At 45.1% G+C, this 72,089-nt stretch overlaps 1 protein-coding gene across 4 annotated transcripts; it reads right to left on the minus strand.

Moving 5' to 3' along the window:
* Window positions 1-20,567: 20,567 nt before the first annotated feature.
* Window positions 20,568-39,621, minus strand: LOC143767456 (uncharacterized). Of its 4 annotated transcripts, none has more exons than XM_077255804.1 (11): window positions 39,422-39,621; window positions 28,736-28,885; window positions 28,427-28,606; window positions 28,220-28,343; window positions 28,039-28,136; window positions 27,457-27,570; window positions 27,151-27,327; window positions 26,946-27,069; window positions 26,769-26,866; window positions 26,480-26,570; window positions 20,568-22,251 (listed from the first exon to the last, which is right to left on the minus strand). In XM_077255804.1, the coding sequence occupies exons 2-11, from the start codon at window positions 28,811-28,813 to the stop codon at window positions 20,927-20,929; spliced, it is 2,409 nt and encodes an 802-aa protein (XP_077111919.1). In that variant the 5' UTR covers window positions 28,814-28,885; window positions 39,422-39,621; the 3' UTR covers window positions 20,568-20,926. The 4 variants fall into 4 exon arrangements, with proteins under 4 accessions (XP_077111919.1, XP_077111918.1, XP_077111922.1 ...); XM_077255803.1 differs by lacking the exon at window positions 39,422-39,621 and adding an exon at window positions 36,575-36,649; XM_077255807.1 differs by lacking the exons at window positions 27,457-27,570; window positions 28,039-28,136; window positions 28,220-28,343; window positions 28,427-28,606; window positions 39,422-39,621 and adding an exon at window positions 36,575-36,649.
* Window positions 39,622-72,089: the final 32,468 nt, after the last annotated feature.

Below are 72,089 nucleotides of genomic sequence, written 5' to 3' on the forward strand. Positions count from 1 at the left end.
TCCCCTTTCCAAAATGATTGGAGGAGATAATAAATTATTTATGGATAGTTTAGTGGTTGCGTTACGCTGTATGGTGTGTAAAAGTCTAAGAAAAATATCGCCAAAGCCTCTGTGCCTTAAAACCGTGCTCAGAAAGCTCCATGATATTGAGTCAAATGCCTTCTCGGCATCAAGGCTGAGTAGCAGTGTGGGAGGACAGTTTTGTTGCTTAGCAAGAACTGTTGCGGCTACAGCCGTCCTAACCCCCAGGGTAGAGTGACGGCCTCTTGTAAAACCCAGTTGTGAGGGTATGAGTAAACCTGGCAAAAACTCTTGCAAGCGATCCGCCAGGATTTTAGTGAGTATTTTATAGTCTACATTTAGTAGGGATATCGGGCGATATGAGCCTACCTCAAGAGGGTCTTTATTTGGTTTGGGTAGAAGAATTGTATGGGCTTCATGAAAGCCTTCCACTTGTTCCCCCTGTGTGTATATGGTATTAAGTAAGTCCACCATCATGGGGATGATATTTGGCTGCAGCATCTTGTAATACTCAGCAGTTAGACCATCAGGTCCTGGTGACTTGTTATTGTGTAGGGACTTAATCGTCGACTGTACCTCCTCTGTAGTTATTGGAGCTGACCACACAGGTTGTTTTAATATTTTATTGCTCTCTCAATCCACCTGAAGACCCTCGCTCAGAAAAATAATAAACCAACAATATACATACCTTCAGATGATCTGTCACGTCCCACGAAGTAAATCCATCTGAAGGGGTTAAATCATTTTACAGCCAGGAGTTGTGCTAAAGCACTCGCTCCTGCCTGTAGACCCCGGGGTGCTGAAAGGAAAGCAGGATGATCTGTACTTACCTTGAGTTGCGGTGATGCGCCCTCTGCTGGATGTCCTCATATGAACTTGAGCGTGGGAACTTTTCCAAGGCTCCAGTTCATGAGGACATCCAGCAGAGGGCGCACCACCGCGACTCAAGGTAAGTACAGATCATCCTGCTTTCCTTTCAGAACCCGGGGTTTACAGGCAGGAGCGAGTGCTTTAGCACAGCTCCTGGCTGTAAAATGATTTAAGCCCTTCAGATGGATTTACTTCGTGGGACGTGACAGATCATCTGAAGGTATGTATATTGTTGGTTTATTATTTTTCTGAGCGAGGGTCTTCAGGTGGATTGAGAGAGCAATAAAATATTAAAACAACCTGTGTGTTTATTTCATTAAAATACTTTTTAATAATGTGTGTGTGTTTTATTAACCATTTTGTACTTTTGGATTAATAATGGATAGGTGTCATAATTGACGCCTCTCCATTATTAATCTGGCTTAATGTCACCTTACAATAGCAAGGTGACATTAACCCTTGATTACCCCATATCCCACCGCTACACGGGAGTGGGAAGAGAGTGGCCAAGTGCCAGAATAGGCGCATCTCCCAGATGTGCCATTTCTGGGGTGGCTGGGGGCAGATGTTTGTAGCCAGGGTGGGCCAATAACCATGGACCCTCTCTAGGCTATTAATATCTGTCCTCAGTCACTGGCTTTACCACTCTGGCGGAGAAAATTGCGCGGGAGCCCACGCCAATTTTTTCCGCCATTTAACCCTTTATTTTAGCAGCTACAGCGCCCACATTTTGCACATACACACTACTAACATTAGTAGTGTGGAATATGCAAAAAAAAAGGGATATGAGATGGTTTACTGTATGTAAACCATGTCTCATATCCTGTCGGGTTTGGGAAGGAGAAATGAAAAGCCGGTAATTGAATTACCGGCTTTTCACATATATCGCGCTGAATTAAATATAAATACAGAATATATATATATATATGTGTCTCAATGACATATATATATATATATATATATATATATATATATATACTGTATATATGTTTTAATGAACATTTGAGCACATAAATCCATTAGATGTCATTTTCTCGCAGGCTTGCAAAACCATCACAGTACGGATGCCATACGGATTACATATGGAGGATGCCATGCGCAAAATACGCTGACACACCCTGCCTACGGATGACATACGGATCACTATTTTGGGGACTTTTCTGCGTATTACGGCCGTAAAAAACGGACCGTATTTACATACGCTGAGTGTGAGGCCGGCATAAGTCACCCAATATTTCTGTTTCTATCGTATACACGCCCCAACGTTGAAATTGTAGCACCAAGTAGAAAAAAATCAAGGAGGCATGGAAGTCACAGGATATATAGACATTTTACTGATCTGCAAATGATAACAAAATGGAAATAACATTTTCAAAACATCTTGATTTATTCAGTATGGAGTAAGAGCGCCACATGGAGAAATCCCCGCATTTGCCACTTTGACTGCTATCAATTAGGTTAATAATATTAGTCTAAGGAAGGTTTTGCCTTCCTGAATGCATTTGGCCAAATCATCCAGATCTGCTGCTGGCAGCTGCCTTTGCAATTCCTCAGCTTCTTGCAAGATAATTTTATGCGTTAGTTCATGGAAAATCATCTGTATTGAATTTCGCAATTTCTATCACTGCAGAGGTTGTTGGAAAAGTCACTATTTGCGAAAACCTTGGTATCAATGACCACAATATCATTTCATTTTTCTTACATTATAAAAAAAAACATACTTGGACGAGGAGGGGAGAAACAATTTAAAAAATGCCAATTTTCCAACTGATGCAAATATTAAATGGGAGTACTTTAAGTCTGTATGGTCAGAATACAATGTTCCTCTAGGAAACAAGTGTAGATGACAAAAATTAGACCCCACCTTGCTTACAACTACAGTTGGGATAGGTATTAATAAAAAAAGGGCCTTTAAAACGTGTAAGTTTGAGGGGGTCAGCTTTAGCATTTAAAAGGAGCCAGAAAACTGATACATGCTGCTTAATCTAAAGGCAGTATGTATTAGACACTGGCTGCATTATTTCAGTCATGCGAGTCTGACTCAAACACTGCGGTGTTTCAGAGAAAAACCTACTTTAAAACATAACATAAAACAGCCTCTAACTCACACCACTGCTAACAGCCACCATAGAGAACTGCAGGTGTCTCTTTCCAGACTCATGTGGGAGTGGGTACTCCTCACTTCTATCTATCTTTGGGTGCAGACCTTATGACAATTTCCTAGGAAATAATGATAACTCAGACTTGTGTATCCTTATAGGACCTTCTACTTCAAATGGATGACCTCCACCTCCAGGTAGATGTTAATACAAACACTTATACACCTATGAGATCCAGAAAATACATAAAATATGTCTCTTAGAAAACATTAAGATCCGCAACACACTCCAGCGAGGGGGCATTCACCCTCCTCCTCTCACACAAAATTTGAAGGAGAAACAGCTTACAATTATTGAAGTGAATCTTTGAGCCACTTTGAAATAGAATTGCACCATTGACATATGGGAAGTGAGGAAATTATGTATAGCTGAGAAGGGGCAAAGCTAATTAAAACTCTTTATGAAACCAAGACTCCCTGCAGTGCCCAGGTGACTGAAAGAGGTTATCTATTGTGGGGAAACAGTCATACAGTCGAAGATTTATAAAGAAGGGAAACAAATATCTAACACCTTTAGATATAACTAATGTTACCTCAGAGGAAACTGGATGTCTGCAACTAGCCGATTTGGTGCAGATGTGAAGTTATGAATATTGGCGTTTGTATAGATCAGATATTTATGAGATATACATTTTTGGTGTCGTAGTGAGGGTATGGACGTCACTCACTCAATCAATAAGTAAGGGATGGAGCTGTACATAAGAGAAGGCACTGTGTAATAAGGGACGGTAATATAGATAATAAAGGAGACCATGTCAGATATATGTATGTGTGTATGTGTGTGTGTGGATGTATATACCGTATATACTCGAGTATAAGCCGACCCGAGTATAAGCCGACCCCCCTAATTTTGCCACAAAAAACTGTGAAAACTTATTGACTCGAGTATAAGCCTAGGGTGGAAAATGCAGCAGCTACCGGTGAATTTCAAAAATGATGCTCTATATAAAGCTGTGCCATATATAATGCTCTGCACCGTTCATTATGGTCTAATAGATGCTCCATATAAAGCTGTGCCACATATAAAGCTATGCACCGCTCATTATGGTCCCATAGATGCTCCACATAAAGCTGTGCCATATAGAATGCTCTGCACCGTTCATTATGGTCCCATAGATGCTCCATATAAAGCTGTGCCATATAGAATGCTCTGCACCGTTCATTATGGTCCCATAGATGCTCCATATAAAGCTATGCCATATAGAATGCTCTGCTCCGTTCATTATGGTCCCACAGATGCTCCTTATAAAGCTGTGCCATAGATAATGCTCTGCACCGTTCATTATGGTCCCATAGATGCTCCATAGAAAGCTGTGCCATATATAATGCTCTGCACCGTTCAGTATGGCCCCATAGATGCTCCTTATAAAGCTGTGCCATAGATAATGCTCTGCACCGTTCAGTATGGCCCCATAGATCCTCCATAGAAAGCTGTGCCATATATAATGCTCTGCACCGTTCATTATGGTCCCATAGATGCTCCACATAAAGCTGTGCCACATATAATGCTCTGCACCGTTCATTATGGCCCCATAGATGCTCCTTATAAAGCTGTGCCATATAGAATGCTCTGCACCGTTCATTATGGCCCCATAGATGCTCCACATAAAGCTGTGCCATATAGAATGCTCTGCCCCGTTCATTATGGCCCGATAGATGCTCCACATAAAGCTGTGCCACATATAATGCTCTGCACCATTCATTATGGCCCCTTAGATGCTCCATAGAAAGCTGTGCCATATATAATGCTCTGCACCGTTCATTATGGCCCCATAGAAAGCTGTGCCATATAGAATGCTCTGCACCGTTCATTATGGCCCCATAGATGCTCCACATAAAGCTGTGCCATATATAATGCTCTGCACCGTTCATTATGGCCCCATAGATGCTCCATATAAATCTGTGCAATATATAATGCTGCTGCTGCAATAAAAAAAAAAATGACATACTCACCTCTCTTGCTGCCCGCAGCTCCTCAGCGTCCCGTCTCGGCGCCTCTCCGCACTGACTGTTCAGGCAGAGGGCGGCGCGCACACTAGTACGTCATAGCGCCCTCTGACCTGAAGAGTCAGAGCAAGAGGACGGGAAGATGGAGCGGCGCCCAGCGTGTGGAACGTGGACAGGTAACTATGACATACTTACCTGCTCCCGGCATCCCTGGCTCCTTATCCCGGACAGCTGGTCTCCGGGTGCCGCAGCCTCTTCATGTCAGCGGTCACCGTTACCGCTGATTAGAGGAATGAATATGCGGCTCCACCCCTATGGGAGTGGAGTCCATATTCATAACTTTAATGAGCGGTCCCACGTGACCGCTGAACAGGGGACGAGCTGCGGCACCGAAGACCATGGGACGGGCAGGGGGAGCGCCGGGACTAGGTGAGTATGCGACAGTCCTCTCTCCCCCTCACCCGAAGACCCCACCGCCGATCATGACTCGAGTATAAGCCGAGAGGGGCACTTTCAGCCCAAAAATTTGGGCTGAAAATCTCGGCTTATACTCGAGTATATACGGTATCTGTAGCTTTGTTGCCCTAAAAGGAGGGGGGCTCAGACACATTTCTTGCACAGGGGCCCCAAGCGGTCAGTGTCCGCCCCTAAATAAATGTAAGGGGTTCTCTAAACTTTGTGACACCCCTTCTACATAAACTTGTGTAACTCAAAGTTAATTTCATAATGCTTAAATGCTTGGTGAATCTACTATTTAGATATTAAACAGTCCCACACAACCAAGCCAGTAGCCATAGTTAAAAAACTGTAAGGCTAGGACTACATGTGTGCAACTTGCCCATGCCTTGCTTTCACAAAACTATTTTACTTTTGTGGTTTTGCTGTAAGCACAGGTTAGCTAGGGGTTCAGCTCAGGGGGGCAACACATCCGAGTGGGCCCAGAACCAGTAACCCTGATTACAATTATGCTGGCACAGTGATATTACCATCATATGGTGCCCATATAATGATAGATACCAATCCTGCAGAATATACAAGTAATTACAGTTCAGTTATATATAGTGACTTACAGCTGAGTTCTTTCTGATGGAGTCCTTCCAGCCAGAAGTCGTCTACAGAAATTACAACAAAGACACATTTGCCTTCTCGCATTTCCAGCACTGTCCCTATATATTCCCAACCTACACAAACTCCTCATCCTCCTGATACCCCAATAGTGATCCGGTGCTGCTGTATGTGCCCCTATTACTGCACCTGCTGTTTGGCACAATAACATAGGTCCTCTTAGTGCCCCACATAGTAATGCCAACTACTGTGCCCCTTACATAGTAATAATACCTCCTATGTGCTCTCTAGCTGGTAAACTTTCCCCCTATAAAATGTTAATGCCCTGTGCAAATGCCATAGAAAGGCGTCCACATTGTCCAGACACAAAATGAGCGACGCATACACCACAAGCCTTCAGAAAAGGACAGCCTACGGGAGAAAACAAAAGCTGCAAACAGGCATGTTGCACAGCCTGTCAAATGTGAGCAAACTTAAATAAGATACACTGAAATAACCATAAAAAGGTATATACCTTTGTGCTAGTATGTCCGTCCCAAGAAAACGTAGGACCCACAGCAAGTGTGCTAAATTGAAAAAACTTTATGTATACAGTGAAGAGCAAAAGAATAACGTTTTAAACTTTTGACTTTCAGGTTCCATATCTCACTATCCACTACTGCTTTGAACTTGAGACTGCCATTATTTTATAGACAATCATCTTGGATATCTCATACTTAAATTTTACTATTTAGCATATGATTAGCTATGCAGATTCTTGTCATGCGTTGTTACTATTTTGCTCCTAAAGATCTAAATTTTTATTTTTTTGTTAGTATTTTGTAAATCCACCTTTGGCTTTCAACACTACCTGAATCCTTCTGCGCACGCTCTTGTTCAGATTCATGCATGTGGCAACCAAAATCCGATCCCAGGTCTCTTGTACGCATTCCCAAAGTTGGTGCATACTGGTCAACTCACTTGGGTATGTATACAGCTTTTTCTTTAACTCTACCCACAAGTGTTTGATTGGGGTGGAGATCTCATCTCGGGACTGTGGGAGGCAATCCAGCATCTCTACTTCATTGTCACTGAAACATATATTCGACCAATCTCGAATTATGCTTCGTGTTGTTGTCCTGTTGGAACACTATGTCATCCTTTTCATACCCATATGTGCATCACACTGTATTTGCATGGACATCTGTGATCTCACTATTGTGAAGCATATTAGCCTCCTCATACATTGCCGTGTTTGTCGTGCCAGAACTGATAGACCTTGATATCAGCCGAATTGTTGACTCTGATATTTTGCCTGGATGTCCACCACTCTGCATTTGAATGGATGGACAGACTTCATTTCGTATTCTTCCAACTGTCATGGTGCTCACATGATGTAGTTTGGCAATTTTCTTTGCCAAGAGACCGCTATCAATGAGCTGGATGATGCGGTTTTTCTTTTCTTGGAAAATCATCTTCATGGCTTCTCCTCGATTTGAACCAGTGACCTTTCACTTGGGAATCAACCTAACAACAAACTGAGCTATTAAGGAATGGGAGAACAGCTTGTATTTTGTAATGTACAGGAAGAAAGATTTTTCCACCACCAGGTGCAAAAGAGTAAGAATGCAGTGACATGACAATAATCTGTAATTATAATAGTTGACCGATGCACAGTGACACCATCTGCAGCAAGTTGATGCTGCAGCTCTCTGGAGGTGGTCTGAGGATTGTCCTTGACTGATCTCACCATTCTTCTTCTCTGCCTTTCTGATGTTTTTCTTGGCCTGCCACTTCTGGCCTTAACAAGAACTGTACCTGTGTTCTTCCATTTCCTTACTATGTTCCTCACAGTGGAAATTGACAGGTTAAATCTCTGAGACAGCTTTTTGTATCCTTCCCCTGAACAACTATGTTGAATAATCTTTGTTTTCAGATCATTTGACAGTTGTTTTGAGGAGCCCATGATGCCACTCTTCAGAGGAGATTCAAACAGGAGAACGACTTGCAAGTGGCCACTTTAAGTAGCTTTTCTCATGATTGCATACACCTAGCTATGAAGTTCAAAGCTCAATGAGGTTACAAAACCAAAAAAAGTGCTTTAGTAAGTCAGTAAAAAGTAGGTAGGAGTATTTAAAACAAGAAAATGATAAGGGTGCCCATACTTATGCACCTGTCAAATTTTGTTTGAATGTGCATTGCACATTTTCTGTTAGTACAATAAACCTCATTTCAAGGCAGAAACATTACTGTGTCCAACAGTTATTAGATATATGAAACTGAAAGAGCTGTTGCAAAAAAAAACCATTTTTATAAAACATTAGGCTTAAGATTAATAGGGGTGCCCAAACTTTTTCATATAACTGTATATTATTGGTTCCCTAATGTATCTATCTTTCAGGTGGTAGAACATTTTTGCTTTAATACTAATTAACAGTTGAGTTGGACGGAACGCCGGAAACCATACCCTCCTTCCCCATCTCACTTCCTCTCTCTTTTCTCTTCTCTTCACTCATTTTAAAATTCCTCTACTAATCATAAAGTTGGTTTAATTTACATCAAAGTTTATATAATGTAACATCCTGGTACCCATATCCTAACATTAACCATCTTTAATCAACAGAATGGGTCTTGGAGAATTGGACCTATAGTGGCCAGGAACCACATTACCAAGAGTAATAGACTACTACATAGTCAACAGGAAGACGTTCCTAGGCCCGTTTTCTAGAAAGTGTTTATTCTTCACAGATTCTCCTTTGAAAAGTTCTTAGAATAGCACTCTTTATATTTAAGGAGACAGAGAAATTATCTCATGGGTTGATTTTGAAAACTTTATTATACCTTTTCTGAATTATAATGCTTGACACTGTTAAAAGGTACCTGCTATGTTTCGGTTTGTATTATTCTAACTTGCAAAGTATTGTTATATGCAACTTCTTTTAATAAACTTGATTTACACAAAATATCTTCTCTTCAGATCACACCTCACCACTTATGCACTTGACCCCATCCCATCCCACCTCCTCCCCAACCTCACCACCACACTAATCCCATCCCTAACCCATCTCTCAAACCTATCACTAACTTCTGGTACCTTCCCCACTGCTTTCAAACATGACACAATCACACCTATCCTCAAAAAGCCATCCCTTGACCCAAGCGCTATGTCCAGCTATCGCCCCATATCTTTGCTCCCAATTGCATACAAAGTCCTTGAAAAGAACATCCATGCTGAACTTTCCTCTCACTTTGCATCTAACTCTCTCTTCGACAACCTACAATCTGGCTTCCGTTCCCACCATTCCACTGAGACTACCCTGACCAATATTACTAACGACTTACTTACAGCCAAAGCTAATAGACAATTCTCTATACTCCTCCTTCTAAACCTGTCCTCTGCCTTCGACACAGTTGACCACTGCCTCCTACTACAGATCCTCTCTTCCTTTGGGGTCAAAGACCTCACCCTTTCTTGGATCTCCTCATACCTTACCAACCGCACATTTAGCGTTTCCTACTCCCATACTACCTCTTCATCTCGCCCCCTCTCTGTTGGTGACCCTCAAGGCTCTGTCCTTGGTCCTTTACTCTTCTCAATCTATACACTCGGCCTGGGACAACTCAAAAGGTCCTATGGCTTCCAGTACCATCTATATGCTGATGACACTCAGATCTACCTCTCTGGCCCAGATGTCACCTCTCTGCTCTCCAGATTCCCAGAGTGTCTATAAGCCATATCCTTCTCCTTCTCCTCTCGCTTCCTCAAGCTCAATGTGGACAAATCTGAACTAATTATCTTTTCCTCCATCTCGCATATCTTCCCTACCTGTTCTATCAAAATATATGAAATTACACTTTCCCCTGTCCCCAAGATCCGTTGCCTCAGAGTAACCCTGGATTCTGCCCTATCCTTCAAACAGCACATCCAAGCTCTCGCCACCTCCTGTCGCCTCCAGCTCAAAAATATTTCCAGAATCCGTCCTTTCCTCAACCCTCACTCTACCAAATGGCTTGTGCATGCCCTAATCATCTCCCACCTCGACTACTGCAACATCCTCCTCTGTGGCCTACCTTCTAACACTCTCGCACCCCTCCAGTCCATCCTTAACTCTGCTGCCCGACTAATTAATCTCTCTCCTCGCTACACTCCTGCTTCCCCTCTTTGCAAATCCCTTCACTGGCTCCCAATTTCCCAGCATATCCAGTTTAAACTACTAACACTGACCTACAAAGCCATCCAAAACCTTTCTCCTCCGTATATTTCCGAACTAATCTCTCAATATCTTCCCTCACGTAATCTCCGATCCTCCCAAGACCTCCTTCTCTCCTCCATGCTTATTCGCTCCTCACCCAATCACCTCCAAGACTTCTCCCGAATATCCCCCATCCTCTGGAATTCTGTGCCCCAACACGTCCGGTTATCCACCACATTTGGATCCTTCAAAAGAAACCTGAAAACCCCCCACTTCAAAGAAGCTTACAACCTGTAATAACCACACAGCCACCTCAACACCATCGGAGCTACTGCAACCCTCGACCTACTGTCTCCTTCCCCATAATCCTGTAGAATGTAAGCCCACAATGGCAGGGTCCTCTTCCCTCTGTATCAGTCTGTCATTGTTAGTTTTGTTTACTATAAGTGATATTTGTATTTTGATGTAACCCCTTCTCATGTACAGCACCATGGAATTAATGGTGCTATATAAATAATAATAATCTATGAAAGTGAACAAATGAAAGTCAGACATTGCTTTTCAAACTTTCCAGCATTTTATTTTCCGCAGCATGTCAATTCTTTTTGAGGATCTGCAGCGTTTCTGCACCCATTGACTACCATTGAGTCAGTCAAATCCACAGTAAAACCGCAGGTGTAAAAAGGTTTGAGGTTTTGCTATGGAGTTGCGTACGAAAAACACTGCAGAAAGGAAGGAGGAAGAGTGTGTGGGCGGAGACTGTGTGTGTGTGGGTAGACAGTGTGTTGACATAGACTGTGTGTGTGTGTGTGTGGAGATATGCGTGTCTGTGTGCAGGGGTCTGTGTGTATGTGTCGGTGTCTGCAGGTCTGTGTGTAGCCAGGCATTGTCTGATGGGACTACTGCTCCCATCCGGCTATGTCTGCTGTCACATATAACAGTGACAGCATTAGCCGATGATGGGACGGTAGTCCCATGAGATGATGTCTGTGTTCACTTGTAAAAAAAAACAAAAAACATAAAACATACAACTCTCTACTACAACATATCAGACTCTCGCCTACCATTGATAGCTTCAAAAAGAATCTGAAGACCTACATCTTCCGACAAGCCTACAACCTGCAGTAACCACCAATCGACCAAACTGCTGCACGACCAGCTCTACACTCACCTACTGTATCCTCACCCATCCCTTGTAGATTGTGAGCCCTCACAGGCAGGGTCCCCTCTCCTACTGTACCAGTCGTGACTTGAATTGTTTAAGATTATTGTACTTGTTTGTATTATGTATACCCCTCCTCACATGTAAAGCGCCATGGAATAAATGGCGCTATAAGAATAAATAATAATAACATATAGTACATACAACATACAGTACATACTCACCAAACATCTAACTCCCCGACGCCCTCGTTCTCCGGTAAGAAAAATAAAATTAGCCATGACAGAAAAACGACTGGCACATCCTGTCATTTCTATGTTAGCTTACTGACTGAGCACTCCTCCCTACACCATGTGGTTTTTAATTACATCTAATCACACTTGGTTCTGGGCAACCCATATATATAGACTTTACTGAGAGAGGTGTCCACATTCACCCATGCATACAGTGTCATGCGGGTACTGGGTAGACTACAGCTGATTACCCGGTCCCCTGCGATATCCCTCAGACTAGGGTAAACCCTGTCTGTCCCTCTCCCAGAATTTACACTGATGGTGTGTTTGTCTGGGCTGCCAGGTCTGACCCTGACTCCTGTTTCAGTCCTATGCTGAAACCTCCACCCGCCACCCAGTGATTAGACCACACACCAACCCCTACAGAAAGCACAGACAGGGAAAACTAAAAACGCACCACGCCGCAGACACACAGGAAAACACTAAAATGTGCACAGGGCAAAACAAATACAAATATAGGAAGGAGAAATATGACAAAGGATAATACACCACCAGATACGATATTTCTTCTCCTAGACCACCACTCCAGACCGAGATCACCAGGCACAAGACACAAGCTATAATCGGCGATGCCCAAAGTCCAGAATGACTATTTAAGGGCCACGGGCGTGACCCAGCCTCCAACCCGATTACCAGCTAGATTAACCCCGGACAACCTGGATAAAGTCTAGCCGGTGCCACAGAACGTATAGTGGACCAATGTGGAATTACCGCTGTCTGTCGGACGCCCTAGTGTGAATAGTGTCCGACATGACAGTACCCCGCCTTCTACGAGGGACCCCAGGGCCCTCACGACTTATAGGACCCGGCTTGTCTGGATGGCAGCAGTGAAACATACTGACCAGCCGGTCCGCATGTATGTGCGGAGCTGGTACCCAAGAACTCTCCTCCGGCCCATGTCCACGCCAGTGTACCAGATACTGTAATGTGCGGCGCACCACACGAGAGTCAACCACCTTGGAGACTTCAAACTCCAAATTGCCATCTACCAAGACTGGAGGTGGCATCGGCGCCGCGTCCACGGAACCCACCACCTTCTTTAAAAGAGATCTGTGAAACACGTGTATCTTATAAACTGTAGGAAGCTCCAATCGGTAGCCTACCGGGTTAATGATGGCGGCGACCCTAAATGGACCAATAAACCTTGCACCCAATTTCAGGGATGGTACTTTGAGTTTTATGTTTGTTGTGGACAACCACACCCAATCACCCACACTCAGGTCCGGACCTGGCACACGTCTACTGTCAGCCACTCGTTTGTACCTTGCACCCACGCTAAGCAAGCGCTGTTTCACTCTCCTCCAAACGGATGACAGTTGTGCTCCTAGCTGGTCCTCCTCCGGAACGCCAGCAGAGCCACCCTGACGCAGAGTACAAAATTGAGGATGGTACCCATAAACACAAAAGAACGGGGACTCCCCTGACAATTCCTGGCGGTGATTATTTATGGCAAACTCAGCCAAAGGAAGGAACGTCGACCACTCCTCCTGATTGTCAGAAACAAAGCAGCGTAAATACTGCTCCAAATTCTGGTTCATACGCTCGGTCTGACCATTTGACTGAGGATGAAACGCCGAAGAATGCGACAACTTGATCCCCAGCCGTGAGCAAAATGCTTTCCAAAACTTTGCCACAAACTGAGTACCCCTATCTAACACTATGTCAGACGGGACCCCATGAAGTCTGACCACCTCCTGCACAAAAACCTGAGCCAGAGTCTTTGCGTTAGGCAACGAAGGCAAGGACACAAAGTGCGACATCTTTGAGAACCGATCAACAACCACCAGGATGACCGTGTTCCCAGCTGAGGAGGGCAAATCTGTAATAAAATCCATAGAGATCTCCATCCATGGCCTACTGGGTACCCCTAGAGGATGTAACGAGCCTGCAGGACGAGAGCGAGGCATCTTAGCCCTAGCACACGTGGTACATGCTGACACGTACGAGACCACGTCCTGTTGGATTTTGGGCCACCAAAACTGACGCGACACCAACTCCAAGGTACCCCTAACCCCTGGCCAGCCAGAACAGCATCATGATGCTCACCCAACACCTTTAGGCGAAGATGGAGCAGTACAAATGATTTGTTAATGGGAAGCTCTGGTGGTACCTCCTCCTGAGCCTCGGCAATCTCAGCCTCAACCTCTGTCATGAGAGCCGAGACGACTACACCCTTTTGGAGGATGGGTACCGGATCTTCCCGAGGTTCTCCCCTGGGAAAACACCTGGATAAAGCATCTGCCTTAGTGTTCTTAGACCCCAGTCGGTACGTAACAAAAAAGTTGAATCGCGTGAAAAACAATGCCCAGCGAGCTTGCCTAGGGGACAGACGCTTGGCTGACTCTAAATAAAGCAGATTTTTATGGTCGGTGATAACTGTAACCTGGTGGACCGACCCCTCCAAAAAGTGTCGCCATTCCTCAAAAGCCAACCTGATAGCCAACAACTCCCTGTTGCCGATATCGTAGTTACGTTCGGTGGGCGACAGCTTCTTGGAAAAGTAGGCGCATGGACGCAACTCGACCAAGGATGAGCCTTGTGACAGCACCGCCCCCACTCCAACCTCAGACGCATCGACTTCCATGGTATATGGTTTTGATACGTCCGGTTGCACCAGAATGGGGGCCGAAGCAAAACTGTTCTTCAGAAATTCGAATGCGCGCACAGCAGCCTCAGGCCAGGCGGAGAAATTGGTACCCTTTTTCGTCATGTCAGTAAGCGGTTTAGCAATGGTAGAAAAATCTTTGATAAATTTTCTATAATAATTAGAACATCCAAGGAACCGCTGGAGTGCTTTTAGGTTATCAGGCCGTTCCCAATGCAGCACCGCTTGCACCTTAGCGGTGTCCATTTTAAACCCTGACGCAGACACAATATAACCCAAGAAAGGCGACTCCTGAACCGAAAAAACACATTTCTCCAGTTTTGCATAGAGCTTATTTTCTCTGAGTAGCTGTAACACCTGGCTCACATGCTCTAAATGAGTATCACGGTCGCATGAATAAATGAGAATGTCATCTAGGTACACAATAACGAATTTCCCCAGTACATGCGAGAACACATCATTTATGAAATGTTGAAATACAGCAGGCGCATTTGTCAACCCAAATGGCATCACCAAATTTTCAAAATGACCCTTAGGAGTATTAAAAGCCGTCTTCCACTCATCACCTTGATGGACTCCCTGAGGTCAAGCTTGGAAAACCACTTAGCACCAGCCACCTGGATGAACAAATCAGGTATCAGTGGCATAGGGTATGGATCACGAACCATAATCTGGTTTAACTCCCTGAAATCCAGACACGGGTGTAGTCCGCCATCTTTCTTCTTAACGAAGAAGAACCCCGCTGCCACCGACAAGGACGAAGGCCTGATGTGCCCTTTGCTCAAACTCTCAGCAATGTAGTCTTTTAAAGCTTGCCTCTCAGGACCAGAAATGTTAAACATCCTAGCTTTCGGCAATTTGGCCCCTGGTTTAAACCTAATAGTACAGTCATAGGGTCGATGTGGTGGCAATTCTGAGCAACCCTTCTCAGAGAACACATCTGCAAAATCCAGCAGAGACTCAGGAATGCTAGAAGTCACAGCGGACACACATGTGGCCAGGCAATTCTCCTGGCAGAATCCGCTCCACTGAATTATGTCCTGAGTTTTCCAGTCAATCACTGGGTTGTGCATAGACAACCAAGGAAAACCCAGAACCATTTGTGCAGGAAGATTACTGAGCACCCTACATGTAACTTGCTCAGAATGTAGGACCCCAATATGGAGTTTAACCTCAGCCACAAACTCAGTAATCTCCCCCTGTGGGAGTGGAGTAGCACTGATGGTGACCACCCGGACAGGATGAGGCAGTTTTTCGACCGTGAACCCGGCCGTGCGCGCAAACTCCTCATCAATGAGATTAGTGGCCAACCCACTATCCACAAAAACAGTGATTGGCAGCTCTCTGCCAGCGACCATAACTCTGGCAGGAAGCATACATTGAGAGACCACCATGGAGGATATGCATAAGCTCAGATTGGCCTCCTCCACACCCTCTGAGCTTAGTAGTTTTCCGCCGTTGTGCTTTTCTTAGAAAACAGAGGACAAGCATTAACATAATGTCCTTTTTTACCACAGCAAAAACAGGCTCCCTGTTTCATGAGAGAGGGGGCTCGATGATGTGACACCCCTGCGATTTGCATAGGCTCCGTGGGCTCACCTGCAGCAACCTCACGTGCACCTACGCCCTCCTGTTGTGAACTGTATTTCTTGGCTCCCTCTTGTGATCACTAGCGGTATGACACTTGGATTGTCTTTCTCCAGGTTGGTACCCACCTGGTTCGTTAGGCCTTGGGTGTTCCTATTTAGACTTCCTGGAAACTCAGTCTAGTGCCTGGAATCGATGTAGTCAGTCTATGTCTGTTTGCTCCTGTCTCCTGGTCTCCTGCTTTTTGCAAGATAAGCTAAGTCCTGCTTTCCTATTTTTGTTTATTCGCATTACTGCTATTTTGTTCCAGCTTGTTACAATGTGATTTCTGATTTTTGCTGGAAGCTCTAGGGGGCTGATATTCTCCCCCCACACCGTTAGTCGGTGCGGGGGTTCTTGGATATTCAGCGTGGATATTTTTGTAGGGTTTTTGCTGACCGCATAAGTCCTCTTCTTATTTTCTGCTATTAATTAGTGGGCCTCACTTTGCTAAATCTAGTTCATACTTATGTTTGTCTTTTCTTCTTACCTCACCGTTATTATTTGTTGGGGGCTTGTATCATAACTTTGGGGTACTTTCTCTTGAGGCAAGTGAGGTCTTATTTCCTCTGAAAGGGTTAGTTAGTTCTCCGGCTGGTGCGAGACGTCTAGAATCAACGTAGGTACGTTCCCCGGCTACTTTTAGTTGTTGTGCTAGGATCAGATATACGGTCAGCCAAGTTACCACCTCCCTATGAGCTAGATTTTGTGTTTGCGGACTTAGCTGGAACTTCTGCGATCCTCTACCACTAGGATCATAACACCCTCCCCCATAAGCGGCGTCTCTTGCACCCCCTGACGCAAACGGCGATCAATGCTGACAACAAGACTCATGGCAGACTCTAGAGAAGCAGGAGTCTCATTCATCAGGAGGTCTTGTTTAACCCTTCTCAAAACCCCATGTACAAACTGACTCCGCAGCTCCGGGTCATTCCATTGTGTGTCCACCGCCCAGCGGCGAAATTCAGAACAGTTATCCTCCGCCATTCGCTCCCCCTGGCGGAGAGCGTGTATTTTAGATTCTGCTAGAACCAATCTGTCAGGATCATCATATATGAGCCGAAGAGCAGAAAAAAAAAACTCCACTGAGTTAAATGCAGCTGAATCAGATGGTAATGAAAATGCCCATGCTTGGGGGTCTCCGTTCAGTAATGACAACACCAGGCCCACACGCAGAGCCTCGTTACCTGAGGAAAGAGGGCACATACGAAAATATAGTTTGCAAGCTTCACGAAAAACAACAAATTTACTGCGTTCCCAAGCAAACCTCTCAGGTAAAGGAATCTTTGGCTCTGCAACTCTACCTGCATTTTCAGCTTGCACATTAGATACTACCAGAACCTGTTGCTGAACTGCCCCTTCAACTCAGTGACCTGTAAGGACAGCGCCTCCAACTGGCGGGGTATGGAAGTCATGGGATCTGTTATGGTTCTCAATGGCAAGAGAACATAGCCCAGCATACATAGGAACTAGCTCTTGGAAGGATGGAAACTTAAACTGACCATGAACTAAACCTGCCGCACAACTAACAGTAGCCGGGTAGCGTAGCCTGCGTTTTATCCCTAGACGCCCAGCGCCGGCCGGAGGACTAACTAATCCTGGCAGAGGAAAATATAGTCCTGGCTCACCTCTAGAGAAATTTCCCCGAAAGGCAGACAGAGGCCCCCACATATATTGGCGGTGATTTAAGATGAAAATGACAAACGTAGTATGAAAATAGGTTTAGCAAAATCGAGGTCCGCTTACTAGATAGCAGGAAGACAGAAAGGGTACTTTCATGGTCAGCTGAAAACCCTATCAATACACCATCCTGAAATTACTTTAAGACTCTAGTATTAACTCATAACATCAGAGTGGCAATTTCAGATCACAAGAGCTTTCCAGACACAGAAACGAAACTGCAGCTGTGAACTGGAACAAAATGCAAAAAACAAACAAGGACAAAAGTCCGACTTAGCTGGAAGTTGTCTGGTAGCAGGAACATGCACAGAAAGGCTTCTGATTACAATGTTGACCGGCATGGAAGTGACAGAGGAGCAAGGTTAAATAGCGACTCCCACATCCTGATGGGAACAGGTGAACAGAGGGGATGATGCACACAAGTTCAATTCCACCAGTGGCCACCGGGGGAGCCCAAAATCCAATTTCACAACAGGGATCCATGGCATCCAAAATTTATTTAGGCCGATTATAATGTCATGCGGGTATGCGGGTACTGGGTAGAATACAGTTGATTACCAGGGCCCCTGCGATATCCCTCAGACTAGGGTAAACCCTGTCTGTCCCTCTCCCAGAATTTACACTGATGGTGTGCTTGTCTGGGCCGCCAGGCCTGACCCTGACTCCCGTTTCAGTCCTATGCTGAAACCTCCACCCGCCACCCAGTGATTAGACCACACACCAACCCCTACAGAAAGCACAGACAGGGAAAACTAAAAACGCACCTCGCCGCAGACACACAGGAAAACACTAAAATGTGCACAGGGCAAAACAAATACAAATATAGGAAGGAGAAATATGACAAAGGATAATACACCACCAGATACGATATTTCTTCTCCTAGACCACCACTCCAGACCGAGATCACCAAGCACAAGACACAAGCTATAATCGGCGACGCCCAAAGTCCAGAATGACTATTTAAAGGCCAGGGGCGTGACCCAGCCTCCAACCCGATTACCAGCTAGATTAACCCCGGACAACCTGGATAAAGTCTAGCCGGCGCCACAGAACGTATAGTGGACCAATGTGGAATTACCGCTGTCTGTCGGACGCCCTAGTGTGAATAGCGTCTGACATGATACAGACATTAGCATTAGATAAGTGTTCACCTTTGGACAGGGAGGTCAGGGACCCATCAGATTAATGGGGCCAACTTGACAATGGTTGATGGGCTCACACTATTTTGCCAAATTCTGTGCAAAGCGTCTCAAATATTTTTCCTAATGTTCAAAAAGCCATTTTGCTATTCATATTTCATGTATTTCATATTCGACATGCTTTGGCACGATAGAGTGCAACCTTTTTTTGTATATTGCATATTGAGGTAGCTGCTCCTGGTATGCACCTATTCACACTAGTTTGGATGTGCCAGTCGTTTTTCTGTCATTTCTATGTTAGCTTACTGACTGAGCACTCCTCCCTTCACCATGTGGTTTTTAATTACATCTAATCACACTTTATTTACTATATAGCCAGAGGATTAGTAATGGATAGGTGTCTTATTGACACCACTCCATTACTAAGCTGTGGGCTTGTTGTCACCAGACAATACAAAGGTGTCATCAACCCCACAACTATTACTCCACTTGCCAACGCTACAGGGCAAGTGGGAAGAGCGAGGCTAAGTGCCAGAATTGGTGCATCTTAGAGATGCGCTTTTCTGCGGCGGCTGGCAGCTGGTGTTTTAAGCTGGGGAGCAATATTCATGGACCCTTCCTAGGCTATTAATATCAGCTCGCAGCTTTCTGCATTGCCTTTGCTGGTTATAAATTATGGGGGTACCCCACGTCATTTTTTGGGGGGGCTCTCCTATTTTAATAGCCAGTAAAGGCTAAGTATACAGCTCTGAGTTGATATTAATAGCCTGTGAAGCTCTATGGCTATTACCCCCTTCCCAGGCTATAAACATCGGCCCCCAGTCGCTGGCTTTCCCTCTGCCGGTTTTGAAAATTGCGCTGGAGCCCATGCAAATTTTGCTTTCAAATTTTTTTTTTAAATTAAACAGATAATTCGTTTAAGGCCAGGGTCACACTTGCAAGAAACTTGCACGAGTCTCGCACCTCAATACCCGGCACTACCGCCGGCACTAGGGACCAGAGTGTGCGGCTGCATGTATTTCTATGCAGCTGAACACTCCGGTCCAAGTGCCGGTGGCAGTGCCGGGAATTGATGCGCGAGTTTCTCGCAAGTGTGACACCGGCCTTAGGATATGTTTCCACGGTCAGGAAACGCTGCGGATTGGACACTGTGTACAGCTGCAGCATCCAATCCACAGCGTCCAGATGTTACAGCATAGTGGATGTGATTTTATGAAATCCCATCTCCACTATGCGTTCAAAGACGCAGGTGGCAGATCTGCGTATGTGCACATGCGGCACGTCTTTATAGACCGTCGCATGTCTATTTATCTTGCGGAGATGCTCAGTCTTCGCAAGATAAATTACACAGTCTATGAATAGGATGTGGTGATTCCACATGGTTCAATGAACACATGCAGAATTTCCGAGCGTACAAAAGCCGTCCGTGCTTTGGATGAAGTGGGTATCTACTCCGTCCAGACGCTGCATATATGGACCGTGGAAACATACCCTAAAACAGATTTTGTGTGTCTTTAACTCTTTATGTACCATTTTATTATGCTCATTACTTAACATCGGGCTTGGTATTATCTATCTATTATATATATATATATATATATATATATATATATATATATATATATATATATATATATTACCTATCAATCTATTATCTCTGTTATCTATCTATTATCTATCTATCATCTGTCTGTCTATTATCTATCATCTATCTACAGTATCTATTATCTACCTACAGTATCTTTCTATCTGTGTGTGTAAACATTATTCTTCAATTGATTATGTAAATGAGGAGGTTGGACAAGAAATGACATCACAGTTCTTTTTTTTGTGTTAAATAATATATCTTTATTAAGCTTACAAAAACGCATACAAATCTGCATGAAAAAAAACAACACATGAAAATCCACATCAAATGCATGCAGATTTTTAACTGTTTTCTGCCAAGAGTGGAAGAATCTGCGCAGAAAATTCCAGAGGCAAATCTGCAACGTGTGCTCATACCCTTACTGTCCCACACTGGGGATGACAATCTAAATTCCCTATCAGTATGTCTTTGGAGTGTGGGATGAAACCCACGCAAACACAGGAGAACATACAATCTCATTGCAAAATAAAACTTTTTAAATTCTAAAAGATTTGTTTTGAAGACAAAACATTTCCCACATTCTGATTATGGATATGGCTTCTAACATATGTGACTGCTTTGATGAGTAAGAAATCTTGTTTTCCTTGTAAAACGCTTCCCACATTCTAAACATGTAAATGGCTTCTCCCCTGTGTGAATTCTCTGATGTGTAACAAGATTTGATTTATCTGTAAAACATTTCCCACATTCTGTACATAAATGTAGCTTTTCTCCTGAGTGAATTTTCTGGTGTCTATTAAGCTGTGCTTTTTGGCAGAAAGATCTCTTACATTCTGAACATGAAAATGGTTTCTCCCCTGTGTGAGTTCTCTGATGTGTAACAAGATATGATTTCTGCTTAAAACATTTCCCACACTCTGAACATGCAAATGTCTTCTCCCCTATGTGACTTCTCTGATGTGTAACACAATTTGATTTCACAGCAAAACATTTCCCACATTCTGTACATGAATATGGCTTCTCCCCTGTGTGAGTTCTCTTATGTGTAACAAGATTTGATTTTACATTAAAATATTTCCCACATTCTGAACATGAAAATGGCTTCTCCCCTGTGTGACTCTTTTGATGCCTAACAAAATCTGACTTCAGGTTAAAACATTTTCCACATTCTGAACATGTAAATGGCTTCTCTCCGGTGTGAACTCTCTGATGAATGGTAAGACTTGATTTCTCTATAAAACATTTCCCACATTCTGTACATGAATATAGCTTCTCTCCTGTGTGAATTTTCTGGTGTGTAATAAGATGTGTTTTTTGGTTGAAAGATCTCTTACATTCTGAACATGAAAATGGTTTCTCTCCTGTATGACTTCTCTGATGTATAACAAGACATGATTTCCGCTTAAAACTTTTTCCACATTCTGAACATAAATATGGTTGTTCCCCTGTGTGAATTCTCTGATGTATAACAAGATGTGATTTACTTACACAATATCGCCCACATTCTGAACATGAGTATCGCTTCTCCCCTGTGTGAATTCTCTCATGGGTAACAAGAGATGATTTCTGCTTAAAACATTTTTCACATTCTGAGCATGAAAATGGCTTCTCCCCTGAATGACTTCTTTGATGACTAAGAAAATCTGACATCAGGAAAAAAGATTTTTCACATTCAGAACATGAAAATTTATTTTTTCCTGTATTAGCCTTTTGATTTTTAATATCCTTTCTGTGACTTATATTTTTCTTAATAATCTGTGGTAAATCAGAAGATAGTAAATTAGTGAAAGGATCTTTGCTGTGAAGGGCTGAGGATATAACTGGGATAATGCAGTGTTCTTCATATGTGTCCTGTTTGGCAAAAAGATCATCTGATTTCAAATCTGAAGATGCCAGAAGTCCCTCTAATCGCTCGTTAAAATCATCTGCCAAGAATAAAATTTTATTATCTTTTCAATAATATAAACTTGATCATAATATTTTTTGTATACTAGTTAGTATAAAATGTCTATCAAAAATGCAAGTCATATAGAAAAAATGCAATTATTCACTAAGACAGTGGTGACAAAACAGTTCACATTCTTACTGGAGGCCAAATAGCATAAAAAAAAGACGTTTCAGAGGAGATTTCATTTATATGTATAAATGTATGGGTAGTCAATAAAAAGGACTGGAGCATGACTTATTCCTTCCAAAGACCATACTAAGGACCAGGGAGCACTCATTACGGGTGAAAGAAAGGCAATTCCAGCAGCTAAATAGGAAAGGGTTCTTTACAGTTAGAGTGTAGACTGTGGAATGCTGACCACAAGAAGGAGTAATGGCAGACACTATAACCGCTTTTAAAAAAGGGCTGGAAGATTTCCTCAGCGCACGTAACATTGTGGGCTATAGATAAATTAGTGGTGAAATGTATAATTATTGGAGAAAGGTTGAAAAAAGACCTAGGTCCATCAAGTTCAACCTATGTAACTATAACAAATAAAGGGGTTTTATCAAGTGCTTAAGGATATTGGATAATCTTTTACTTGCTCGGACACTCGCTCGTTCACATAACATGGCTCTGCAGAGCTTTCCTTAAATGGGGCGAAGCTTGAACATGTAATTGTGGTGACAAGTACAGCGCTTGACTACCTCAGGCAGTCCCATAGACAACGATAGTGTAGTGATAGTGTAGAGGTCATGCTCAACCTTCATTAAATAATAGGATTCTGGAGGTTGGCCCTTCACTGATCATTAAGGAATATAAGATAACTTAGAATTTTAGTACAAACGACCAAGGAAAAACATCCAGAAAAAGGAGATCCTGGACATATACAGAACATCTCATTCTTATACTATTGGAATTCATCGAGCATCTCCGGGAAGAAGTAGAATGGGAAGCTCAGAGCATGTTAGAACCTTCATTCAATTTATGACAACTGAGAAAAGTTATGCAGACCAGATTATTATACCCTAGAAATGATTTCAATACATAGTATAATGTACCGTATTTTTCGGACTATAAGACGCACTTTCCCCCCAAAAAAATTGTGAGGAAAGTGGGGGGTGCGTCTTATAGTGTGAACACAGGCTTACCAGTAGGTTGCGGCAGTGGTGTGATGTGGCGGCTGCAGAGGTGCGGCGATGCTGAGGCGCGGTGGGCGGTACGGCGTGCACCTGAGCAGGGTGCCTTCCTCAGGTGTGGTGACGCTGCGGCCTGGTGTCCACGGAGAGCAGAGCAGGGTGTATAACGGGTTTCTCGGTAGCGGCTTCCATCTTCCTGAGGCCGTGTGTGCGCAGATTGAGTTCTCTGCTTCCCGGGGCTTCAGGAAAAAGCTGAGTTCGCAGACTGAGATCTCGGCTTCAGGAAAATGGCCGCCGCGATCTCCATCTGCGCACTCGCTGCCTCCCGCGGCCATTTTCCTGAAGCCCCGGGCGCGCACGCGCGGCCTCAGGAAGATGGCTGACGCCACCGAGAAACCCGTGATTAACTGCTCGACTTGGACACCGGGCCGCGGCGTCACCCTACCTGAGGAAAGGACCCTGCTCCGATGCATGCCGTACCGCCCACTGCGCCTCAGCATCACCACACCTCTGCCACCGCCACACCACTGCCGCAAACCCCCCCCCCATGGACACCAGGCAGCAGCATCGCCCACCTTAGAAGGAAGGGACCCTGCTAAGGTGCACTCCCCACAGTCCACACCGAACATCAGCATTGCCGACACCGGACAGGACTTATCCTGAGGAAGGGACCATGCCTCCTGTGACCCTGCTGTACCACCGCCAGCCCTCAGGTAAGATACCTTAAATTCGGACAATAAGACCGACCCCCATCTTCTAAAAATCTTTTTTTCCGCTATTATCACCCCAAAATTTGGGATGCGTCTTATAGTCCGAAAAATACGTTAGGTCGTGACTAGGGTTGATTGAACTACTTCGGATAACTCCTTATCCGAATAGCTACAGTGCTTACCAAATAGCTGCCTCAGTAACCTGGATATCTGGAGGGTTCCCGATAATCAGCTGTTCGGCTCCGCAGCTGCATGTGTCGTGGCTGTGTGACAGTCACAACACACATTTGTTTTGACAAACAGCTGATTATCGGGAGCGCTCCAGGAATCCGGGTTACCGAGGAGGCTATTCGGTAAGCGCTGTAGCTATTTGGATCTGAAGCTATTCGATCAACCCTAGTCATGACACATCGGTGCAGTTTTAAACTCCAAAGGAGATCCAACGCACATCCAGATGTTGTCTCTAAAGAGGCCATTTAGTGTATAGCTTTCTGATCTGTATATGCATCTAATGGATGACCCCAGAGCACAGAAGAAAATCAAATGATCAAGTACTATACCTATCAGCTTCAGTGAAAATGTAAAGATCTGACTGATTTGGAATTGGGCGTGGTCATTGGTGCTACACAGGCCCAGTATTTAAAAATGGACGACCTTGTGAGGTATTCTTTTGCAATGGTATGGAGAATGTATCAAGAATGGTGTGATCGAGGAAAAACATCCAGGAAAAAAAAAAAAAAAAAAAAAAGAGATCCTGTGGACATATACACCTTATCAACGACAGGTCAGAAGAGGCTACCAAGGTTTGTTCCGATGAACAAAGACAAGCAAACTACCGCTGAATACAGTGCTGGAGTCAAACTAATGTGTCCAAATGCACAAGTCATCGCTCTTTAGCATGGATGTATAACAGCAGGTGACCATAGACAGAAAATAGTCCAGGTCATTGACAGGTCTCCCTTGTGAGTGTATTTACCAAGAGACTCTTCAAACTATGTTTTCTTTGAAAGAACAGGTCATTTCAGGCAAAAATATCCTGGTTGCAATTGTGTGGCCGGGCAGATTCATGCTGCTTGTGGTTTGGGCAGCATGCATTGACTGACAGGTAGCTATTAACACATGCTGACAGCACCTGACAGAACCTCATTCTTCTACTATTGGAAGTCATCAAGCATCTCCGGGAAGAAATAGAATGGGATGCTCAGAGTATGTCCTGTATGGTATCTTTTGGTTATATTTTTTATATGGATACAATTTTGGTCTTCCCCTTTAGGGGAATCCTTGTAATAAGGGGTTGACATTATGGCATAGGGTTTCTCTAGGGCAATACTGAGTGAGGGCGCCAATCTTGCGTGCCCTTTTAGGGTGCCAACCTTTGTCGTTAGGTAGGTTGATTTATAGGTTACATTGTTGAAGGAAAGTGCTACTCCTTCCCCTTATCCCCTCTTATTTGTTGCCCCATACAAAGTAGTATCCCTTAGGCCATCTACCACTTTTTTCTTTTTGGGATGTTTTTGTTACTTTTTTAATTAATATTACTAGAGTATGTTTTATCTGGGGGTTGTTTCTTATGTTAGAGGATCTATATATGAGACAAACTGAGTTAATGCTTCCTAAATTCCAAAATTAGATCAGCAGATGAACAAATAAGCCTTGTTCACATAGGAATATATCATGTCCATACTGAAACTACGCAACATGTGTGATCAGCAAAGATGAGCGGATAGGGCAAATGTTTAATTTTTCTTTCCTGGGAAATTTGTTTTGTATGAATTCAAAGTTCTTTATTATTATCTGGGTCTTTCCAGCCCCCAAAGCAAAATAACCATAATATGTACAAAAATAATGAAAATCTTTATACTCTCATCACCTCTCTGGGTTCTTCACCCGTAAAGGTCACGATGCATGCCCTGACACCTTGGCCACGACCTTTACGGGCACATTCACAGAAAAATCCCGTGCCTAGCAAACCCAGAAGCCTTGGTCTAACGAGCGAGGCCCCAGAAATTTCATCGGAACCAATGCCAATCTGAAGATGTGACTAGGACCGAACGGGTAAGTGTTGAGCAGCAGAGGGGCTGGAGAGCTGAATATAAGCTTTTTCTTTGTTTTCAACATTTTGATCTCCTTTTATGGTTTAGAAAAATGGTGGCCAGCAGCCACAATCTTCCTGAGTCCATGCGGAAGTGAATTACAAAATAATCTGCATTGTGGTGAATAGTGACAGTATCATAATTTTATCCAGATTTAATTAGTATTTTGGCTGAACAAAAGAAAATCTACAAATAAAAAAACTGAGAGACAACAGTATAAAATTGTAAAATTTGGCGAGTGAGAAGAATCTGTGACTTCTGTACATTTAGTGGTTACTACTCACCTGGGCGATTATCTGTAGGAATCTCCTCTTTACACTGCTCATCACCCCTCACATATGTCTCTGAAGTATTATCATGGGTCAAATCCTCACCCTGAAACAAATATTGTAAAAGTCACAGACAGATGGAGAAGTCACATCTATGATCAGCTCTAATCCTGCCATCTCCACCGTTCTCATTACACAGGTATAAAACATATAATACTGGTGGATAAAACAAGACTGAGCACAAGACCTTCACAGCCATCTACACATCATAGGGGAAATCTCATGACACCTTCTCTCCATCTACCTGATGATCCTGAGGAACATTGGGATTTTCTGGTTTACAGTCCTGAGGAAGAAGAGGATGGGGACATCTCTCTGGTGTTGTCCTCTTACTGGATAGAACTGGAGGAAACACATACAGGGACTGAATTAATTAATTACATACAGATAATTATAGGCCGTGTGTATTTAGTCCTATTACCTGGTGATGTGAGGGGCTGGGGAACCTCCATCATGACGTCCTTGTACAGATCTTTGTGTCCTTCTAAATACTCCCACTCCTCCATGGAGAAATAGATAGTGACATCCTGACACCTTACAGGAACCTGACACATACAATGATAACGTCATCCACGATCCCTTCATAACATTACTATATAATGTCCCAGCATTCCCAGCAGTGTCACCTCTCCAGTCAGCAGCTGAATCATCTTGTAGGCGAGTTCTAGGCTTTTCTGGTCATTGTCCTCATGTATCAGAGGGTGAGGTTGAGGATGTGTGATTGGGCTCAGTGGGTTTCCCCATCCCTCAGACACAGGGGTCTGACAGTGCTCACTAGAGGTCTTCTTCACTACTGTGTAATCCTGGTTATGGAGAGACACATTAATAAATCTCCCTACAGACATTTCCAGAGTCCTCACCTCTCCAGTTCTGTCCATCTGTTATTCCCATAGATAAGAATGATGTAATGTGACGTCATCAGAATCTCTCACCTCTCCAGTAAGACAGAAGAAGATGAGGTGTAATATCCTCTCCACCATCTTGTCCCTATCCATCCTTGACGGATCAGTCAGGAAAATTCTCTTATATATAGATATTGTAGGGACCTGAATGGGGACAGTATGACGATGTAACATCATAAATATCACGTTTAATAATACAATTACTGGAGATAATAAAGAGAAACAGGAGGAGATACAATGTGTAGATGATGTATTATTTGGGCTGAACATATCCTCTGTGACTCATATCACTTCACATTACAGTTACACACCATTGATGTGTGATACATAGTGACATCACCGCTGTGACCGATGATGGAGGGGAATTACTGTGCCAAGTAATAATCTCCATATACCGACTTACAAAAATATCGGGTCAATAAATTGTGACATACCAGAAAAATTACCAGTTAACTTGTAACTTTTAATCATTCCTTTAAAAACAATCCCCCAAAACAGAAATGAGAAAAGTGAACCCTAATAGGGGGGAAAACAGACTAGCAATGGACACAAGACCCTCACAGCCGTCTACACATCATAGGGAGGATCTCATGACACCTTCTCTCCATCTACCTGATGATCCTGAGGAACATTGGGATTTTCTTGTTTACAGTCCTGTGGAAGAAGAGGATGGTGACATCTCTCTGGTGTTGTCCTCTTACTGGATAGAACTGGAGGAAACACATACAGGGACTGAATTCATTCTTTACATACAGATAATTATAGCCTGCTTGTATTTAGTCCTGTCTACTACCTGGTGATGTGAGGGGCTGGGGAGCCTCCATCATGACGTCCTTGTATAGATCTTTGTGTCCTTCTAAATATTCCCACTCCTCCATGGAGAAATAGACAGCGACATCCTGACACCTTATAGGAACCTGACACATACAATGATACCATCATCCCCCCGATCCCTTCATAGCATTAGTGTATAATGTCCCAGCATTCCCAGCAGTGTCACCTCTCCAGTCAGCAGCTCAATCATCTTGTAAATGAGTTCCAGGATCTTCTGGTCATTGATGTCCTCATGTATCAGAGGCTGAAGTGGAGGCCTCATGATTGGGCTCAGGGGTCTTCCCCATATCTTAGACACAAATGACTGACAGCGCTCACTAGAAGTCTTATTCATTACTGTGTAAACCTGGTTATGGAGAGACACATTAATAAATCTCACTACAGACATTTCCAGAGTCCTCACCTCTCCAGTTCTGTCCATCTGTTATTCCCATAGATAAGAATGATGTAATGTGACGTCATCAGAATCTCTCACCTCTCCAGTAAGCCGGAAGAGGATCTCTAGGGTGAGGTGTAATATCCTCTTTGTCATCTTCTCCATGTCCATATCCATCCTTCATGGGTAAATCTGGAAAATTCTCTTACATAGACGATATCCACTGGTAGTATCCGATATTGTAGAGAACTGAAAGTGGAGAAGATGACGATGTAACAGCATAAAGATCGTATGTAATAATACAGTTACTGAAGATAATAGGAAAACATGAGGAGATAAAACGTGTAGAAGCTGTATTCCCAGATCGTATAAACTGGAATGTCATAAACATCACCCACTTCTTGCATTCGTGACTCGAATATGAGTGTAAAGGGGGACTCTGCTTTTCATACTCACTCATCTATTTAACTACCACAATAGGATGACAATAAGCTAAGCACCCCACAGTGATCTCACATATCCACACCACACTTCTCCCAACCACCACTCACCATCTTGATAGGCCACTAAGATGCCTGCCCTGGGTGGCACACAATCTCACATGCACAGCTAACTTTTTCAAAGCCCCTGATAATTATCTTTTGCACTTTAGAATAAACTGTGTAAAACAAAAAGCCATACTTTTCCTCTTTGATGTGGGTACATTTGGAATAGCAAGGAACAAACTTATTAAAGTTTAGATTTAATATATAAAAATTAAAATACAGTGCTTAAAAGGAATCCGTCACCCCCTGGAAGAATTTAAGCTATTACTATGGGCATACAGGTAGTAGAATGGTTAAACCAGTCTTACCTGTACACCTCATAGCTGCAGTGTACATGTTGAGAAAAACAGTTTTAATGTTATATGTTAATGATTTCTTCCAGGCTATGGGGTGTACAGTGCCCAGAAGAAATCCCGGCCTCTTCTCTTCATTACAATACCACCCACCTCCCATCCCATAGATCTTCTGCATTTCGGAAAGCAAAATTTGCTGGAATAATTAGTGGATGCCAAAGCGACAACATTTTGGAAACTAGACCCCTTAAGGAATGTATCAAGATGTGTTGTGAGCACCTTGAATCCCCAGGTGCTTTACACAAGTTTATAACGTAGAGCTGTGAAAATTACAAAAATAATCAAATTTTTCCCACAAAAATATTATTTTAGCCCCAATTTTTAATTTTCACAAGGGTGACAGAAGAAAATAGACCACAAAATTTGTTGTGCAACTTCTTCTAAGTATGCGGATACCCCATATGTGGGGGAATACTGCTTTTGAGGCACAGTGCCAAGCTCAAAAAGGAAGAAGCGCCATATTGGAGTTCAGATTTTGCTGGACTGGTTTGGGGTTGCCATGTCACATTGGCAGAGCCTCAGAGGTACTAGAACAGCAGAACCCCCCATAAGTGACCTCATTTTACAAACTACTCCTCTCAATGAATTCATCTAGGGGTGCAGTGATCATATTGACACCACAGGTGTGTCACAGAATTTTATACCATTGGGCATTATTTTTTTTCTTCAATTACATTTTTACCACCAAAATTTTGTTTTAGCCCCAGATTTTACATTTTCACATTTGGAAATAGATAAAAATGGCATCAAAATCGGTCCCACAATTTCTGATGAATGTAGTAATACCTTATCTATGGAAATTATACCCATTTGTGAATTTATCTACAGGTGTAGTGACGATTTTGACTCCATGGGAAACAGGCACAGTGGATGTTGCTGTGTGACCTGTTGAAGCCCAATGTAAGCGTGAAGTCTGAATTTGCTCCACTGTTTTATCTGCCTGCTCTTGGTATGATGATGCCACAATAAAGGATTTTGTTGCACGGGACGGTACGTGCCAATCCGCTTTCTTTTCTATGGACATACAGATTCTCTGTCTTTGGAAGTGGCACCCGTAATCCCTGGTGTGTGTGCAGCTTCATTGACCCGAGGTCATACAGCTGTGCCTTCATCATGCTTCTCTACCACGGTATGTGCCTCATTCTAAGGCCGGAGACACACTGGTGCGAGAGACGGCCGAGTCTCGCTGGTTAAAAGCAAGCTGTGGCACCTGCATTCCGGAGCTGAGCGTGCAGCTCCATGTATTGCTATGGAGCCGCACGCTCCGCTCCGGAGTGCAGGTGCCACAGCTTGCTTTTAACCAGCGAGACTCGGCCGTCTCTCGCACCAGTGTGTCTCCGGCCTAAGGAATCTTCTGCCGGGGTTCAAATCACGTATTTCAGAGATTTATATGGAAACCACGATGTAAGCGCTCAGCGCAGAATACATGTGCGCTAAGCCTTACTGCCTTGGTTTTATTTATTTTTTACTTCGTTCCTTGTGTATCGCCATATTTTGAGACCAACAATTTTTCCATATTTCGGACAAAAGAGTCATGTGATGGTTTATTTTTTGCAGGACAAGTTGACATTTTTATTGGTACCACTTTTGGACACATGACATTTTGATCGCTTTCTATTCCGATTTATGGGAGGCAAAAAGATGAAAAACCAGCAATGGAGGATTTTTTTTTTTTTTTTCAAATGCTGTTCCTCATGTGATAAAATTGATAAAGCGGCATTATTCTTCGGGTCAGAACAATTACAGGGATACCACATTTATATCTTTTTTTTATGTTTTGGCGCTTTTACACAAAAACTTTTTTATAGAAAAAAATCATTATTTTTGCATCGTTTTATTCTGAGAGCTATAACTTTTTTTTTTTTCCACTGATGGAGCTGTGTGGCAGCTTGATTAATTATTAATTTTATATAGTTTTCACTTAATATGCTCTGACGGACTTTTGAAAGTACAGGGGTAGCAGAATGCAGGTATGCATGTGTGTAATCAACCCTTCATCAGAAGTGGTATTTATTCACTATTATTTATTCATTTTTTTATTTTCCATTATGTGTGTGTGCATATATAGGGGGTTAAAGTGCCGGGACCGGTGCGGGCAGAATCAGCCGACACTTGGCAGAGATCGACATGACGTATTCATACGTCAAAGGACAGTGAGTACCAGCTGACCATGACATATGGATACATCCAATGTCGAGACGGCGTGAATGGCGGACTGAAAAGAGCGTAACATATATAATATAAACGGATGAAGAGACCAGAGGAGTCTGGATAGCGGTCAATATATCGCCATGACAGCCAGGCCCTAACAATGGGGTCCTAGAACAGTGTCAATAAAAATATAATGTGAAGAAAAAGCTAAAATACAGCTACATTGTCTAAAGAACTAAAAACTAAAAAAAAAACAGACCAGGTAGAGGCGTTGGCCTGCTCCTATCACCTAAATGTAACTTCTATCCCCCCCAAGTGCCCTCACTTATCTTCCCTTCTTTTGAAGTACACGCTGTCAGACTCTACATCCCCTTCTTCATGTGATTGGCAGTTGTGAATCGTCCTCCGGATACTTCCTGTCAGTCCCTGGATCACTTTGCCGCCTGGCTTCCACATTTTCTCTCCTGTGACAACTCCACCCTCATCACGGGAGACTTTAACAACCCCATTGGTTTTCCCCTCTCCCCATCTGCCACTCAGCTTTTATCTCTAACCTCCTCCTTCGGCCTTTCACAGGTTACTAACTCTTGTACGCATGAAGACAGAAACTCCCTCGACCTGGTCTTCTCCCGGCTTTGCTCAGTCTATGATTTTACCAAATAATCTCTCACACTCTCTGACCACAACCTTCTTTCATTCTCTGTCAAGAAATGTCATCCCACTCAGGACACCCCCACTTTCCACACTTATAGAAATATGCGTGCCATTAACACCCAGAAACTTATGAAGAATTTGCAGTCATCATTGGCCCCAATCTCCTCCCTCTCGTGTCCCGTCAGTCTGCACTGAAACATTATAATGAAAAACTGCAAAGTGGCCTAGATTAAGCTGTACCTCCTAACATAGAACTCAGCACAGACGGCGACAACCCAGGCACACGCTGCAAACATGTTTCCTACAGCGGTGTTCCAGGTGCGCCGAACGTCTGTGGAGAAAACCCATTCTGCCTGAGATTTCATCCATTATAAGTTTCTGCATAACTCTGCCCTTCACCTCTCCAAACAAACCTATTTTAAGCACCCTCATCACCTCACCATCCAATAATCCTAAACGTCTCTATGACACTTATCATTCCCTACTCAGTCCAAGAGTGCAGGCCCCAACCACGCATCTCCACACTGACGATCTGGCCAATTATTTCAAAGAAAAAAATTGACTATATCTGACAGGAAATTTTCTCCCACTCCCCTCATACCATGCACTGTCCTCAGGAAATTTTCTCCCACTCCCCTCATATCATGCACTGTCCTCCATCCCTCACTGCATCTAGATCACTCTCTGTCTTTGAACTATTCACGGAAGAAGTGATCATGTTCCTTGCATCTTCTCGCCCTACTACTTGCACCAGTGACACTCACATCTCTTTCAGTCCATTTTCCCTGCTGTCACCACTCACCTAACAGAAATATTCAACCTCTCTCTCTTCTGGTATTTTTCCCTCCTCATCTAAACTTGCCATCATACATCCATTACTTAAAAAAACATCCCTCGACCAAAACTGCTAACTATAGACCCCTCTCTAATCTTTCCTTCATCTCTAAACTCCTGGAATGCTTGGTCCACACCCATCTAATCCGCTATCTCTCAGATCACTCTCTTCTTAACCCTCTTCAATCCGGTTTCTGCTCTTTACACTCTACTGAAACTGCCTTCACTAAAGTCTCTAATGATATGCTAAGCTAAATCTAATAGTCACTAATCCATGCTAATTCTCCTGGATCATCAGCTCCTCCTCACTATGCTCCACTCTATCAGCCTTAAGTACATCATTCTCTCCTGGTTCTCCTCCTGTCTCTCTGACCGCTCCTTCACTGTATCTTTTGCTGGCTCCTCCTCCTCCTCTCATCTTCCCCTTACTGCTGGGGTTCCTCAATTATTAGTCCTAGGCCCCTTCCTCTTCTCTTTGTATACTGACCCTATAGGACAATCAGTAGATTAGGTTTCCAGTACCATTTGTATGCTGATGACACTTAATTTTACACCTCTACTCCTGACATCATGCCTGCATTATTACAAAACACCAGTGATTGTCCTACTGCTGTCTCCAACATCATGTCCTCCCTCTATCTGAAACTGAATCTGTGAAAAAATTAACTCCTTGTCTTTCCTCCCTTCACTAATCTACCTATGCCCGACATTGCCATTTCCTTGTGTGGTTCTGCCATTAATCCTCAGCAACATGCCCGATGTCTTGGGGTCATACTTGATTCAGAGCTATCATTCACCCACCAACTCCGATCACTGGCTCGCTCTTGCCATCTGCACCTCAAAAACATTTCTAGAATTCTACCTTTTCTAACTTTCGACTCTGCAAAAACTCTTACTGTTGTTCTTATTCATTCATTCTCATCTGGACTATTGTAACTCTTGCTAATCAGTCTCCTTCTTACTAAAATCTCCCCTCTCCAATCTGTGTTGAATGCTGCAGCCAAGATCACATATCTCACCAGTCGTTACACCGATGCCTCTACCTTGTACCAGTCATTGCACTGGTTATGGTTACCCATCCACTCCAGAGTTCATTATAAACTTATCACTCACACCCACAAAGCGCTCCACAGTTCAGCACCCTCTTACATCTCCTCCCTAGTCTCAGTCTACCACCTTACCTGTGCCCTCCCATTCTGCTAATAACATGAGGCTAACATCCTCAATAATCAGAACTTCCCACTCCCGTCTCCAAGACTTCTCGCGTGCTGCACCAATTCTTTGGAATGCACTACCCAGGATAATTTGATTAATCCCAATACCCACAGTTTTAAGCGTGCCCTAAAAACGCATTTCTTCAGTCTGGCCTACTGCCTCAACACATTAACCTAACAATCCCTGTGTTGCCCATTCGTCATTTTTTTTTTATAACCAGGACCCTTGTATTTTGTTCTCACACGCTGTATGGATTTAATAGCCCTCTGTGTCAGTACTTTTGCACATTCTGGCTGATAAATGTTCATGCAGCATTATATGAGCACTCGATTTCTTACATTATGGCTGGTCCGAACAACGAAAGCAATTGTTACCATCCACCTTTAGTGTTTCCCTTATTTCCTCATAGATTGTAAGCTTGCGAGCAGGGCCCTCATTCCTCTTGGTATCTGTTATGCGATTATTGTCATTTTGTAATGTTTTTTAATGTTTGTACAAGTCCCCTCTAATGCACAGTGTTGTGGAATATTTATTAGTACAATTTCTAGGATAATCTGTCCCCAGAATGTCTCCATTACATGTACAGCTCATACTGCAGATAACAGCCCCTCATACATCTATAGCACCGGCCCGGGGCCACATCTCCAGCCCTGGGAAACTGATCCAGGAGGTCGGTGCTGTGTCCCGGGGTCATCTGTATCAGGAATGGGAAGAAGGGGCATTTATTTATTAGCTGGTGGGTTCTGCCATACAATGGGGGCATCTTGTAGTATCAGAATGTATGTTTGGGGGGATGGCGGAACTGTGGGGACAATATACTGTGTGAGAGGATGGGGGTACAGTAGAAACATTATATTGTGTGGGGGGATGGTGGCACTGTGGGAACATTATACTGTGTGTGGGGAGGATGGCGGCACTGTGGGAACATTATACGGTGTGGGGGGATGGCGGTACTGTGGGAACATTATACTGTGTGTGGGGGGATGGCGGTACTGTGGGAACATTATACTGTGTGTGGGAGGATGGCGGTACTGTGGGAACATAATACTGTGTGTGGGGGGATGGCGGTACTGTGGGAACATTATGCGGTGTGGGGGGGATGGCGGTACTGTGGGAACATTATGCTGTGTGTGGGGGGGATGGCGGCACTGTGGGAACATTATGCGGTGTGGGGGGGATGGCGGTACTGTGGGAACATTATACTGTATGTGGGGGTTGGCGGCACAGTAGGAACATTATACTGTGTGTGGGGGGATGGCAGTACTGGGGGAACATTATACTGTGTGGGGGGGATGGCGGTACTGGGGGAACATTATACTGCGTGTGGGGGGATGGCGGTACTGTGGGAACATTATACTGTGTGTGTGGGGATGGCAGTACTGGGGGAACATTATACTGTGTGTGGGGGGATGGCGGTACTGTGGGAACATTATACTGTGTGTGTGGGGATGGCAGTACTGGGGGAACATTATACTGTGTGTGTGGGGATGGCAGTACTGGGGGAACATTATACTGTGTGTGTGGGGATGGCAGTACTGGGGGAACATTATACTGTGTGTGGGGGGATGGTGGCACTGTGGGAACATTATACTGTGTGTGGGGAGGATGGCGGCACTGTGGGAACATTATACGGTGTGGGGGGATGGCGGTACTGTGGGAACATTATACTGTGTGTGGGGGGATGGCGGTACTGTGGGAACATTATACTGTGTGTGGGAGGATGGCGGTACTGTGGGAACATAATACTGTGTGTGGGGGGATGGCGGTACTGTGGGAACATTATGCGGTGTGGGGGGGATGGCGGTACTGTGGGAACATTATGCTGTGTGGGGGGGGATGGCGGTACTGTGGGAACATTATGCTGTGTGTGGGGGGGATGGCGGCACTGTGGGAACATTATGCGGTGTGGGGGGGATGGCGGTACTGTGGGAACATTATACTGTGTGTGGGGAGATGGAGGCGCTGTGGGGACATTATACTGTGGGGGGGAGGGCATCACTGTGGGAACATTATACTGTGTGTGGGGGGATGGTGGTACTGTGGGAACATTACTGTATACTGTGTGTCAGACAGGGGCGCTGTACTATGGGAGCAATATGTGTTTCCTGACTTCCGGTTATTCATAGTTGGGTCATATGTATCTATCAGAGGAAAGGGAAGAAAGCGTTATAATTCTTAGCACCTACCTCCACCTGCAGAGCCGCACACCACATATATGGCTGCTCTGTGCGCACAGGACCTGTGATGAGGTCACAGGAGGGGAGGAGTCAGGGGTCACATGATCAGGGGCCTCAGTGTATGCAGGACTGTGCTGTGCTGGTTGTCATGGTGCTGGATGAGGGGAAGTTTATGTGTGGGGTCAGGAGGGCGTTTACAGGGTGGGTGTAGCAGAGCCGTGTGTGTACGAGGTGTATGGAACAGAGCCGCGTGTGTACGAGGTGTATGGAACAGAGCCATGTATGTACGAGGTGGACGGAGCGGAGCCATGTGTTTACAGATCAAAGCTGCGTGTGTACGGAGCTGAGCCTCGTGTGTATGGAGCGGAGCCATTTTGTACGAGGTGTACGGAGCGGAGCCCTAGGTGTACGAGGTGTACGGAGCAAAGCCACGTGTTTACGAGGTGTATGGAGCTGAGCCTCATGTACGAGGTGTACGGAGCGGAGCCGCGTGTGAATGAGGTGTACAGAGCAGAGCCGCATGTGTATGGAGAGGAGAAGTGTGTGTCCAAGTTGTGAGGCGCGTGTGTACGAGGTGTATGGAGAGGTGCTGTGTCTGTATGGAAAGGAGCCGTGTGTGTACTGAGCGGAGCTGTGTGTACATGGAGAAGAGGCGCGTGTGTACAATGTGCGTGGAGCGGAGCTGCGTGTGTAGAAGTTGTAAGGGTGCAGAAGACATGGGTGTACGGAGTGGAGCCGTGTGTTTAAGAGGTGCATGGGGCGGACTCGCATGTGTAGGAGGTGTGCTGAGTCAAGCCACGTGTGTACGGAGAAGAGCCGTGTATGTACGAGGTGTACGGAGTGGAGCCGCATGTGTATGGAGAGGAGCAGTGTGTGTACGGAGATGAGCCACGTGTGTACAAGTTGTAAGGGTGCGGAAGGCGTTTGTGTATGAGGTGTACGGAGCGGAGCCGCATGTTTTAAGAGTTGCACGGCGCAGAGTTGCGTGTGTACGAGGTGTACTGAGCCATGTCGTGCGTGTACGGACCAGAGCCACGTGTGTACGAGGTGTACGGAGTGGAGCCGTGTGTGTACGAGGTGTACGGAGAGGAGCCGCGTGTGTATGAGTGTGTAAGGAGCGGAGCCGTGTGTGTATGAGGTTATGGAGCGGAGCCGTGTGTGTATGAGGTGTATGGAGCCGAGCCATCTGTACGAGGTGTACGGAGCGCAGCATGTGTGAACGAGGTGTACGGAGAGGAGCCGCATGTGTACGAGGTGTACAGATCGAAACTGTGTGTGTACGAGGTGTACGGAGCAGAGCCGTGTGTACGAAGCAAAGCCGTGTGTGTACGAGGTGTACGGAGCAGAGCCGTGTGTACGAGGTGTACGGAGCAAAGCCGTGTGTGTACGAGGTGTACGGAGCAGAGTCGTGTGTGTACGAGGTGTACGGAGCAGAGCCGTGTGTGTGCGAGGTGTACGGAGCAGAGCCGTGTGTGTACGAGGTGTACGGAGCAGAGCCGTGTGTGTACGAGGTGTACGGAGCAGAGCCGTGTGTGTACGAGGTGTACGGAGCAGAGTCGTGTGTGTACGAGGTGTACGGAGCAGAGCCGTGTGTGTACGAGGTGTACGGAGCAGAGCCGTGTGTGTACGAGGTGTACAGAGCGGAGCCGTGTGTGAACGAGGTGTACGGAGATGAGCCGTGTGTGGATGATGTGCACGCAGCGGAGCCCTGTGTGCCCCCCACCCCAGTGTCCCCTTCCCCATTAGGGCAGGGCTCTCTCCTTTCTGTACCAGGCTGTCATTGTGTGTATGTAGCCAAGATGATATTATAAAAGTTTATTATAACAAAATGTAAGACAAGTATTGATAATACGGGAAACACTAGAGGGCGACAGACCCAGCAGGAGATTAGTAACATACAGTCCACAAATGATACGTGGACTATGAATAAATGAGTGTGGTAAAGCTTCAGTGACGTAATGATGTTATAGGCATGCAGCAGAAGCGAAATAAGTGTCAATGTATAAAGCTGTAAATATAGGTAAACTGACTGAACAGCAATCTAGTCTGAACTGGTGCATAATGCTTAGCACAAGATTTGGCCAAAAAATGTGAGCCCATCCACCATCGTCAAGGTAATTTCATGGATCGGATGGGTACCTGACCTGTCTGCCTAGTGTGAACACTTACCTCTGGCTAATAACATGGTAAAGCCTGCATTTATAGGAAGGTCGGAACCAACTGTGTTTGGATGTAATTAGAATCACAGCATGGCTCACATTTTTTGGCCAAATCTTGTGCTAAGCATCTCATGTGTTTTTTCATAGATTTTACAAGCCATTATGCTATTCACATTTCATGTATCGCACATTTCCTTGCTTTAGTACAGTTGAGTGCAGCCATTGATCTATTTGCTATGTAAGTCTTTTTTGGTTATGCGCCAGTTCAGACTAGATTGCTGTTCAGTCAGTTTTTCTATATTTACTATGTACTGTTTTTTCTGACTTGAACGCCCGCCCTTCACCATGCTGTGATTTTAATTACATCCAAACACAGATGGTTCCGACCTTCCTATAAAAGCAGGCTTTACCATGTTATTAGCCAGAGGTAAGTGTTCACACTAGGCAGTCAGGTCAGGGACCCATCCGATCTGAGATTACCTTGATGATGGTGGATGGGCTCACATTTTTTGGCCAAATCTTGTGCTAAGCATCTCATGTGTTTTTTCATAGATTTCACAAGCAATTATATGCTATTCACATTTCATGTATCGCACATTTCCTTGCTTTAGTACAGTTGAGTGCAGCCATTAATGTATAAAGCTGCATGAGAATAAGGGATAAGTCACGTAAAGCATAATGAAAAAATCAACATTACCCACGCGGTCCTCCTGCTAGAATGTAGCCAATCACAACTTGAGTTTCGCTGCGACGCTTCATCACGGGGGGCTGGAGCAGGTCACGTGAGTGTGAATTCCCGGCCAGACAGAGACCAACGCATGCAGTCCAATGGGTTACAGACAGACGAATGAAGAAAGGAACGGGGAAGCATGTGAAGAGTTTCCGCAAGTAAATAGAGTGGAGAGCAGAGAATGTAGATGGAAAGAGGGATCTGAAAAGGTAAGAGAGGAAGGTATGGGTTATGGGAAGATGAAATCAGTGCAGAAAAATTGTCTAGTGGATACAGATATAAAGAATGTACAAATGATTAAGAGTGACGACAATATATGAAAGAAGTGGATAAAAATACTGAAAATACGTGGGGAGAATACAGTGAGTGTGCAGAAAGATATGTAAATACAGTGGGGAAAATAAGTATTTGATACACGTTCGATTTTGCAAGTTTTCCCACCTACAAAGAATGGAGAGGTCTGTGATTTTTATTGTAGTTACACTTCAACTGTGAGAGACAGAATCTAAAAATAAACAGAAAATATCATTGTATGATTTTTTAAATAATGAAATTGCATTTTATTGCATGAAATAATTATTTGATCACCTGCCAACCAGCAAGAATTCTGGCTCTCACAGACCTGTTAGTTTTTCTTTCAGAAGACCTCCTACTCTGCACTCATTACCTGTATTAATTGCACCTGTTTGAACTTGTTAAGTCTATAAAAGAAACCTGTCCACGCAATCACACTCCAACCTCTCCACCATGGCCAAGGCCAAAGAGCTGTCTAAGGACACCAGGGACAAAATTGTAGACCTGCACAAGTATTTCAAGTTCCTGGAGTGGCCTAGCCAGACTCCAGACCTTAACCCAATAGAAAATCTTTGGCGGGAGCTGACACTCAGGCTATGTGCACACGTCAGGATTTTGTCAGGATTTTGTCAGGCTTTTTCATCAGGTTTTGTAGCCAAAACCAGGAGTGGGTGATAAATGCAGAAGTGGTGCATATGTTTCTATTATACTTTTCCTCTAATTGTTCCACTCCTGGTTTTGGCTACAAATCCTGAGGAAAAATCCTGACAAAATCCTGACGTGTGCACATAGCCTCAATGTTGCACAGCGACAGCCCTGAAACCTGAAAGTTCTGGAGAAGATCTGTATGGAGGAGTGAACCAAAATCCCTGCTGCAGTGTGTGCAACCTTGGTCAAGAACTACATGAAACGTCTGATCTCTGTAATTGCAAACAAAGGTTTCTGTACCAAATATTAAGTTGTTTTTCTATTGTATCAAATACTTATTTCATGCAATAAAATGCAAATTAATTATGTTAAAATTCATACAATGAGATTTTCTGTTTTTAAAAAAAAATTACAGACCTCTATATTCTTTTTAGATAGGAAAACTTGCAAAATCGGCAGTTTATCAAATACTTATTTTCCCCGTTGTGTATAAATGAGAAAATATGAATAAATCAATGTTACAGATAAGTATACAGATAACAGGAAGAAAAAATTTGCCAACAAAATATAAAAATAAATGAAAATGAGAATACAAGTGTTAATAAAGTGTACATAATAAGAATAAATATATATGTATTGTGTATCTATCTATCATCTATCTATCTGTTTCATTGCAGCCATTTGGTAAATTCAAAAAAGTTAATTTTTTCTCATTAATGTACACTCTGAACCCCATCTTGAAAGGAAAAAGAAGAAATGTACCATATTTTCCGGCGTATAAGACGACTTTTTAACCCCTAAAAATTGTCCCAAAAGTCGGGGGTCGTCTTATACGCCAGGTACGGCGTGTGCAGGGAGCGATCCTGGATGTTCCCAGGGTCTGAAGGAGAGGAAACTCTCCTTCAGGCCCTGGGATCCATATTCATGTAAAAAATAAAGAATAAAAATAAAAAATATGGATATACTCACCCCTCCGAGAAGCCTGGCTGTCACCGCTGCAAGCGTCTGCCTCCGTTCCTAAGAATTGCAGAGCGTGAAGGACCTTCGATGACGTCACGGTCAGGTGACCGGTCACATGAGCGGTCACGGACCAATCACAGGACTGCGACGTCATCGAGGGTCCTTCATGCTCTGCAATTCTTAGGAACGGAGGCAGACGCTTGCAGCGGTGACAGCCAGGCTTCTCGGAGGGGTGAGTATATCCATATTTTTTATTTTTATTCTTTATTTTTAACATGAATATGGATCCCAGGGCCTGAAGGAGAGTCTCCTCTCCTTCAGACCCTGGGAACCACACGCCGTATAAGATGACTGGGCGTATAAGATGACCCCCGTCTTATACAGCGGGCATATCCCAAATTCCATATTTTATATGGAAAAGTTGGGGGTCGTCTTATACGCCCAGTCGTCTTATACACCAGAAAATACGGTAGATATTTTCGCAAATTTAATAAAAAAGAAAAACTGATATCACATGGTCATAAGTATTCAGAGCCTTTGCTCAGAGACTCATATTTAACCCCTTCCCGACATTTGACGTACTATCCCGTCGAGGTGGGGTGGGCCCGTATGACCGCCGACGGGATAGTACGTCATACGCGATCGGCCGCGCTCACGGGGGGAGCGCGGCCGATCGCGGCCGGGTGTCAGCTGCATATCGCAGCTGACATCCGGCACTATGTGCCAGGAGCGGTCACGGACCGCCCCCGGCACATTAACCCCCGGCACACCGCGATCAAACATGATCGCAGTGTACCGGCGGTATAGGGAAGCATCGCGCAGGGAGGGGGCTCCCTGCGTGCTTCCCTGAGACCCCCGGAGCAACGCGATGTGATCGCGTTGCTGCGAGGGTCTCCTACCTCCTTCCTGGCTGCAGGTCCCGGATCCAAGATGGCCGCGGCATCCGGGTCCTGCAGGGAAGGAGGTGGCTTACCGAGTGTCTGCTCAGAGCAGACACTGGTAAGCCTGCAGCCCTGCACAGCAGATCGCAGATCTGGCAGAGTGCTGTGCACACTGCCAGATCAATGATCTGTGATGTCCCCCCCTGGGACAAAGTAAAAAAGTAAAAAAAAAAATTTTCCACATGTGTAAAAAAAATAAAAAAAAATTCCTAAATAAATAATAAAAAAAAAATATATTATTCCCATAAATACATTTCTTTATCTAAAAAAAAAAAAAAAAAAACAATAAAAGTACACATATTTAGTATCGCCGCGTCCGTAACGACCCAACCTATAAAACTGTCCCACTAGTTAACCCCTTCAGTAAACACCGTAAGAAAAAAAAAAAAAAAAACGAGGCAAAAAACAACGCTTTATTACCATACCGCCGAACAAAAAGTGGAATAACACGCGATCAAGAAGACTGATATAAATATCCATGGTACCGCTGAAAACGTCATCTTGTCCCGCAAAAAACAAGCCGCCATACAGCATCATCAGCAAAAAAATAAAAATGTTATAGTCCTGAGAATAAAGCGATACCAAAATAATTATTTTTTCTATAAAATAGTTTTTATCGTATAAAAGCGCCAAAACATAAAACAATGATATAAATGAGGTATCACTGTAATCGTACTGACCCGAAGAATAAAACTGCTTTATCAATTTTACCAAACGCGGAACGGTATAAACGCCTCTCCCAAAAGAAATTCATGAATAGCTGGTTTTTGGTCATTCTGCCTCACAAAAATCGGAATAAAAAGTGATCAAAAACGGTCACGTGTCCGAAAATGTTACCAATAAAAACGTCAACTCGTCCCGCAAAAAACAAGACCTCACATGACTCTGTAGACCAAAATGTGGAAAAATTCTAGGTCTCAAAATGTGGAGACGCAAAAACTTTTTTGCTATAAAAAGCGTCGCTGGTTTCACACTTGCGTTTTTCCCCTATATTTAACATTGAAAACGCATGCGTTTTTTTGTACGGGTTTGGTCGCGTTTTCAAACGCATGCGTTTTTTTTCTGCATGCGTTCATTTTCAGAAATACAACCTACAGTATTTTCTTGCGTTTTTAAGCACATGCGTTTGCGTTAAAAACGCATGCGTTTTTATCGAAAAAAAAACAGAAAACACACTGAAAAGCCACCCACCACCATCAAGGTGATAAAGAGATCCAAACCCTAACCCTAACTCTACCCCTAACCTCACCCCTAACCGTTTAATGAACATTTTCTGACAGTCATAGTGCCACGTATTTCAGTGCCACGTATTTCAGTGCCACGTATTTCAGTGCCACGTATTTCAGTGCCACGTATCACGTATTTCAGTGCCACGTGTTTCAGTGCTACGTATTTAAGTGCCACGTATCACGTATTTCAGTGCCACATATTTTAGTGCCACGTATTTAAGTACCACGTATTTCAGTTGCACGTATTTCAGTTGCACGTATTTCAGTTGCACGTATTTCAGTGGCACGTATTTCAGTGGCACGTATTTCAGTGCCACGTATTTCAGTGCCACGTATTTCAGTGCCACGTATTTCAGTGCCACGTATTTCAGTGCCACGGATCACGTATTTCAGTGCCACGTATTTCAGTGCCACGTATTTAAGTGCCACGTATCACGTATTTCAGTGCCATGTGTTTCAGTGCCACGTATTTAAGTGCCACGTATCACATATTTCAGTGCCACGTGTTTCAGTGCCACGTATTTAAGTGCCACGTATCACGTATTTCAGTGCCACGTATCACGTATTTCAGTGCTACATATTTAAGTGCCACGTATTTAAGTGCCACGTATTTCAGTTGCACGTATTTCAGTTCCACGTATTTCAGTGCCACGTATTTCAGTGCCACGTATCACGTATTTCAGTGCCACGTGTTTCAGTGCCACGTATTTCAGTGCCACGTATTTCAGTGCCACGTATTTCAGTGCCACGTATTTCAGTGCCACGTATTTAAGTGCCACGTATTTCAGTCACGTTTAGGGTTAGGGGTAGGGGTAGGGTTAGGGCTAGGGTTGGAGGTAAAGTTAGGGTTAGGGTTGGGGCTAAAGTTAGGGTTTGGATTACATTTACGGTTTGGATTAGGGTTGGGATTAGAATTATGGGTGTGTCAGGGCTAGGGGTGTGGTTAGGGTTACCGTTGGGATTAGGGTTAGGGGTGTGTTTGGGTTAGGGTTTCAGGTAGAATTGGGGAGTTTCCACTGTCCAGGCACATCAGGGGCTCTCCAAGCGCGACATGGCGTCCAATCTCAATTCCAGCCAATTCTGCGTTGAAAAAGTAAAACAGTGCTCCTTCCCTTCCGAGCTCTCCCGTGCGCCCAAAAAGGGGTTTACCCCAACATATGTGTTATCAGCGTACTCGGGACAAATTGAACAACAACTTCTGGGGTCCAAGTTCTCTTGTTATCCTTAGGAAAATAAAAATTTGGGGGGGCTAAAAATCATTTTTGTGGGAAAAAAAAGATGTTTTATTTTCACGGCTCTGCGTTATAAACTGTAGTGAAACACTTGGGGGTTCAAAGTTCTCACAACACATCTAGATAAGTACCTTGGGAGGTCTAGTTTCCAATATGGGGTCACTTGTGGGGGGTTTGTACTGTTTGGGTACATCAGGGGCTCTGCAAATGCAATGTGACGCCTGCAGACCAATCCATTTAAGGCTGCATTCCAAATGGCGCTCCTTCCCTTCCGAGCTCTGTCATGCGCCCAAACAGTGGTTCCCCCCCACATATGGGGTATCAGTGTACTCAGGACAAATTGGAAAACAAATTTTGGGGTCCAATTTATTCTGTTACCGTTGTAAAAATACAAAGCGGGGGGCTAAAAAATCATTTTTGAGAAAAAAAAAAATTATTTTCACGGCTCTGCGTTATAATCTGTAGTGAAACACTTGGGGGTTCAAAGTTCTCAAAACACATCTAGATAAGTTCCTTAGGGGGTCTACTTTCCAAAATGGTGTCACTTGTGGGGGGTTTCAATGTTTAGGCACATCAGGGGCTCTCCAAACGCAACATGGCGTCCCATCTCAATTCCAGTCAATTTTGCATTGAAAAGTCAAATGGCGCTCCTTCCCTTCCAAGCTCTGCCATGCGCCCAAACAATGGTTTACACCCACATATGGGGTATCAGCGTACGCAGGACAAATTGCACAACATTTTTTGGGGTCCAATTTCTTCTCTTACCCTTGGGAAAATAAAAAATTGGGGGCAAAAAGATCATTTTTGTGAAAAAATATGATTTTTTATTTTTACGGCTCTGCATTATAAACGTCTGTGAAGCACTTGGTGGGTCAAAGTGCTCACCACACATCTAGATAAGTTCCTTAGGGGGTCTACTTTCCAAAATGGTGTCACTTGTAGGGAGTTTCAATGTTTAGGCATATCAGGGGCTCTCCAAACGCAACATGGCGTCCCATCTCAATTCCAGTCAATTTTGCATTGAAAAGTCAAATGGCGCTCCTTCCCTTCCAAGCTCTGCCATGCGCCCAAACAATGGTTTACACCCACATATGGGGTATCAGCGTACTCAGGACAAATTGCACAACATTTTTTGGGGTCCAATTTCTTCTCTTACCCTTGGGAAAATAAAAAATTGGGGGTGAAAAGATCATTTTTGTGAAAAAATATGATTTTTTATTTTTACAGCTCTGCATTATAAACTTCTGTGAAGCACTTGGTGGGTCAAAGTGCTCACCACACATCTAGATAAGTTCCTTAGGGGGTCTACTTTCCAAAATGTTGTCACTTGTAGGGGGTTTCAATGTTTAGGCACATCAGGGGCTCTCCAAACGCAACATGGCGTCCCATCTCAATTCCAGTCAATTTTGCATTGAAAAGTCAAATGGCGCTCCTTCCCTTCCAAGCTCTGCCATGCGCCCAAACAATGGTTTACACCCACATATGGGGTATCAGCGTACTCAGGACAAATTGCACAACATTTTTTGGGGTCCAATTTCTTCTCTTACCCTTGGGAAAATAAAATATTGGGGGCGAAAAGATCATTTTTGTGAAAAAATGATTTTTTTTTTTACGGCTCTGCATTATAAACTTCTGTGAAGCACTTGGTGGGTCAAAGTGCTCACCACACATCAAGATAAGTTCCTTAGGGGGTCTACTTTCCAAAATGGTGTCACTTGTAGGGGGTTTCAGTGTTTAGGCACATCAGGGGCTCTCCAAACGCAACATGGCGTCCCATCTCAATTTCAGTCAATTTTGCATTGAAAAGTCAAATGGCGCTCCTTTCCTTCTGAGCTCTGCCATGCGCCCAAACAGTGGTTTACCCCCACATATGGGGTATCAGCGTACTCAGGACAAATTGTACAACAACTTTGGGGGTCCATTTTCTCCTGTTACCCTTGGTAAAATAAAACAAATTGGAGCTGAAATAAATTTTGTGTGAAAAAAAGTTAAATGTTCATTTTTATTTAAACATTCCAAAAATTCCTGTGAAACACCTGAAGGGTTAATAAACTTCTTGAATGTGGTTTTGAGCACCTTGAGGGGTGCAGTTTTTAGAATGGTGTCACACTTGGGTATTTTCTATCATATAGACCCCTCAAAATGACTTCAAATGAGATGTGGTCCCTAAAAAAAAATGGTGTTGTAAAAATGAGAAATTGCTGGTCAACTTTTAACCCTTATAACTCCGTCACAAAAAAAAATTTTGGTTCCAAAATTGTACTGATGTAAAGTAGACATGTGGGAAATGTTACTTATTAAGTATTTTGCGTGACATATGTCTGTTATTTAAGGGCATAAAAATTCAAAGTTGGAAAATTGCGAAATTTTCAAAATTTTTGCCAAATTTCCATTTTTTTCACAAATAAACGCAAGTTATATCGAATAAATTTTACCACTAACATGAAGTACAATATGTCACGAGAAAACAATGTCAGAATCGCCAAGATCCGTCAAAGCGTTCCAGAGTTATAGCCTCATAAAGGGACAGTGGTCAGAATTGTAAAAATTGGCCCGGTCATTAACGTGCAAACCACCCTTGGTGGTGAAGGGGTTAAGTCACATGCTGTCCATTTCCTTGTGATCCTCCCTGAGATGGTTGTACTCCTTCATTGGAGTCCACCTGTGTTTAATTAAACTGATAGGAGTTGACTTGGAAAGACACACACCTGTCTATATAAGACCTCACAGCTCACAGTGCATGTCAGACCAAATGAGAATCATGAGGTCAAAGGAACTGGCCAAGGAGTTCAGAGACAGGATTGTGGCAAGGCACAGATCTGGCCAAGGTTACAACAGAATTTTTGCAGTACTCAAGTTTTCTACGAGCACAGTGGCCTCCATAATCCTTAAATGGAAGAAGTTTGGGACCACCAGAAATCTTCCTAGAGCTGGCCGTCCAGCCAAACTGAGCAATCATGGGAGAAGAGCCTTGTCGTGAGAGGTAAAGAACCCCAAGATCACTGTGGCTGAGCTCCAGAGATGCAGTAGGAAGATGGGAGAAAGTTCCCCAAAGTCAACTATCACTGCAGCCCTCCACCAGTCGGGCCTTTATGGCAGAGAGGCCGACAGAAGCCTCAGTGCAAGACATATGAAAGCCCTCATAGAGTTTGCTAAAAAACACATGAAGGACTCTGAGACTATGAGAAATAAGATTGTCTGGTCTGATGAGACAAAGATAGACCTTTTTCGTGATAATTCTAAGCGGTATGTGTGGAGAAAACCAGGCACTGCTCATCACCTGCCCAATAAAATCCCAACAAAGAAACATGGTGGTGGCAGCATCATGCTATGGGGGTGTTTTTCAGCTGCATTGACAGGACAACTGGTTGTCATTGAAGGAAACATGAACGTAGCCAAGTACAGAGATATCCTGGATGAAACCTTCTTCCAGAATGCTCTGGACCTCGGACTTGGCCGAAGGTTCACCTTCCAACAAGACAATGACCCTAATCTCACAGCTAAAATAACAAAGGAGTGGCTTCAGAACAACTCTGTGACCATTCTTGACTGGCCCAGCCAGAGCCCTGACCTAAACCAATTGAGCATCTCTGGAGAGGCCTGAAAATGGCTGTCCACCAATGTTCACCATCCAACCTGACGGAACTGGAGAGAATCTGCAAGGAAGAATGGCAGAGGATCCCCAAATCCAGGTGTGAAAAACTTGTTGCATCATTCCCAAGAAGCCTCATGGCTGTACTAGCTCAAATGGTGCTTCTCCTCAATACTGAGCAAAGGGTCTGTATACTTATGACCATGTGATAATTCAGTTTTTCTTTTTTAACAAATTTTGCAAAAATGTCTACATTTCAGTTTTTTCAGTCAGGATGGGGGGCAGAGTGTACATTAATGAGAACAAAAATGAACTTTTTTGAATTTACCAAATGGCTACAATGAAAGAAAGAATGAAACATTTAAAAGGGTCTGAATACTTTCTGTACTCACTGTAGATTCTTTGAGCGCCACCTCTTCTTCTCTACTGCAGAGAAAGGTTTATGGATTACATCAGTTTGCATAGGTTCAGGAACACTTTCCATTTCCTGTTGTTTTGTTAATGCAGATTGAGTAAAGGAGTAGTTAGGGTTGTTTTCAAACACTCACAGTCTTTCCTTTTTTCATTCAGTGAGTGATCAATTCGGCTGCACAATTGAATAAAGTCTTCTAAATTATCAGGGGTCTCGACCCTTGCAAGTTCATCCTTTATTAGCTCTGATAATCCTCAGCGAAATTGACTCCTCTGAGCAACTAAAATCCATGTGGTGTCTTCCACCGAGCGGCGGAATTCGGAGGTATATTCAGCTGTATAGTGCCGCCCTTGACGTAGGTTATGCAAGTTGATTTCAGCTGTAGCATAATGTTTCGGGTCCTCAAACACTTGATTCATAGCTGTGATGAACAAAACTAAGTCATTAACGGTCAGAATTCTTTACCACATAACGTGAGGCCCATGGAAGAACCTCATCACTCAATAGATTAACCCCTTCACCCCCGGAGCTTTTTTCTGTTTTGCGTTTTCGTTTTTTGCTCCCCTCCTTCCCAGAGCCATAACTTTTTTATTTTTCCGTAAATATGGCCATGTGAGGGCTTTTTTTTTGCAGGACGAGTTGTGCTTTTGAACATCATCATTGATTTTACCATGTCATGTACTAGAAAATGGGAAAAAAAATTCCAAGTGCGGTGAAATCCTACATTTGTTTTTTGTTTGACTTTTTTGCTAGATTCACTAAATGCTAAAACTGACCTGCCATTATGATTCTCCAAGTCATTACGAGTTCATAGACACCAAATATGTCTAGTTTATTTTTTATCTAAGTAGTGAAAAAAAATTCAAAATTTTGCCCCCCCAAAAAATTGCGCAATTTTACGATACCCGTAGCGTCTCCATTTTTCATGATCTGGGGTGAGGTGAGGGCTTATTTGTTGCGTGCTGAGCTGTCGTTTTAAATGATACCATCTTGGTGCAGATACGTTCTTTTGATCGCCCGTTATTGCATTTTAATACAATGTCGTGGCGACTAAAAAACGTAATTCTGGCTTTTTGACTTTTTTTACCACTGCACCGTTTAGCGATCAGGTTAATACTTTTTTTATTGTTAGATCGGACAATTCTTAATGCGGCGATAGCAAATACATGTAGGTTTGATTTTTATTTTTTATTTTGAATGAGGCAAAAGGGGGGGTGATTTGAACTTTTATTTTTTTTACTTTATTTCATATTTTTAACCCCTTAACGACCGCCGATACGCCTTTTAACGGCGGCCGCTAAGGGTACTTAAACCACAGCGCCGTTAATTAACGGCGCTGTGGAAAAAGTGAATAGCGCCCCCCAGAGTCGGATTTTCTCTGGGGTCTTGGTTGCCGAGGGTAGCCGAGACCCCAGAGAACATGATTCGGGGGTTTTTTACCGACCCCCGAGTTGCGATCGCCGGTAATTAACCGTTTACCAACGGTCGCAACAACAACAAAAAAAGACGCGATGTGCCGTTTAATTTCTCTGTCCTCCGATGTGATCGCACATCGGAGGACAGAGAAATAGGGTCCCCGATGGCCTCCGGTAGCCCCCCAATACTCACCTATCTCCCTCGGTGCTCCTCGTGGGTCCCCATGGGCGCCGCCATCTTTTTTCCGGGAAAAAATGGGCGCACGCGCAGTACGCCCGCCGCCCGGCACCCGGAAGATCTTTGGGGTCTCGGCTGCCGGGGGTAGCCGAGACCCCAAAGAACATGATCGGGGTCGGTTTCCACCGACCCCTGTTTTGCGATCGCCGGTAATTAACAGTTTACCGGCGACCGCAAAAAAAAAAAAAAAAAAAGCGATCTGTAATTCTCTGTCCTCTGATGTGATCACACATCAGAGGACAGAGAAATAGGGGGATTCGGGGACCCTAACATACTCACCCGGTGTCCCTGGGTCCTCTTCTGTCTTCTCCTGCCAGCCGGCTTTTTCCTTATGGCGGGCGCATGCGCAGTGCGCCCACCATCTGCTGCCATCTGCCGGCCGGCAGGAGAAGACGAGTTGGGGCTAAAATTAGGGTTAGGGTTAGAGTTAGGGTTAGGGCTAGGGTTGGGGCTAAATTTAGGGTTAGGGTTAGGGTTAGGCTACTTTCACACTAGCGTTTTTTGGCTTCCGTCGCAATGCGTCGGAGAAAAAACGCATCCTGCAAAAGTGCTTGCAGGATGCGTTTTTTCTCCATTGGCTTGCATTAGCGACGCATTGCGACGAATTGCCACATGTCGCATCCGTCGTGCGACGGATGCGTCGTGCTTTGGCGGACCGTCGGCACAAAAAAAGCTACATGTAACTTTTTTGTGCGACGTGTCCGCCATTTCCGACCGCGCATGCGCGGCCGGAACTCCGCCCCCGCCTCCCCTCACAATGGGGCAGCGGATGCGTTGAAAAAACAGCATCCACTGCACCCGTTGTGCGGCGCTTACAACGCTAGCGTCGGTACGTCGGCCCGGCACACCGAGTACGACACTAGTGTGAAAGTAGCCTTAGGCTTCTATCACACTTGCGTCGGTACGGGGCGGTCGCAATGCGTCGGCCCGACGTACCGACGCACGTTGTGAAAATTGTGCACAACGTGGGCAGCGGATGCAGTTTTTCAACGCATCCGCTGCCCAGTCTATGTCCTGGGGAGGAGGGGGCAGAGTTACGGCCACGCATGCGCGGAAATGGCGGACGCGACGTACAAAAAAAAGGTTACATTGAACTTTTTTTGTGACGACGGGGCTAAAGTTATGGTTAGGGTTGGGGCTAAAGTTAGGGTTAGGGTTGGGGCTAAAGTTAGGGTTAGAGTTGGGATTAGGGTTTGGATTAGGGTTGGGATTAGGGTTACGTTTGGGATTAGGGTTAGGGGTGTGTTGGATTTAGGGTTTTGATTAGGGTTATGGTTAGGGTTGAGATTAGGGCTGTTTTGGGGTTAGGGTTGTGATTATCGTTAGGGTTGTGATTAGGATTATGGATCGGGTTAAGATTAGGGTTAGGGGTGTGTTGGAGTTAGGGTTGGAGTTATAATTTGGGGGTTTCCACTGTTTAGGTACATCAGGGGGGTCTCCAAACACGACAGCCAATTTTGCGCTAAAAAAGTCAAATGGTGCTCCCTCCCTTCTGAGCTCTGCCGTGCGCCCAAACAGTGGTTTACCCCCACATATGGGGCATCAGCGTACTCGGGATAAATTGGACAACAACTTTTGGGGTCCAATTTCTCCTGTTACCCTTGTGAAAATAAAAACTTGGGGGCTAAAAATCTTTTTTTGTGGGAAAAAATATATTTTTTTATTTTCACTACTCTGCATTATAAACTTCTGTGAAGCACTTGAGCATTCAAAGTTCTCACCACATATCTAGATAAGTTCCTTAGGGGGTCTAGTTTCCAAAATTTGGTCACTTGTGGGGGGTTTCTACTGTTTAGGTACATCAGGGGCTCTGCAAACGCAACATAACACCCACAGACAATTCTATCAAAGTCTGAATTCCAAAATGGCGCTCACTCTCTTCCGAGCTCTGCCGTGCGCCCAAACAGTGGTTTACCCCCACATATTGGGTACCAGCATACTCAGGACAAATTGGACAACAACTTTTGGGGTCCAATTTCTCTTGTTACCCTTGTGAAAATAAAAATTTGGGGGCTAAAAAAATCTTTTTTGTGGGAAAAAAAATATTTTTTATTTTCACTACTATGCATTATAAACTTCTGTGATGCACTTGGGCATTCAAAGTTCTCACTACACATCTAGATAAGTTCCATGGGGGGTCTAGTTTCCAAAATGGGGTCATTTTTTGGGGGTTTCTACTGTTTAGGCACATCAGGGGCTCTCCAAACGCGACATGGTGTCCGATCTCAATTCCAGTCAATTTTGCATTGAAAAGTCAAATGGCGCTCCTTTGCTTCCGAGCTCAGCCATGCACCCAAACAGTGGTTTACCCCCACATACGGGGTGTCGGCGTACTCAAGACAAATTGTACAACAACTTCTGGTGTCCATTTTCTCCTGTTACCCTTGGTAAAATAAAAATTTGGAGGCAAAAAGATCATTTTTGTAGAAAAAATGCGATTTTTTTTATTTTCACGGCTCTACGTTATAAACTTCTGTGAAGCACCTGGGGGTTTAAAGTGCTCACCACACATCTAGATAAGTTCCTTAAGGGGTCTAGTTTCCAAAATGGTGTCATTTGTGGGGGGTCTCCACTGTTTAGGCACATCAGCGGCTCTCCAAACGTGACATGGCGTCCGATCTCAATTCCAGCCAATTCTACATTGAAAAAGTAAAACGACACTCCTTCTCTTCCAAGCTCTGCGGTGCGCCCAAACAGTGGTTTACCCCCACATATGGGGTATTGACGTACTCAGGAGAAATTGCACAACAACCTTTGTGGTCTAATTTCTCCTGTTACCCTTGTGAAAATAAAAATTTGGGGGCAAAAAGATCATTTTTGTAGAAAAAATGCGATTTTTTATTTTCACGGCTTTACGTTATAAACTTCTGTGAAGCACTTGGGGGTTCAAAGTGCTCACCGAATATCTAGATAAGTTCCTTAAGGGGTCTAGTTTCCAAAATGGTATCACTTGTGGGGGGTTTCCACTGTTTAGGCACATCAGGGGCTCTCCAAACGCGACATGGCATCCGATCTCAATTACAGCCAATTCTGCATTGAAAAAGTCAAACGGTGCTCCTTCACTTCCAAGCTCTGCAGTGCGCCCAAACAGTGGTTTACCCCCACATATGGGGTATTGACGTACTCAGGAGAAATTGCACAACAACTTTTGTGGTCTAATTTCTCCTGTTACCCTTGTGAAAATAAGAATTTGTGGGCGAAAAAATCATTTTTGTGAAAACAAATGCGATTTTTTATTTTCACGGCTCTACGTTATAAACTTCTGTGAAGCACTTGGGGGTTCAAAGTGCTCACCACACATCTAGATAAGTTCCTTAAGGGGTCTAGTTTCCAAAATGGTATCACTTGTGGGGGGTTTCCACTGTTTAGGCACATTAGGGGCTCCCGAAACGCGACATGGCGTCTGATCTCAATTCCAGCCAATTCTGCATTGAAACAGTCAAACGGTGCTCCTTCACTTCCAAGCTCTGCGGTGCGCCCAAACAGTGGTTTACCTCCACATATGGGGTATCGGCGTACTCAGGAAAAATTACACAACAAAATTTGTGGTTAAATTTCTGTTTTTACACTTGTGAAAATTAAAAAAAATGGTTCTGAAGTAAAATGTTTGCAAAAAAAGTTAAATGTTCATTTTTTTCTTCCACATTGTTTCAGTTCCTGTGAAGTACGTAAAGGGTTACTAAACTTCTTGAATGTGGTTTTGAGCAGCTTGAGGGGTGCAGTTTTTAGAATGGTGTCACACTTGGTTATTTTCTATCATATAGACCCCTCAAAATGACTTCAAATGAGATGTGGTCCCTAAAAAAAAATGGTGTTGTAAAAATGAGAAATTGCTGGTCAACTTTTAACCCTTATAACTCCCTAACAAAAAAAAAATTGTTTCCAAAATTGTGCTAATGTAAAGTAGACATGTGGGAAATGTTATTTATTAACTATTTTTTGTGACATATCTCTCTGATTTAAGGGCATAAAAATACAAAGTTTGAAAATTGCAAAATTTTAAAAATTTTCGCCATATTTCCATTTTTTTCATAAATAATCGCAAGTAATATCGAAGAAATGTTACAACTAACTTGAAGTACAATATGTCACGAAAAAACAATCTCAGAATCAGTGGGATCCGATAAAGCGTTCCAGAGTTATAACCTCTTAAAGTGACACTGGTCAGAATTGTAAAAATTGGCTCGGTCATTAAGTACCAAATTGGCTCTGTCACTAAGGGGTTAAAAACTTTTTAATTTACTTTTGGAATGCTTCAATAGCCTCCATGGGAGACTAGAAGCTGCCACAACTTGATCGGCTCTGCTATATTGGAGCGATGCTCAGATCGCCTCTATGTAGCAGAATTACTGCATTGCGATGAGCGCCGTCCACAGGGTAACGTTCATAGCAATCCGGCATCAACAACCATAGAGGTCTCAAGGAGACCTGTTGTTGTCATGCCGACGCACCGATGACCCTCAATCACGTGATGGGGGTCAGCGTTGCACGTATTTCCGGCCAGATGGCCGGAATCGCGCATTAAATGACGCTGTCAGAGTTTGACAGCGGCATTTAACTAGTTAATAGGCGCTGGTGGAACGCGATTCCACCCGTGTCTATTGCAGGTACATGTCAGTTGTTCAAAACAGCTGACATGTCCTGGCTTTGATGCAGGCTTACTGCCGGAGCCCACATCAAAGAGGGGGTACTGCCATCTGGTGTACTATTCCATCTGATGGCAGTAAGGGGTTAATGAGGAACAGAACCTTATTCCTGTCACAGGTAAACGGTAATGAATCCACAGTAATGATAACGATCCCCATTGAACTTTGCGGGCAGCAGCATGCATGCATTTGAATTCGGGCCGCAATTGCGCTAATCCAGAAGTTGCCTCTGTAACTCTGTAACTCAATATTTTTTTTTGCTGACACAACAACACCTGAGTTTGCAACTTAGAAAAATTTTCTTGGTATGTGGCACCAAACTTCTGAAGTGCACCAACTTTATGCTTCAGGGTGGCTGCAACAGACTCCATTTTGTGCTCAAGATTATTCTGTTATGGACTGACCTGGGTTGGAATAGTGGTATTGCAACCACTAGGGGCAGCATCGGCAGGTTGCGGAGTCAGGAATAGCCAAAGGGTCATTACACAGGAGCAGCAATGTAGTTAAAAGATCAGCAGCAAGCGTAGTAAGAAACAGCCAGGGGGCCGGTACATGGAAGCAACAGTCTAATCTTGGAATGAAGGAGTTGGTGAAAGGAAGCTTTACTAAAGGATGGTAGCTCAATAATCTTGCAAGGAAGGAAGTACAATCCCAGGTTTAAATAGGGTGTTCAATCAGGGTGGAGTCAATCAGGAAATCAGGGTGGAGACAATCAGAACAACGCAGGTATTAGTTTCTGGGTTAGCAAGGAACTGTCCAGTGAGTTGAATAGCTCAAAGGGAAGAGCTGCTGCATGTTGGACAAACGCTGCTGGGTTTGAATTCTGACACTGGGATTCGTTTAGGCAGATACGTAGATGTACACTTCCAAGGCAAGAGCTTCTTCTGTTCAAAGGGCTTGTCTGAGACACTTTAAAACCAGTGGGCAGTGATGAATATTGGGGTTTGCATTAGTTTGATCTTTATGGGAGATATATTTTTGGCATCATTACGAAGGGATGAACATATTGCACTCACTCACATCACCGTAGGGCAATTCTAACCCCTCCAAATTAATATTGATGGGAAAAGAAAACCTACAAAAATACCTCCATAGAAAGCATTTATATTTCTATCAATAAATCTTTATTTCAACAAATAGCATGAAAAAAAGAAATATAAAAACAATTAAAAAGGAGATATACTGCATAATATAACGACTGGAATATAAACAGAACGCATGCATTTACGTGAAATGTTAGAGGGTCCAGGCTGGTAATTATACTTGAATATGCAATCCTCCTTGTAAAATGTTTGTCCTGTTTTGAGGGGATGCCTTTATTGAAAATTCAATGATGCATTTGCACTTTGTATTCCATGCAGTTGCACTTTAGAATCTTTTTTATGTGCCCCCACTTTCCCTGACATATGGACAAAACTAGATATTCTAATATATTTGTACATATGCATACTCAGGTGCTTCTCACAAAATTAGAATATCATCAAAAAGTTAATTTATATCAGTTATTCAATACAAAAAGTGAAACTCATATTAGTCATTACAAACAGTGTGATCTATTTCAAGTGTTTATTTCTGTTAATGTTGATGATTATGGCTTACTGCTAATGAAAACCCAAAAGTTATTATCTCAGTAAGTTAGAATACTTTATAACACCAACTTGAAAAATGATTTTAAAATCCAAAACGTTTGTGTAATGCAACTGCAAGGCAGTTGCACGCAACCTCCACCAGGGGGCGCAGTTGAGGGGAAACAGGAACACTCATCGTTTAACACAATGCAAAGCGCGGAGCGCCACTAGGAGGCGGCAGAGTAGTCAGATAGGTCAGTCAGCAACAAACAGGAAGACAAAGTACCAGAGGTCACAGCAATTCACGTGGTCAGAGACAAGTCTGAAATTGGAACCAGACGGGAGTGTGGGATCCAAAACGTGAGACAGAAGACGTAGTCAGGGTACGAGCCAAAGAGTCAAAGCCAGACGAGAAACGTAGTAACAAAAACGGAAAGCAGGAGGCAGGGTTCAGAATTCAAGACAAGCCATACACTGTAGGGAACAACCAAACACATACTAAGTCAGGAACGGGTCAGGAACAAATACGGGTATTCAGAGGCAGAAGGATCACTAGGGAATACGGGTCAGCTGCTCAAACCAGAGACTAGAACTATCACTGACAAATGCCACCAGAAATGGCACCAATAAATAGACACTCACAAACCAAAGCGAGGCAGGAAAGGTTAACCCCACCATAACCAGGCCAGGGAAAGAAAAGCAAGAAGCAAACCCCGACCTGGATCATGACAGTTGGCCTGCTGAAATGTAAGTTCAGTAAATGCACTCAATAATTGGTCGGGGCTCCTTTTACGAGAAGGACCTGGGGGCGCCAACCGTTGGAGATTCCCAGTAGACCTTGCACTCACTTGTCAGTCGATTTTATCAGGGATCTTCCTGTGTCGGTAGGGAATAGTATAATACTGGTGGTGGTAGAAAGATTCAGTAAAATGTCTAATTTTATCGCTTTGCCAGCTTTACCGAACGCCAAATCCTTGGCTCAAGTTTGTCAGGGAAATAATTAGATTACATGGGACCTCGACCAATATTGTTTCTGATCAAGGGTGCAGTTTCTCCAAGTTTTGGAGGGCATTTTTCACCCATCCATTTGTCATTTTCTTCATCATTTCACTCACAGTCTAATGGGCATACTGAACGGGTTAACCAGAAACTAGAGACGTATCTCAGGTGTTTTTTATCAGAAGATCAGGAGGACTGGGTTACCTATTTATTGTTAGCCGAATTTGCTGTAAACAATCACTGTCAGGATTCGACCAATAAGTCCCAGTTTTTCGGGGCATATGAGTTCCATCCTCAGTTTAGTTAATTTAATAGTAATCGCCCTTATGGCTTACCGGATGAAGAATGGTTTTCATCTTCTATTACTACCATATAGCAGAAGGTTACGAATAATTTGAGGAAGATGGGGTCCAAATATAAGAGTGTGGCTGATCGAAGACGTTGGGTGGGTCCAGTCCTAGGTGTTGGTGACTTGGTGTGGCTGTCCTCTAGGAACATGAAGCTGAAGGTTCCATCTTGGAAACTGGGTCCCAGGTTTATCAGTCTTTATAAGATCATAACCATCATCAATCCCGTAGCATTTTGCATTCCTTTACCGCCTACCTTTAGGATCCATAATCAAAAAATAAGTTGCATCTTCAGTACCATCACCTTTACCACCATCTCCTGTCATTGTCAATGGAAACTTAGTGTTTGAGATTGCGAGGATCTTGGATTCTCATCTTGTTCGTCAGTCGCTTCAGTATCTGGTACATTGGAGGGGGTACGGTCCTGTGGAGAGAATGTGGGTACCAGCATCTGATGTTCATGCGGCCAGACTGGTCCGGGCATTTCACGTGGCACAACCCAATAATGCTGGTCCTGAGGTTCTGGAGGTCCTTCGTACAAGGCGGGGGGCACTGTCACAGGGTTACTGCAACAGTGTGGAGCCAGAAGACCGCAGCGCCTGATTGCTCCTACTCCAGCGCTGAGAAGAAGCACTTCTCCTTCATTTTAATGGTGTTTATTCCTTCGGGCAGAACAGGGGTTAATCGGCTATGTTGGAAATCTCTGTACTCGAAGCTGATCTCAGTTAGTCACTCCTTTCTCCTTTATAATCTGGGCTCTGATACAAATCCTTGTCAGAGGTAGCATTTGCTGCATGGCTAACAGAGGGAGAGGTGTTCATATGAGAAAGAGAGTTGGAGGAGTTATCTGTGACTGTTGCTTGGTTTGTATGTGTGGTGATTCCCTATCCTTTATGTTGGTTTATTCCCCTACCTCCATGCCTCGGTGCAGTCCTCTGTTATATGGGAGTGAATATTTTGTATACCTGGAGTTTTCTATTAACCCTTGTTTGTGTTGCCTTGTTTGTCGGGTTGGTGTACTACGGTGCAGAGTAGCGCAGCCCTTCCCTGGGTGGGGGAAGAGAACAGACAGAGGGCTAACTCAGGAGGTAAGGCAAGGGTGGAGGCCCCAGCATCTTCAGCTTCAGAAGTATCCTGGGGAGTAGGGCAAGCTATTCCTCCCCTTAGTGTTAGGGACAGGGAAGGAGCCTCTTTTCCTGGGTCACCCAACAGCTGTGTCATGACACTATGTGCATGATATGGTGTTCAATGGGAACTGTTAATGTGTGATTGGTGAGGACGTGATGCAGAAGTGAAGTTTATAAAGGAGTGGGCAGTGGGACTGTGGAAGGTTTGAGGGGTGGTGCCTGGACAAAGTCTCAAGGGGGCCCTAAAATGTTGCCAGTATGAGGTCCTGAAATTCCTGGTGGCAGCCCTGATCACAGGTATCTAATTGCGAATCTAATCTAATGCTATGTCTACTGTATTCATGTACCACTAGTTACCTGTTTTGACCACTAGAGGGCACCATTAATACAAATACTAATTATTGATGAGCGAGTGTACTCGTTACTCGAGATTTCTCGAGCATGCTCGGGGGTCCTCCGCGTATTTGTTAGTGCTCGGAGATTTAGTTTTTCTTGCCGCAGCTGAATGATTTACATCTGTTAGCCAGCATAAATACATGTGGGGGTTGCCTGGTTGCTAGGGAATCCCCACATGTACTTACGCTGGCTAACAGATGTAAATCATTCAGCTGCGGCAAGAAAAATGAAATCTCCAAGCACTAAAAAATACTCAGAGGACTCCAGAGCGTGCTCGGGAAATCTCGAGTAACGAGTATATTCGCTCATCACTAACACCAATCTTTAATAAAAATAACTGAAAACAGTGGCGCTAGTGGGCTCAAAGGTTTTTAGCAGCAAAACAAAGACAATGACCACGCTATTGTCAAAATGTAAAATAAAATAAAGATTCAATGAAGAGTGTTTGCTCTTAAAACTCTGACTCCTATGGAATTAAAACGATTTAAGGGTATGTGCACACGTTGCGGATTTGCTGCATATCCGCAGTGTTTTTGGGGTGCAGAAACTCTGCAGATCCGCAATTGATTTACAGTACAATGTAAATCAATGAGAAAAAAAAAATGCTGTGCACACTTTGCGGAAAATCCGCTGCGGAAACGCTGCGGTTTAAAAGAAGTAGCATGTCACTTCTTTTTTTGTGAATCTGCAGCGTTTTTGTACCCACTCCATTATAGAAAACCGCCGGGGTAAAAACCGCAGCAAATCCGCAAGAAAACCGCAGCAAAAACGCACAAAAAACTGCAGGTGTGTTTTCTGCCAGGAGAGGCAGAATCCACACCAGAAATTCCTAAGCCGAATCCGCAACGTGTGCACATACCCTAATACAAGTTGGGTTAAAACAGGATTAAAACATATAAGACCATAAGTAGGTCAAGGCTCAAACCAGTCAGTAACTTACATAAATCATAATGTAGGTTATATTGGCAGACAGTTAGTAACAGGCAGTAATCAGCCACAGACCACAGTCATTAGAGTTAGTGTCCCATAGATGGCAGAATTAGCATGAGAGATCCACTTCTAAAGTGCACTGGTGCAGACTTCAAAAAATAGCTGTATACAGCAAAAGAAGAGGTCAGGGTTATCTCTAACCACTATTAGCAAGTCAATAAAAAGTTGGAGGAGGGAGTGAGGGACAGTACTAGTGTTGAGCGATACCGTCCGATACTTGAAAGTATCGGTATCGGAAAGTATCGGCCGATACCGGCAAAGTATCGGATCTAATCCGATACCGATACCCGATACCAATACAAGTCAATGGGACTCAAGTATCGGACGGTATCCCTGATGGTTCCCAGGGTCTGAAGGAGAGGAAACTCTCCTTCAGGCCCTGGGATCCATATTAATGTGTAAAAGAAAGAATTAAAATAAAAAATATTGCTATACTCACCTCACCGAGGGAACCGGCAGCGTTGTTTGCTTAAAATGCGCGCTTTTCCTTCCTTCCGTGACGTCACGGCTTCTGATTGGTCGCGTGCCGCCCATGTGGCCGCGACGCGACCAATCACAGCAAGCCGTGACGTAATTTTCAGGTCCTTCTAGGCATTCAGTATTTTAAAATTACGTTCCGGCTTTGTGATTGGTCGCGTCGCGGTCACATGGGCGACGCGACCAATCACAAGCCGTGACGTCACGGGAGGCAGGAGACGCGCGCATTTTAAAATGCGCGCGTGTCCAGCCTCCCGTGATGTCACGGCTTGTGATTGGTCGCGTCGCCCATGTGGCCGCGACGCAACCAATCACAGCAAGCCGTGACGTAATTTCAGGTCCTTCAGGATTTTAAAATTACGTTCTGGCTTGTGATTGGTCGCGTCGCGGTCACATGGGCGACGCGACCAATCACAAGCCGTGACGTCACGGGAGGCTGGACACGCGCGCATTTTAAAATGCGCGCGTCTCCTGCCTCCCGTGACGTCACGGCTTGTGATTGGTCGCGTCGCCCATGTGACCGCGACGCGACCAATCACAAAGCCGGGACGTAATTTTAAAATACTGAATGCCTAGAAGGACCTGAAAATTACGTCACGGCTTGCTGTGATTGGTCACGTCGCGGCCACATGGGCGGCACGCGACCAATCAGAAGCCGTGACCTCACGGAAGGAAGGAAAAGCGCGCATTTTAAGCAAACAACGCTGCCGGTTCCCTCGGTGAGGTCCAGGCTGCGTCGGAGAGGTGAGTATAGCAATATTTTTTATTTTAATTCTTTCTTTTACACATTAATGTTGTTTCGATACCGATACCCGATACCACAAAAGTATCGGATCTCGGTATCGGAATTCCGATACAGCAAATATCGGCCGATACCCGATACTTGCGGTATCGGAATGCTCAACACTAGACAGTACCTTTCTTTCCTTGTAGCAAAATCCCCTCTGTGTTCTGTAAATAGTATTCCTGATGTAAGGTGTGTACCAGGACCGTGTACTACTCCACCCCCTTCCTAAGTGTATAACCGTATATACAGTATATATGTTGTTAGTTTAGAATGGTTATGTAAGGAGAGTGTAGTACCGGAATCAGTCACTAGATGGGGTACATGACACCTTAGTGTATAGACAGTGTCTATAGTCTGCTGTAGGAAGAGCCAGCTGGGGTAAGATAGGAACGGCTTCCTAGTAAGGCCGGCCTCACACTAGCGAGTTTTACGGACGTAAGAGCGCAGAAATTACGTCCGTAAAACTCGCAAAATAAACGGCACAATTATTCTCAATGGGGCTGCTCCTATTAGCCGTATATTACGGTTCAGTATTATACGGCTTTCTACGGCCGTACAAAATCGCAGCATGCTGCGTTTGTCAGCATATTGCGCAAAAAATTCACCAATGAAAGTCTATGGGGGCGAGAAAAATACGGATTCCACACGGACCAGCAGTGTGACTTGCGAGAAATACGCAGCGGTGTTAGTGAAAAGTCGGTAATTCAATTGCCGGCTTTTCATTTCTCCTGCACAAACCCGACAGGATATGAGACATGGTTTACATACAGTAAACCATCTCATATCCCCTTTTTTTTTGCATATTCCACACTACTAATGTTAGTAGTGTGTATGTGCAAAATTTCAGCGCTGTAGCTGCTAAAATAAAGGGTTAAATGGCGGAAAAAATTGGCGTGGGCTCCCGCGCAATTTTCTCCGCCAGAATGGTAAAGCCAGTGACTGAGGGCAGATATTAATAGCCAGGAGAGGGTCCATGGTTATTGGCCCCCCGTGGCTAAAAACATCTGCCCCCAGCCACCCCAGAAAAGGCACATCTGGAAGATGCGCCTATTCTGGCACTTGGCCACTCTCTTCCCACTCCCTGTAGCGGTGGGATATGGGGTAATGAAGGGTTAATGCCACCTTGCTATTGTAAGGTGACATTAAGCCTGATTAATAATGGAGAGGCGTCAATTATGACACCTATCCATTATTAATCCAATTGTTTGAAAGGGTTAAAAAACACACACACACATGATTTAAAAGTATTTTAATGAAATAAACACAGCGGTTGTTTTAATAATTTATTGCTCTCTCAATCCATTTCCAGGCCCTCGCTTGGCAAAATAATAAACGCACAAGATACATACCTTCTGATGTCCGATCACTTCCCACGATGTAATCCATCTGAAGGGGTTAAAATAATTTACAAGCAGGAGCCCTGCAAATGCAGCTGTGCTCCGTGCCTGTAATCCCCGGCGAATGAATGAAATGTAGGTCATTGACCTACATTTCCTTCAGTCGCGGTGATGCGCCCCCTGGCGGATGTCCTCATATGACCTGGAGCGTGGGAAAAAGTTCCCAGGCTGCAGTTCATGAGAACATCCAGCAGGGGCGCATCACCGCAACTCAATGTAAGTACAGATCCAGCTTTCCTTTCAGCACCCGGGGATTACAGGCACGAGCGAGTGGTTTATCGCAGCTCGTGCCTGTAATATTAGTTAACCCCTTCAGATGGATTACCTCGTTGGACGTGATAGGACATCTGAGGGTATTTATCTTGTGCGTTTATTATTTTGCCAAGCGAGGGCCTGGAAATGGATTGAGAGAGCAATAAATTATTAAAACAACCGCTGTGTTTATTTCATTAAAATACTTTTAAATCATGTGTGTGTGTGTGTTTTTTAACCCTTTCAAACAATTGGATTAATAATGGATAGGTGTCATAATTGACGCCTCTCCATTATTAATCTGGCTTAATGTCACCTTACAATAGCAAGGTGGCATTAACCCTTCATTACCCCATATCCCACCGCTACAGGGAGTGGGAAGAGAGTGGCCAAGTGCCAGAATAGGCACATCTTCCAGATGTGCCTTTTCTGGGGTGGCTGGGGGCAGATGTTTGTAGCCACGGGGGGGCCAATAACCATGGACCCTCTCCTGGCTATTAATATCTGCCCTCAGTCACTGGCTTTACCATTCTGGCGGAGAAAATTGCGCGGGAGCCCATGCCAATTTTTTCCGCCATTTAACCCTTTATTTTAGCAGCTACAGCGCTGAAATTTTGCACATAAACACTACTAACATTAGTAGTGTGGAATATGCAAAAAAATGGGGGATATGAGATGGTTTACTGTATGTAAACCATGTCTCATATCCTGTCGGGTTTGTGCAGAAGAAATGAAAAGCCGGCATTTGAATTACCGGCTTTTAACATATATCGCGCTGAATGAAATATAAATACAGAATATATATATGTGTCTCAATTACATATATATATATATATATATATATATATATACTGTATATATGTTTTCCCGAACATTTGAGCACATAAATCCATTAGATGTCGGTTTTGCAAGCCTGCGCGAAAATCTCGCAGTACGGATGCCATACGGATTACATACGGAGGATGCCATGCGCAAAATATGCTGACACACCCTGACTACGGATCAATATTTTGGGAACATTTCTCTGTATTACGGCCGTAGTACGGACGTATAATACGTGGCGTATTGTCTTACGCCCAGTGTGAGGCCGGCCTAAGAGTCAGCAGAGGCCAAGGTGCCGCGTGTGTACAGGGTGTATGAAGCAGAGCCGTGTGTGTACAGGGTGTATGGAGCGGAGCCGTGTGTATGAGGTGTACGGAGGGGAGCCGTGTGTGTACGAGGTGTACGGAGGGGAGCCGTGTGTGTACGAGGTGTACAGAGCAGAGCCGTGTGTGTACGAGGTGTACGGAGTGGAGCCATGCATGTACGAGGTGTATGGAGCTGAGCCATGTGTGTACGAGGTGTGCAGAGTTAAGTGTGTATGAGGTGTACAGAGCGGAGCTCTGTGTGTGTACGAGGTGTACAGAGCAGAGCCGTGACTGTACGAGGTGTACGGAGCGGAGTCATGTGTGTATGAGGTGTACGGAGTGGAGTCGCGTGTGTACGGGGTGTACGGAGCGGAGCCGTGTGTGTATGAGGTGTACGGAGCAGAGCTGTGTGTGTGCGAGGTGTACGGAGCAGAGCTGCGTGTGTACAAGGTGTATGCAGCGGAGTCCTGTGTGTACGAGGTGTACGGAGGGGAGCCGTGAGTGTACGAGGTGTACAGAGCAGAGCCGTGAGTGTACGAGGTGTACAGAGCAGAGCCGTGAGTGTACGAGGTGTACGGAGCGGAGTCATGTGTGTATGAGGTGTATGGAGTGGAGTCGCGTGTGTACGAGGTGTACGGAGCGGAGCCGTGTGTGTATGAGGTGTACGGAGCGGAGCTGTGTGTGTGCGAGGTGTATGGAGCGGAGCTGCGTGTGTACAAGGTGTATGGAGCAGAGCCACATGTACACAGGGTGTACAGAGCAGAGCCGTGTGTATGGAGCGGAGCCGCGTGTGTACGAAGTGTATGGAGCGGAGCCGCTGTGAAGGGTTAAACTAAGAAAAATTAAAGCAGGCTTCATTTTGTGCTTTTCGACTCCACCTTGCTGTTTAAAGATAAATTTTGTTACTAGGTAAAGTTCACAGCTGTTATGAGACCTTGATTATTTCACTCTGGACAGGACATGAGACTGAGGGTGTATTGTTCTATGAGACTTTGACATACAGACTGTTCCTGCATTCTTATAGGTTAAGAACTGTGAGCGTGTTCTTATGCTGATTGGTTGAAGTATAACTTCTATGATTATGAAAAGTGATACACAATAAACGGGGGCCAGAGATCTGCTCGATCCCCCCAAAGAGAGACACACGTATCCGTCTGGTCATTTTCTGTTGCCGACAACGCTCTGTAGATCAATTTGAAAATCACTGAGTCAACCGTGAAGGATCACTTTAGATCCTCCCTCAACACCACGTGTGTACGAGGTGTACGGAGCGGAGCAGCGTGTGTACAGGGTGTACGGAGAAGAGCCGCGTGTGTACAGGGTGTACGGAGCAGAGCCGCATGTGTACGAGGTGTACGGAGCAGAGCCGCGTGTGTACAGGGTGTACGGAGCAGAGCCGCGTGTGTACAGGGTGTACGGAGCAGAGCCGCGTGTGTACGGGGTGTACGGAGCGGAGCCGCGTGTGTACGGGGTGTATGGAGCGGAGCCGTGTGTGTACGAGGTGTACGGAATGGAGCCGTATGTGTACGAGGTGTACGGAGTGGAGCCATATGTGTACGGGGTGTACGGAGCGGAGCCGCGTGTGTACGGGGTGTACGGAGCAGAGCCGCGTGTGTACGGGGTGTACGGAGAGGAGCCGTGTGTGTACGGGGTGTACGGAGTGGAACCGTATGTGTACGAGGTGGATGGACCCGAGCTGTGTGTTTATGCAGCGCCCCAGAGTCCTGGTCGTTGCAGTGATGTCGCTCTGCCACTAAGGGGAGTGATGTTACGTCTGATTGCACTAAAGGAGTTTCTCTGATCAGGTAACACTCGCACTACACTTCACACTCCGACCACCAGGAGGGGTGGTTCTATCTAGTAGGCCACTCCTCACACTCTGGTAAAACTGGGGGTTGGACAGGAAGACGGAGAGAGAAGTAACTGGGAAGAGCTAGTGAGAGGACCTGTCAGGGATGGGATCCTGGCAGACTCCTAAGAGCAGAACTAACCAGTGAACAACGGGAATACAGAAAAGAGGCATTAGGACCAGAAGGAGTTGTGCTGTTAGACCGAGGCAACATCCTTCTGAGGCGCAAACAGTCGGTGGCCGGAACGCCGAGCAAGTAAGAGACTCTAAGTACTACTGCAAACCACGGCCGGACAGCCAATTATAGGTTGGCTGTCTCACACAAATCACCTAAGCAGACAACGGAGGCAGCTGTGGGAGAGGGGCGACTCTAGGGTCCCGGAAGAACTCCAGGCCTACCCCGTCATACGGGTGCGTCCTACCATATCACCTGGGGGACGGAGAGAACGAACATCAGAGACAGACAGAATCAGTTGTGAGGACTATCCCGGGAGCTCAGCAGGGAAGGACTACAACACACAGCGCTAGAAGGTAGACACTGATTCCCACCTGTAAAGAGAACTCCTGATGTGCCTTTGGACCGGCCGGTCTCAAACAGCCCTGTTGACAGCGCTCTGGATTGAGGATTCTAAAACCTTCAGTAAAGAGGTAAAGAGACTGCAACCTGGTGTCCTCGTTATTTATTGCGACCGGCACTTCACAACTTCACCATCATTCACCACTCTTTTACCAGACGTCCCCCTGACAGGCAGGGCCACGGACCGGGCTTAGCCGCCGTGACAACCCCCCAGAACAGAGACTCTGAGGCCCGGTGCCGGGTACCCCTCAGCCCTGCGGCAGTGGGGGCGCTCCATTTTGGCGTCACGAACAGGATCTACTTAAGCCTGAAGAATCATGTCATGTGTGCCTTGGAACTGTGATTTATTGTGCTTGGACTGTGTATTGCCATTTACCGCCAAAATTCCCCATTGCCGGGCACGGGGGGAGGAGCCTTAGCTTCGTGGGCGGAACCGGCCAAAAGAAGCGCGGAACGGAAAGCGCGGTAAGGCGCCAATCCCGGAAGAGGAACTCCGACTTCCAGCAGGTTAGTGGGAGGAAGGGACAGCCATGTCCGAGTCGGGAGGAGAGGAGGTGGCGGCTGCAGCCGCGGACGCAGGGGCAGCTCCGGTCCCCGCAGCGGGTGAAGCCGCGGCCCTAATACCACCACTGGCGGCCCCGGAGCCCGCTCCCCCCATCAGCCAGGCGGACACCGCCGCTACCACAAAGGCCATAATGCCCTTCTCTATGCCATACCTGCCCGGAGTGGCCTGGCTCCCGCGATACTCTTGGGAGTCACATACATTCACTGACTTTAAAGAAGGGCTCTGCAGCCTGCTCAAGTTCTATCCCCTGACCGAGCCTCAGAAGGTTCATATGATAATCGGCCAACTCTTTGGAGCAGCTCTGAGAGAAGTGAAGTCCTGGCCCGCCGCAGATAAGGGAACGGCACAGCAGATTTTTGCAAAGCTTAAAGCCACCTTCGATACCCGTACAGCTACAGAAATTAAATTGACTTTCTATGGATGCAAACAGAGACCGCAGGATAGCTTACGGGACTATGCCCTTAATCTCCAGGAGGCGATGCGGGCCATTAAGCAGAGTGACCCCGACAGCATGCAGGATGAGGATAAACTCCTGAAGGAGTGGTTCATTGAGGGGCTCCTGTGCAGTCACCAACGGGGCCAATTGTACTTCTTGGCCATGCAAAATCCAGACTTGACTTTTGCGCAATTCGAGGATAAAGCTATCCAGGCATTGCAGGAGCGACAGCCTAGCCGTGCAGCACCTCTCAGGCGCCCCGCTCTCACATACCACCAGGAGGTGGCGTCGGATGTTCCAGTCGCCGCCGAGGCCGATGCCCAGAGCCTAGAAGACGATTCCCCTGCAGGACTCCGCCTCCAGATGCAGGAGCTGACCAAGAGCGTTGCTGCCCTGGCCCGGACGGTGCAGTCCCTACAGGAGGCCCCCAAGGAGAAGATCCAGCTGGCCTCCAGACCGGAGGATGTTCCTTGGATGCGACAGAGGAGGACTCCGCCGACCAGAGGCCGGGCCGACGATCGCTTCCATCAGGATGGACGACCCATCTGCCGCCGCTGTCATCAGGTGGGCCACCTTCCAAGGTACTGTCCTTTAAACGAGCAACCCCTGGGGCAAAGGGCCAACCCCCAGGAGTAGGACGGTCAGGCCCGCAGCATTGGAGAACCAAATACATTGGAGGACGACCAGTTCTCCCCGTAGTGGTTGATGGGATCCCCTTGAACGCTTTGCTGGACACCGGTTCTCAGGTGACGACTATACCTTACGTGCTTTATAAACGGTATTGGGAGGACACCGATATTACTCGTGGCCCTGACGATGATTTCACCATAATAGCCAGTAATGGTCAGCCGTTACCACAAGTGGGGTATAAGGAAGTCACCATCAAAGTGGGGCGGGTGGAATTGAAAGCCCAAGGGATTGTGATTGTTGATATTGATTGTCGAGAATGTAATCCCATGATGACTCTTGGTACTAATGTTATAGAAAATTGTCTTGCAGAAGTTATTGTTTTGTTGCAACAGGTGGCAGAAACTGCTGGTCACAGTGAGCAACGTGCCCTGCAGAAGGAAATCAGAGCTCTGATGCAGAGACAGCAGGTAGAGCTGACTGGTGGTGAGATTGGTCGTGTCACTGTGAGTGATTCAAACCCCATCGCGATACCCCCCAGGAGTGAAATGTTAATATGGTGTCGGGCAGCCATAGGCCTCAGGGGAAAGGACTACCAGGCCTTGGTAGAACCCGTATATTCAGACAATAGGCCTACTATTCTAACCGCCAGGGGGGTGGTTAACGTTCGCCAGGGGAGGGTGCCTGTACGTGTCCTCAATTGTGGGGAGGAAAAAGTTCACCTCACCAAGTATGCCACACTCGCCAAATTGTTCACTGTTAATAATAGTGTGATACAGACACCTGAACCCTTGGTCCCGTCAAACGTGGCAGGGGACAACGCTCCTGCAGAGCACTTGAAAGACTGGTGTCGGGAATTGCATGTGGGCACTGATTCTACCCCATTCCATCAAAAACAGGGGGCCTACAGGGAGGTAAACGAGTACGAGCAGGTATTCAGCAAACACCCCTTAGATTTCGGGCAGGTGAAAGGGATCCAACATCATATCCCCATGGGAGATCACCGACCCATAAAAGAGAGATATCGTCCTGTACCCCCAGCTCATTACCAGTGTGCCAAAGACATGTTGTGGGAAATGAAGGAGGCTGGGGTGGTGAGAGACAGCTGTAGCCCCTGGGCAGCTCCGTTAGTCCTTGTTAAAAAGAAAGATGGTACAATGAGGATGTGTGTTGATTACAGGCAGTTGAATCGCATTACACATAAGGACGCATACCCACTGCCCTGGATAGAGGAGTCTCTGGCTGCTTTAAAATCTGCTAACTATTTCTCTACCTTAGATCTCACCAGTGGGTACTGGCAGGTTCCTGTGGCGGAGGCGGACAAAGAGAAGACGGCCTTCACGACACCAATGGGTCTCTGCGAATTCAATTACATGCCCTTCGGATTGTGCTCCAGGGACGTTCCAGAGGATGATGGAGTGCTGCCTGGGACACATGAACTTTGAAACCGTGCTGCTGTATTTGGATGATGTTATTGTTTTCTCTAAGACCTACGAAGACCATCTGAAGCACCTGGCCGAGGTGTTTGAAGCTCTGTCCAACTTTGGCTTAAAGGTGAAACCGTCCAAGTGTCATCTGCTGAAACCTAAAGTGCAGTACCTGGGCCATGTGGTGAGCGTTGAAGGAGTGGCCCCAGACCCAGACAAGGTCACGGTGATCAAGGACTGGCCAAAGCCCAGTGACCTCCACGAAGTCCGGCAGTTCCTCGGGCTAGTCGGCTATTACCGGAGGTTCATCAAGGACTTCACCAAGAAGGCCGCACCCTTGCAAAACCTGTTGGTGGGACAACCAAAGAAGACTAAGGGGAGGAACACCCCATTTGACTGGAATGAGGAGCTGGAGGGATCCTTTACTTGTTTGAAGTCGGCACTGACGGTTGAAGAGGTACTGGCCTACCCCGAATACGACCAACCGTTTGTGCTGTACACGGATGCCAGCAATGTGGGATTGGGAGCCGTGCTGTCCCAGGTCCAGAAAGGCAAAGAGAGGGTGATCGCTTACGCCAGCAGAAAACTCCGTCCCACGGAAAGAAACCCTGACAACTACAGTTCCTTTAAGCTGGAATTCCTTGCCATCGTCTGGGCAGTCACAGAGAGGTTTAAACACTACCTGGCCTCTGCGAAATTCACCGTCTTCACGGACAACAATCCGCTAACGCATCTGGACACTGCCAAACTCGGGGCCTTGGAACAGCGGTGGATGGCCCGGCTGTCCAACTATGATTTCACCATCAAGTACCGGGCAGGACACAAGAATGCTAATGCCGATGCCTTGTCCCGAATGCCCAATTTGCCAGAAACGGGAGAAGACCCGGAGGCACTTGAAGAGGTGGAGCTGCCTGCCTTCCATCGCCCCAAAGCCACTCAGAACTCTCATCATGTGAAGGACAGGCACAAGAACCAACCGGATGCCACGCTGAATCCCCTGCCCCATCACGGATGGGCGGAAACCCAGGATGGTGACCCCGCGGTCCGTCGGGTGAAAGAGCTCTTGACGCAGGCAGGGTTGCACCCTGGCCCAGATGATCCACAGGAGACCCAACAGCTGTGGAAGGGGAGAAGCAAATTGTTTATCCATGATGGCAAGCTGTGCCGGAGGAGCATGGACCCACGTACTCATGAATTGGTGTGGCAGATAGTGGTGCCAAGGCGAGATGCGCCCATGGTTCTGGGAGCCTACCATGATGGAGCCGGACACTTCGGATGGAGGAAGCTAGAGAGGCTACTCCGAGGGAGGTTCTATTGGATTGGCATGAAGAGAGCCATTGAGAAGTGGTGTCGGGAGTGTGGTCCATGTAGTCTACGCAGGAAGGACCGTGGTAGTCAACGGGCTCCCCTGCGGCCTATCATCACCAAACGGCCGCTCGAACTGGTCGCACTGGATCATGTGAAACTGACACCTAGCCGGTCAGGCTATATCTACACCCTTACCATCGTAGATCACTACTCCAGATTTTTGGTGGTCGTACCTGTTAAGGATCTAACGGCTAGGACTGCCGCCAAAGCCTTCCAGCAGTACTTTTGTCGGCCCCACGGCTACCCGGAGAAGGTACTGACCAATCAGGGACCAGCATTCGAAGCAGAAGTGTTCCAAGAGTTCTGCCAACTGTACGGGTGTAAGAAGATCAGAACCACCCCATACCATCCTCAAACCAATGGGATGTGCGAAAAGATGAACCAAGTGGTGATCGACTTATTGAAGACCTTACACGTGGAGGAACGGAACATGTGGCCGACCAAGTTGCCTGACTTGGTGGATATGTACAACCACATCCCAGTAAATTCCACCAATTGCACTCCAGCGTACCTGATGCGAGGAAGGTCTAGCCAGTTACCTGTTGATCTGGACATGGGGGTCCTAGTCCCCGAAGATACCTCGTCGGATGTGGATTGGGATGCAGAAAGGCAGCGAAGGTACCGCCAAGTACAGGAGTGCGTGGAAAGAAGTCTTGCCCAGGCTAGGCAGAAACAAGAAAGGGACTACAATCAGCGTGCTCCTGCGATTCCC

Source organism: Ranitomeya variabilis, chromosome 4, assembly GCF_051348905.1.
Source record: "Ranitomeya variabilis isolate aRanVar5 chromosome 4, aRanVar5.hap1, whole genome shotgun sequence".
Taxonomy (NCBI): Eukaryota; Metazoa; Chordata; class Amphibia; order Anura; family Dendrobatidae; genus Ranitomeya; species Ranitomeya variabilis.

Bases quoted from the DNA above. Each gene is read 5' to 3' on its own strand.
- LOC143767456 (XM_077255804.1), bottom strand. From the start codon at position 28,813: ATGGATATGGACATGGAGAAGATGACAAAGAGGATATTACACCTCACC. The intron at 28,607-28,735 runs GTGAGAGATTCT...CTCCATAACCAG, and splicing joins TCTTCCGGCTTACTGGAGAG to GTTTACACAGTAATGAATAA. The intron at 28,137-28,219 runs GTAGTAGACAGG...TGTTTCCTCCAG, and splicing joins CCAGCCCCTCACATCACCAG to TTCTATCCAGTAAGAGGACA.